The sequence below is a fragment of the Parus major genome, chromosome 2 (assembly GCF_001522545.3).
Source record: "Parus major isolate Abel chromosome 2, Parus_major1.1, whole genome shotgun sequence".
In the NCBI taxonomy this organism is placed as follows: domain Eukaryota; kingdom Metazoa; phylum Chordata; class Aves; order Passeriformes; family Paridae; genus Parus; species Parus major.
Window position 1 is genome coordinate 124,292,992 of NC_031769.1, and position 72,089 is coordinate 124,365,080.

A 72,089-nucleotide genomic window follows, 5' to 3' on the forward strand; every position below is an offset into this window, starting at 1 on the left:
CTGGGCAAACTGTTTTTCACCTTTATACAGCTGCTCTTCAATCATCTCCTTGGTTGAAAAGTGCATCACAGAGTAGAAGATGGGATGTTCTTGGTAAGATTTAATTCATGGCCATCACGTAGGCACCAAGCATGGAAACTCCTGCTTGGCTGTTCATGTTGCACAGGATGTCATGAGAGGAACTAAAACACAAGACCAAGGAGATGTTGTCTGGAATAATTAAACAGTTTTCATAAAACTTAATGAGTGCAAAGGAATAACATTAAAATTACTGTATTAAAGTCTTGTTTCAGTATTTCATATCACAGATTCATCTGGAGCCATGATGATTAAAATCTCATTGAATGGATACCCTAAAAGAATTATCTTTGAAAGAATGAACTGCTTTTTTTGTGGAAATCTCAGTAAAGTTTGTTTTTGAGTACTTAAAAAGCCTTTCTTTTCAACAGAGCTTCATTTAACTAATTAGTGTCAAAAGTATCTATCAGTTGTTTAATTCTTCTATTTAATTTAAACTTTTGAAACTATTGTTCAAACAGACTTGTGTTATTTCTAACTGAATAAAATAAAATAATTTAAAAAATAAAATAAAAAAATAAAAAATAATTTAAAAATAATAAATAAAATAAAATAAAAAATAAAATAAAAATAAAATAAAAAATAAAATAAATAAAATAAAAAATAAAATAAAAATAAAATAAAAAATAAAATAAATAAAATAAAAAATAAAATAAAAAGAAATAAAATAAAAAGAAATAAAAAAAGGAAAATAAAATAAAATAGAATAAAATAAAATAGAATAAAATAAAATAAAATAAAATAAAATAAAATNAAAATAAAATAAAATAAAATAAAATAAAATAAAATAAAATAAAATAAAATAAAATAAAATAAAATAAAATAAAATAAAATAAAATAAAATAAAATTATGGAATACAAGCTAGTGAGACAAACATTTTTCCCCAAGATGACCTATTTAAAAGAAACACTGATACTTTCTGTATTATTCTTTCACTCAGCAGTAGCTAAAGCTTTTTGGAGAAGTCTTATTTTGTTGAAAACTAGTAGCATAATGCCTCAGGCCTAGATTCTAGTCTGGTTTATTCACAAAAATAGTCTATGTTTACTTGAGAAACAGTAAAACTGACATGAGGCATATGTGGGGCAAAATCCTGGACACAGACAAGTCAGGGCTGCCTCATTAATTTACTGGAATTTACAAACCTACAAGGTTTTGTTAAAAGTGTGAAAATTTTATTAAATATTGAAAATCTATATTCTGATTTATAATAAAACAGACACTAGTATTATCACATAGTTTATGCTATGCCTAGCAAAGATCAGATTATCAATGTTTTTTAAAATTTAACAGCAAATTTCAGGAAAAATACGTGGGAAATTAAGAGAATGCAAGATGATTATTTTGCTTTAGAGTCATATTTTCTGTTTACAGTTAATATGGTTGAGAAGTTATTCAGTGGTTTGTAGGCTACTAAAGGAAACTGAGCGTTAATAAAATTTCTTCTACCACAGTAAATTATGTACTGGATATTTTCACCCTTCATGAAAAGATATTTGTGCAAATGAAGAATCCTTCTGCATCCAAGGCAAGAAAGTAGATGTACCTAAGTTAGAGCTGAATCCCAATGAATGCCTTATCAAAATTTGAAAGCCAAAAGAGCTCTTTTAATTAGGTAATTTTAAAAGTCTTGTCTCCTACTCTTATCATGTATCCTAAAACAGTGCAGCATATTCATTCTGATGCCCACACAGACTGATAAACCATACAGCACCAGCTAATGCACGTGTTCTCCATGTCCTTGGGGCTGATGCTTCTGTCTCTGGCATGGGACAGCACAAGAACAGGGCCTGATGCTCAGCCAGTCTCTGAGTCAGGATTGGGTCACTATGTTCCCTTGCAAAAGGGCCATCCAAACTACCTTACGGCTATATTGGAGGTTTGCCATTTACTATAGCCAGAAGAGCCAGGGAGACTTCAGGGTCTTGGTGTAATTGTGACAAAGCTCTGGACACGCAGATGAGCTGCACAGCAATAGGATTCATGGCTGGCACAATGTTTCCTGGCCCGTTGCTGCTGGGATCAACTATTTCTGACAGTTCTGACCGCAGATACAAGCATCTTATCTAAATCAATAAAAAGGAGTTCACTAGAGATAAAATATGGGAGAGGAAAATTTGCAATTTCTTCCAAACAGTCTGAAAAATCCCGTTATTTTTCTTATTAAGAGTTCTGTTTCCTTTATAAAGCCAAATGCTGACTTTTTTGAGCACTCTTGAAACAAAATAAGTCAATTCTTGGCAAAATCAGTCCTTAACCGGCAAAGATAAAATCAAGTTTCAGAAGAGGAAAAGACAAAAAGAAGTGCCCCAAAGTGGATATGAAGTTTGGGGTGTTTTTCACCAAGGAGTAAACAAAGTTAAAATTCTGAAGAGGTCAGCTAAGGCTGAGAGTATGCATGGCCAGAGGGCTGAACTTGGCCTGCAAGAATACAGCGCACAGAGCAGGATTAGATGCAAAAGCTGCATGAAGCTTTTGAAAACTGAAAAATATAACAGTACTAAGCACAGACCCTGTCAGTGATTGGGAGGTTTGCCATTTATTGCAAAAGCTGATTACGCTTCATTATCTTTTCTTTATCAATTGATTGGCATACTTCTCAGCCATGAATGCCTGGCAAGATAGGAGTGAAGCCTGGTAACACAAAAACACCATTCTCCCATGCACCAAATTGACAGGATGTAGAGGATATTTGAAAGCTGTGAAATAGCATTAGTCAGAGATAATAAATAGAAATTTTCCTCAGTGTTCATTAATAACATGGGAACGAGAACAGTGCTAGCTTTTTCAGAGATGGAAATATAAATGAGAGGAAGCAAACTACCTTAAAATGCAACATCTTTTGCCAGATTCCAGATCTATGGTATCAGAAGAAAACTCCTAGAAAAAATGTCATGGCATATTTTCATTGCATATTTGTTAGCTCAGTTCATGCCCTTCAGTGAATATTTCATGAATTAATGGAAAATATTCTACACAGCTATTTAGATAATGCAAACCAAGAAGTAATTATTTATTGGGTAAATTTTTTGGCAGACATTTTTTGTAGTTTATAGCAGCAAAAGAGAATAATGTATCTTCAATTTAAAAGAGCAAGAGGATGTCATAAAACACAGGATCCTTAATAAAGGTTTCAGGAGACTAGATATGAGTGAAGAACTCTAGTATAAAGAGCTAAAATGAAAAAAAAAATACTAATTTTTAAAAGTAACACTTTAAAAAACTCAGAACCCCAACTTATTAAGGCTGTTCCTGATATGATTTTCTGGCAACTGTTTCCTCTTTGTTCCTCCACTGAGAAACCTGGAAATAATAAAAACAAAGAAACTACTAACTCAGAAGCAAATACTAGAAAAGAACATTCATTTTATCCTACCAAAGTAAATTAAACTCTCAATGAAAATACCTTTCAGCAGAAAGATACAATTTTGTATTTTCGCAAGGAAGCCATTCTCCTTCTAAAAGATGAAGGCAAAACGGGTACCTGAAAGATGGCTCCTATGTCCAAAAGTTTAGTTGCCATTTTATCAGGTTGATGAAGGGGATTACTCCTCATTTCAGAGCCTTCTTCAGTTACATGCTCAGAATAACATGGTAATGAAACCTTGATCACTAAGAATATACCACACATCTTGCAGACCATTTTTTCAGTGTAAAATTATAATTCACAGCTGAAAAAACTATATTCCTGTTTACATGCCTAAATTTGCTTTTTAATGTAGAGCATAGATTAAATTAATTTTTCTATTTTTAAATTATTTCTACTAGAGAAAATCCAATTATTATTTAGTCTGCTTTGACTATAGCCACTATTGTGTTACTTCTCTGTTGATGCAAACGATTCCCAGGCCCTTTAAGACCTGGCCTCAGAGCTAAATTCCTGTGGCAGAGTGTGAGTAGTGAGATTGAGAGGAGACTTAAAGCTCATATGACACTGGTATGGGTACAACTTAAGTGAAAACTTCCTGTTTAAAATCTCAACACTGAGACCAAGCTTTGGCAAATTCTCAAGAGCCAATCCCTAAATGGTCATCACCACGCGCCTCCATCTCCACATCAAACACAAGCAGGCATCTTCAAGGCACATATTAAGCCAAATAGCTGTTCTGTCTTTGAGAGACATTGATTTATCCTGCAGGCCATTGTCTCTGGCTCCCTGGAGGTCCTTATCTCTTACCACCACTGCAAATCAGGCCTCCCCACACACATCTCACACTGGCCCAGGGGTATGTGCCATGTAAAAGTTATGGGTGAAAGAAACACCACCATAGACAGAGGTGTATGCTAGGCACTTGTGGCTGTGGTTTATCCGAGTCACCCACTGCTCAGAAAATTAAAAGACAAAATAATACCAAACAAGACAAACTAATAAACAAACAAAAATTCTCTCAGGAACCGTTAGCAAGAGAAGCTTGACATAAACATAGCAAAAAAAAATCTTACAAAGAAAAGTGATGGAAAATGCTAGGTGCTTATCTCAAATAAGTGACAAAATGTATTAAATTATTTTAATAATTTAGGCAAGATATTTCAGTCATCTCTACTACCATATGAATTCGATAAACAAGAATGGAAATAACCAGGGACTGCTGCATGGCTGTTACATTATCAACACAGCTGGATGCAACATCAAAGTCCTCATAAATGAGAGGAGTTGTTGTTGTTATGCTATAATATGAGACTTGAATAAGAGTTAAAAGGTAGCATCCATTTTCTTGATTAAAGATTAACAAGGTGAAGTGTTTAATTGGTATTTTAACTGGATAGCAAGCAAATAAATTATGCATTTTGAAGTTTAATGAATTCTGTGGATCATGAGAGCACAGCTCTTTATCTAATTTAAAATTAAATAGTTAACGTTTATTTTAGAAGATAATGGTTTTGACTTGGGAAAATGAGGAAACCTGATAAAATCAAATCAAAATTTTTATTTTTTAATTTGGTAAAATCAAAATTTATTTTGATTCCTAATTTTTATTTCTGCATCAACTATTTTTCTGCTTCTTAGACTGGTGTAAATCTGGTGTAACTAATCTTTGAAGTTTAACAACCTTATAAGTTTGGCTCAAAAAGTTAATGATATTGATATAACATTATTTCATCCAGGTACTGGTGGTCTTAAGAGCCCCAAATGATCTCTTTATCTGTCAACACAACATCTTCTGTCAATGCAGCAACATTTTTGTTCGCAGAATTTCAAGTATTTCCTTCTCTTACCCGTGACAGAAATTTATCTCTTTCCCAGTCTTCTCCTGTTCTACCCGTATACTTTTTTGAAACAAGTTTTTTTTTTTTCCTTCTTTATCTATAATTTCCTTTAAATTTAGGTGTTTCATTTGGCCTTGTATAACAAAACCAAAAAACAAACCCTTATAAAACCTTGCCTACATCTGAGCTGGATGCCCTACTCCTGGCTTCACTGCTCAGACTTTGTTAATTTTGTCCTGTTCCATATTTCAGCTCAGTTCAGAAAGTGTCTAACAGGCCTCTGCATTATCCTATGCTGTTTCTGTCAGCAAACTTTGCTCACTACATTAGGATGAGACATAAAAGAATTTCTGGCTACATGACTGAAAATAAAGTGCCAAACTGATTACTGAGGAGCAGTTTTTACAACAGCAACATAATAATTTCCCTAATTTCAGCAATAATTCATACTTTGGATGGATTTGTACTTTGAATTATTCCAGATAATTGTCCATATTGTAATTCATGTTATCCAAGTAAGATTAGATGAACACAGCTGTGTTTTTTCTGACTTAACAGTCTGTGAATATTTGAATCTGTGAAACGTGCTAATACTTTGTATTTGTCAAGAGGCTGTTTAAAGGAAGTTCTCTTGGTTTTTAATGTCACTGCTTAGAGAAGTTGGTTGACTTTCAAACTTTAGTGCATAGTAAGACTGATTTGAAAGATGAAGGTATGCAACACATCACAGTGTCTGGAATGGATAAAATCAAGTGCTGGATTAAAGACCAGTCAAACAAAACTCACAGGCAAAAATAACAACATTCTGCTTTCAGCATCTGCAGTAGCAGATACTGGTCAAACAACATCTTAATAACGTGATCATGAAATGTTGTTGGATATGGATCAGATTCTCTTTCCCAAATCTGTTTAAGATAGATTCAGCTTGGTGAGCTCAGAGCTCACTGTCAGTAATAAGTGGAGCAGAGGGCTACTTTCCTTGGAAGATGTGAATCCATGTTCTGTTCCCATACTACCAGCCCAACTCAGACCTTTTCCACGGAAGAAAGGAAAGGAGAACCAAGGTATTTTCCCTGTTGAATATACATATCTCCTTCTGAAAATTGTGTGGAAGTCCTCAGATTTGTAGAAGTAGTACCATCAGCTCCTGTTTGAAATAAAAAAAAAAAAAAAAACTGAGGGCAAATGGAGCAGAACTGTTGAACTTAGTTTTTAATACTGCAGTAGTACCCAAACGAGTAAACCTCAGAGAAATCACCTATAACAGAGTGATGCTGTACAGAGCAGTGGGAATTGTGCTGACATGCATCAGAGCTGAAACCTCTTTGGCCCATCTGGGTTTTGAAACCATGAACCAGAGGGTAGCAGATGTCCTCCTACAAAGGGAAATGTGTTACTCCACATGGTGCATATGAGGCATTTCTGTCACATGCAAAACTGTCGTACTAATGCAGATTGCTATGCACAGGGGCCAACAGGTATAGACAGACAATTTACCATAATTAAATCTTATTCAGCTTCAATAAAACTTGAAGGCAGCATCTACAACAACCAAGAGTAAAGAACTACTGTCTTCAAGTGAAACAATCCTTCAGCTACAAGAAACTGTAGGTACTACTACAGAAACTTCTTAGGCAATGACTGGGATTAACATTATGTTATGAAATAATTTTCTTAGGACTTAGTGAGAAACAGCACCTGATGCAAATAATAAACATACAAAAATAGTTTAAAATAAATACCCTTTTCAGAGATTCTAAAATCATCAAAATCTGAATTCAGTTTCAGTATGATATGTTAACTATGGAGATTCAGGAAAAAGCTCTCCAACTTGCTCTGACACTAGACAGTAATAAAAAAAATAACCCAAAAGATAACAAGAGCAATGACCTATACCTGTCTTGCCACACTTGCTTCTTATTGCTCTCTGGTAGCTCAGTCATTTTGCTTCATTAAAATTGTTTGTGGGATCTCCATGTAATGCAATAAAACTTTTCAGTCTGTTTTTCAAGTAGAAAAGGGCTGCTGCTGGAAAGAGGAAAAAAATAAAAATAAATATGGGAGGAAGACACCCTCCCAAAAATAGCCATCCCCTCTATAATTTTTATAAACTTCACCCAAAACCTCCTGACAGTATTTCAATTTTCTATTTTCAACATAAAAAGAAATACCTTGGTTTTTGCACAAACTTAGTTAACTGCTTACACTTGACATCTCAGCTAGACAGAGAAAATTATTTCTTCCTGGATGAGACTTATTTCACAGATATTAGACATGAATTCATATCTAGATACAAATGTTGATCCTTTTTGAATTGCAGACTTCAGCACAGTCATAATTGTGATAATGGTCACAATATTAATGGTCCTAATCTCTTCTGTCACTTTGACACATCCAAAATCATCAGTTCAGCTCCAAGTCAATTTTAGAATTTTTTTTTCTCCTTTATCCAACAGACAAAAAATTGACAAATATTTTTTTTATAATAATACACTTTTTAGTGGATATCTTTTTCTGCAAGTGCCAACTCTACAAACTGATTAATTCATTCCCCACAACCATTTCATGTAAAATAAACTTACAATAGGCCAGCTGCAAAAGCTAGTACAATAAACTGCTTCTCCCCCAGAAACAATAGAGAAAACAGGTATTTATTATTTGGATTTGATTGTTCACAGCTGGTGCTTTCATCAGCCAGCATAAATATTGGCTGTTCAACCCATACTACAAAATTAATTTTCAAATTTTAATGTCCCAAGACAAATTTTATAGGGTTCAGATGCAGAAGATTTTTTTTAAAAAAAAGAATAAAGGATGATTTGCAAATTTGGTTCTCGGGTGAAACTCCATGCTCACCCAGGCCTGTAAGTAATTAGTTGTATTGACTTAATTTGAGCACTTCTGTAGTCAGTACACTTACAGACTAATGATGCAAGAAAGGGGAAATTAATGGACTTAGAATCATAAAATCATAAAATTGTTTGTTGGAAGTATCTGGAAGCAATTCTTTCTTAAGCATAAATTTGGATAAATATCTCAGTAAAATATTTACAGTTAGCTGCTTTGTCTCTCAAAACTGCATCTCTAAGTTTAGCCTTAAGCCTGAAGTTTTGGAATTACAATGCCACACACAGAATCAGCCCCAGGTATTTTAAGAAGAAAAAAATATTTTACTTAGGAGCTTATAAAAATCTGGTACTGTTTTTAAGTCACATTTCATTGAGGTTAATTATCAGCACTTCCATTTTTTTGTGCATGTGAAAGGTCACAGTTGTAAAAAACAATATAGGTCAGAACTCTCTTAATCAGCATTTTGGCAAAGAAAAAGGCCATTCTAAATTGCAGTGTAGCACTGACTGTTTGCCTTATGTTATCAATCTCTTGCAAATATGGGAATTCAAGCTAAAGCAATAAAATATGAACTTTTCATCTTTTTCTCTTTTTTTTTCAAAGGAATACTGAAAAGGCCACATTAGTCTGAAGAACTGCTGAATAAACTGAATAGTAGGATGAACATCATCTTCTACACTTGTGTCCCGATAGGAATTTTAATTATCCTCCTTCTTTTTTTTATTTAAGGTGATGAAAAATTTAAAATTTCAGTATCTGGTCTCATATCAGTTTGAGTAGTCTCCAGAGATGTATTCTGTTCCATACGAGCTCTAGTAAACTTAGCTGTATCTTTCAGCTGGTGAAATCAGGAAGTAGTGTTTATCCAGGCCAGAAAATATATACTTGCAGCACAGCACTTTCATTGTGAATGATCCCAAACCACTTTTACAAACTCTTTGTTTACTCATTTTTACCCACATTATATTCTAGTGGAACACATCCACAGTGTGGTTGGAACATAGCATCAATCTCAGAGCACAGCGACAACAGCAGTAGAGAATGGGAACTGAAATATTCTGGATTTACATCAAATTATAGAAAGATTTAAGTACAAGATTTAAGATTAAGCTACATATCAAGAAAATGGGTACTAGCCAAAAGAACACTTTCAGTCTTGCCAAGCATGCAAACAAAATTGCTCATATTAAAGAAGCTGATGTGTTGAGAAGAATACATTCAATTTTCAATACCTGATAATGTTTCCAATTACAGATATTCCTGGCTGCTGCAGCAGCTCAGCATTGATCTGGATGATGTGAGCCTTTATGAAATGTCAAAAATATTATAGCAATGTCTATAAACATTGAAGGCAAGGAGCACCATTGCACAAACCAAGGACCAGTTCTTGTGTCTGATACAATCACTATTCTCTTGGAGAGCCAACTCAGATAAGAACAAGCCAAGAGTTTTCCAGGCATGACAGACTGGCATCTATAACACCCTGGCAAATATCTTCAGAAAAGATACAGCATATTTTTGCAATGGAACATAAGACTTGAAAGACCAAAAATGGGGATTTGTCTAAGATACCAACCAGGAGCTTCATCTGGAGGATCTGAGTGATGTTTCCCTATACTATGTTTCACAAGAATTTCATACTGAGAGTTGTTTAAAGAGAGTTGTTTAAAGAGAGGCTACCACAGTCAAAAGAAAAAATTAAGATAACGGCTCCTTTTTTCCCTTCTCATTGTTGCTTTGGTCAATCCCATGATTTTTCAGAGTGTAATATGTATAATAAATATATTCTTTCTACACTAACTGCTTTAAAATATTTGTTACCTTTAAACTGATATCAATATTTTCAATATTATGAAAGAGTTACCTAGAAAAAATAAGTTAGATACATGATGCAAAACTGAATTTGTTTGTTATGAATAATGCAATATAAACATAGGTTTTTTAATTATTGCCACTGCTTTATCATCTTTAGCTTTAACATGTGAGGGCTTACTTGAATAGGTTTAAAGACTATTAAGACTATTTTTGGGATTAGATTGGTGTATTATAAATACAATATCTTTGATTTCTTGCCATGTAAAACAGCTAATATAATTGCCTTTAATTTATTCTGAAGTTTGAGGCTGAATTTACCTAATATTTTATTCTTCCTATTATAATTCTAACAAACCAAATGTATCTATTTTTTCTAGATGCATTTTTTCTAGGTGTCATCCTATGGACCAAAACTTCCTTGACTTACAAACATGAAATATGTGGAATCCAAGAGGGAGTGTCATCAAAAGTGAAATAAGAATCTAACCAAACTCATGAAAATAAAATCAAATAATCCCTTGCTTATATCACATTCACATTTTCACAGGATTCCACCCCAAACCCTCAGTCTTTTTAACAGGTTGCTGAATCCAGTCTTTTGCTTTGCATAATGATACTGTAGATGAAACCAAGAAACGCATTGCAATTACAGTTATTCTTGTAAAAAAATATTAGAACCACTCAGGTATGAAATAGAGAATTTGAGAGTAGAAGATCTGTAATTGCAAAAGAAGTAGATGAGTCAGTGGCTTCTGAGGGCATTCAAAAACCTGAGGACAGAAGGGTCACTGCTGCTTGAACAGCCAAGGCTACTCCTCACCCTGGGGGCAGTGTGTGGTTTGGGAGAGGAAGGAGGGCAGCTTCCAGCGCTGTCCTCACCTCCAGCAGGGAGAATGACCTGCATGCTGGGCTGGAAGAACACACCTGCTCAGCAGAGAAGGTACCACATATGAGTGAGGGGAGATGCACCAGCCTGCCTCCAGCCCAGAGCTCTGTGACTCCAACTCATCTCTGTGCTCTGTAACATACTGTTAACCCCAAAACCTCCCCTTACCATCCCGTCTTCTTTCATGTGATCCCACCTGGGACCCACCCTCTGCTCCCTATCCTGAATGGTGCATTTTGTAGTGGTGAAGGACAAGGCCACCAACACCATCACATTGGAGCAGAACTTTCATTTTGTCTCTGTCACTACAGGACAATGGGCTGGCTCTGAGGAGAAAGCCTGCTTTGAAGTTGAAATCCTGCTGAGCACCCTGGTCCATGGTCTTTAATGGCCTGTGTTGGCCAGCTTTTCCTCTTCTTTAAATTTGAATGAATCCTGCTTAAATTGTACTGACACGAGTGATTAATCAAATTTAATGAATCCCTATTTGAAGATGTTTCTGAAGTGGTTTCACAGGGCATGATTAGCTCAATTACTGAAGAGCACAGTGCTAGAAACACCAAGGTGGTGGGGTTGATCCTGTATGGGCCATTCACTTAAGAGCTGAACTTGATCCTTCTGGGTCCCTTCCAACTCAGAATATTTTGTGATCATGTGGCAAATCTGTTTTACTCATGAGTCTTTGTGTTAGGTAAAGAATACCAAATGGTATCCAATGCAAGCCTCAGACTTGGGAGTTCACTACCAATAGAGAAAGCAAAGGAGGAAAAGCAATTTTAGCAGTAAAATGATGAAAAAAATTCAAGGCATGTGTCCATTATTTACCTTGAATTACTGAAGCTCTGAATTCTGAAGCTCTGAATTTTGAACATGGACCACAGCAATGTGGAATTAGACTACAAAATATACCAAAGCTCAAAGTTACCATTTGCATGGAAAAAAAAGAAAGGCATTACCAATTATACAAATATAGTTATTATTTCCTTCTTTGTCACCACTGGCACTGTGCCACACAGTTTATTAATGAACATTTCAGAGGAGCAGTGTGGAGCTGACATGCTAATAGTTTTTGTGCTTACTTTAAACTCAGGGCTCTGCACTGAATATGAATTTACCATTCCTCAGGTCCTTTAATGTATGGCCAGGTTTAGAAACTTTTTCCTCTTCCATTTCTAATTTGAAGGAGACATCCTAGACAGAAGTAAGGTAGGATTACCACAAATCTGCCATCTGTATGGTACAGAAATATTTTTTCTTCTTAGAAATCAGTAATTGGTAGAGAAATGCACAGGACTCCAAATATATTAATATATTAATTCCAAATATATTAATTTACCTCTGAAAACACTCAAAGCATTTCTCTCTTGTGCCTAGTAATAGAAATTCTTTGTCTCTCTGAGAATTCTGCTTTTCTTCAGATACTCCTATCAAGAGTCACCAGGTTCTCTAAAATGTTTATGTACGCACAGTTTTACAACAGGAGAAATTGCTTTTGTTTGTTCTGTCTCCTTATTAAGGTCAGAGATTATATAGGAGATTACATATTTGTCCCCGAAGAAAAAGTGATTTATAGCCTTTGCCAGAGAGGTGTAAAAAGCTGGAATTTATTTTCTTTCTTCCTTCCAATCCAAAGTATTAGAGGAAAGCTTTAAAAAGTGATATTGAATGTGCAGACATGAACAACATTTAAGCACTGACAGAAATATATACTATACTAATAATATATAGTACCATTACTACACTACAGACCTTGTATATGACAGGTTCAGCTTTGCTTTTCATTGGGTTTTTTTTCTTTTTAAGTGATAGTTATAAGAGCCTGGGATTGCACTTTTAAACACAAATGTCTATGTCTGAAGTAGTTATGAATAGGTTGTTACCTCTCACTTCCTTTAAATTCTATCCCCGTTCCAAAGCCTGTGTTATGGAGCAGCACTGGGCAGGCACAGGAGCTGGCAGGGTCAGTGGGGAGGGAATTACCTGGACTGCTTGTGGATGGGGAAGCAAAAGCCATACAAGGATAATTGAACCCACCTGCACAAACAGCCCTTGAAGACCTAAGAGATGGCTGCAAGTACAGCCCGTCAGGGTAGGGACAGAAGCAAAAGCAGGGCCACTCTCTCTGGTCAGACACCCCCATGCAGCAGCACCTCAGCTGTGATGTGATGCTCCGTGCCAGCACCAGAGCTGTGGCAGCCTGGATCTCACCCCATGACCTGGCAGCCCAGGATCTCAGCCACGCTGCCCAACACAGGCTGTCCCAGGCATTTCAGCTGCTGCATTTGGGTGGGTCTGGCCAGCCAGGGAAGTCAGTGGCTCTTGGTAGTTCCTGCCTGCACTGGAAGCCAAGTACATGAAATGAAGATGCTCACAATAGCAAAAAGGTTAAACCGTGTGCAAGACAACCATGCCCATGGAAGTACAAGAGCCCTGAACACACACTAACTGAAACTGCAAAATTGGCTAAAAGTCCATATCAGAGATTCTACAGAGATTAACCACATCCCATGATTAGTTTGGATACAAAGCCCTTTGATGTCAAATAGAAAGTTCCTCAAGAACTCCAGTGGTTTTTGATCCTGACTGCAGAGAGGAAAAAGCAGTAGGACTCTCTATATACTGATTCAGCTTTTGTTTAGTATGTTCTAAGAATATGGCTTCATATGCTGAAATTAATTTAAATCACAGTGTTTACAAAACATCTTCAAGTGGCTTTTTGAGATTGGCTCTGCTACTTTTATTTAGGTTTCACTAAAAAGCAAGGAAAAAAAGTCTGTTTTATTGATAGCACAAAAGAAATCACTTCCATACTTTTGAAGAGGACTGTGGCAGATGTGAAAAACTGAAGTATGTAGTAACCTTAGGGAGAACACTTTAATTTTCAGTATTAGAAACAGTGTCCCCAAAAAATCTTTTTCAGACCTAGAAAAAGCTGTCACCAGTTATTTTGAAGCCTTGCCTCTAACTTAATAAAGCTCATAAACTAGACATCTATACATGGAAGAGGAAAGTCTTGCTAATTGGGAACAAAACACATAAAGTAACAAAAAGGCTAGGGAGATTTTTTATTATTTTACTTCCCTGCAGGAGAGGTGTCAGGGGGATTAAGATATAACAAATTTTGACAGGGTAGTGAATTCACTTTCCAAATTGCCTGTTTCTCAGTTGCCATATTCCCACTGGACTTAATAATAAAGTCAGCTCACATCTTTCCATTCACACTACTGGACTTAGGAGGTGGACTGGCATTAACAGGACAGAAGTGCTCTTTCTGTGGAGGATTTAGAAATCTATGAATCATGGTCTTTTTTATTTAAATTCAGGAGAAAAACAAATAATATTATAAACTTTATTTTCAGAACAACAGAAAAACATATATATCAAGAAGCTGCATGGAATTACCAAGCAATATTCTAGTTCCCAGTGTCCTACCTCCAACACTGGCCAGTGGAAAATGCTTAATAAAAAGATAAATAGACTTTCTCAACCTCTACCAATCTGTAGTAGTAGCACTTACCAAGGTAGAGGTATGACTTCTAATAATCTTCAATTTTTTCTTTATTTGTCCAGGTTCTGGTTTTGATCCATGGTAGAATTCCAGCATTCAAAATATTCAGTGGTAAGAAAGAATCCCAGATTAACTACTTATTTTCTTAAAAATACTTGCAGTTTTGCTTTTGCTGCCAATTTTTAATGTGATATATACTAGTAGTTGTCTTGAAAATCCTCTTTCATTCATGCCATTCACAATTTTACAAACCTCTTTTTACCTTCACTCAGTTGATTGATCATCAGGCTGATGAATTCTGAATTACTCATTGTATCTATGACTAGTAAAGAATCAGTCTTTGTTTATGTTTGCAACCCTTTTATCTTTTCTGCTTTTACTAAGTCCTTCTGAAACAGGACTAAAACTGTACAAACTAGTTTTTACTTGCAAAAGGGCATGGTGCTGTGCTCTGTTGTTCTCTGCTCCTTTTTTGATCATTCCTCTGGCACAGTATTTGCTTCCCTACATTACTGATACTGGTATCAGAGGTGGTAATTTCAACAGGACTTGCTTTAGCCCCAAGGTCATTTTCTGAAGCCTGCTCGTATCCCATCATTTCCCAACATTTTAAAATAAGGATATTTTTTTTTTTCCATTTTATTATTCTTCTCATATGTAAAGCAAACTACATCCTGGACTACAGTCTATGGCCAGTGCACACAGACAAGTTGCTGTGCTCTAGTTTGGGTCTGCTTTGGGACTCCCCATTGTAAGAGTGCCAAGAAAGCAGTGAGGCAGGGGAGAGCTCCAAGGGGCCGAGAGCACCATGAGAAGGCTCTGCAGGAGCTGGGTCAAAAGGAGAGACTGCAAGAGTGACCAGCAGTTGCTTGAAGAGTGGCTGCAAAGGTGACAAAGCTCACAGGTCCTCAGCACTGGCAAATGATACAAGGGCCCAAACACTAGCAAATGGGACTGAGGTCAGACATTAGAAAAAATTTTCACTGGGGATATAGTGCACCTTTCAAAAAAAACCCTGTGAAATCTGCATACTTGGAAGCTTTTGAGATTTATGCCTAGACATCAACACAGCTGACTTGGTCTAGTGTTGGTGATGGTCCCACTCTGAACAGCAGATGGGACCTGATGATTGCCTGAAGCTCTTCTGGCCAAGAAGCCTGTGAGTCTGTGAATGAATGACTTAATTTTTAATCTGATGTACGATACTTGGTGATCTGTTTCTTGAGTCAACAGTGTAAAAAAGCTATCTGACTACCTTAATGAGTATTCAGCTTAATTAGATGTCTGTGATGTTTTGATACAGGGTTTAAAAAGATAAATCCCTGATCTATGGACATAGAACTTGCATAGGTGCAGTATTTTTTTTTTTTTAAATTTACACTGATTCATCCCTAAGATTTTACATATTTTAAAAATATTCATCTAACATAATTTTCTTTCTTTGCATCTTCAAAAAGGAAAGCCCTTAAAAGAAAGTGTGTCTCTAGCACTTAACCACTGGGATTGATGAGGATAGCTCATACAATGTGATTCCTGCAAGCAGCCAGACAGATAAAGGGATCCTGATCCCCTTCATTGGCTGATTCAGTGTGCTACAAGCACAGGAGATGCTGAAAACCTTCAGAGAGAGATGAAACAGGAGTAAGTAGGTCTCAAATACTCGAATATTTTCCCATCAACTCTTTCCCAAGAGTTTATATTGCATTTAATAAGGTCCATGAATTCATGATTTAAAAAGAACTCTTTCCTTTCAGAACTAAAGAAGAGAGAGTAATATATCAGATTTATTTCCAGTAATCAGACTTTGCAATTGGTTTTCTTTTGTCTTACTCACAGTATAAAATTTATTTTTCTGTCTTTTCCTTACTGCTTTTATTCTAACTCCCAATGCAGTAAAAAAATTACTAGAAAAGCATTTCTAGCATAAATTCAAGTACCAATGCAAACAATCTTAGTTCTGGTTTATATTGGAGAAAAACAACTGCTGTAAATATTGGTATGAAGAAATAAAATTTTACAGAAAATAGTGCAAAGTATATGATTGAAAATTATTGCATTTAAGTTTGTGAGACATTTAATATGCAATGAAAAATGTTTTCTAAGTATGAAACTCTTCATATTATGTTAGGGGAAAAAATATTATTGTACTAGTGCACAATACAACACAGTATATTATATTGCCCAGGACAGGTAAATATTTTCCAAGAAGAATAATCACAACATAGGTCATGTTCCTGTTTGCATTGAATAGCATTTCACTGCTAGGACCATAACTCATTGTCAATAATGCATTAAATAAGTTTTGCTCTCTTGCTGTCTGAATATTTTCTCCTCCTTTCTTGGTTTCTTTTTCCACACTAATTTCCAAAGTTTTAAAAAACCTTGAACTTTAACTTGCTCTTCAGAAAGAGAAAAAACCAAATCCTATTAAGGCTTTTGACTGACCACAGTATATTTCATTACCCAACTTGATTATGATAACCTTAAAATTAGGTTTATGGTGTCAACTGAAGTAGTAGAAAATTCAAAATTAATTTGATAAATGAATTTATTAGACAGTACAACCTTTGTTTAAAATTAGTTGTTTACCACACAGTTCACTTGCCAGATATACATAGAAAATGCAAAACCAGTGCAGATAGAAACAAAACAAAAAATTACTTACACAAAAATGAAAACAGATGATGCAACCTTGAATTCATGGACTTCTTTTAGATAAAAGTAAATACCTCAACAATACAAAGTAAATGGCACTGGCAAAAATAAAAACTTTACTGACCTGTTGCGCTTTTATATTTCTGAAAAATGGAGGAAAGCTATTGCAAACTGATACATCTCAATGACAAATTCTAGCATTTCTCAGGTAATAGGGGCTGAAAAGGCCCTATAGAAGACCAGGAGCAAGCACTTGACCTTGTTTTTTCTCAGACAGTCTCAGTGTTGCGACAGGAAGTGGTGATTAGAAGAGTTCTGCTAAGATGGAGCAGTGGTAACCTGAGTCAACCTCCTTTTCTGCCTAGACACCCATGCCCTGTGGGCCTGCAACACGCCCCCCCCCGTCATCTGCTGTAGGACTCAAAAGGACTGGCTGCATGGGGCAAATGGAATGGAAAATCTGTCTTACATAAGTGGTGTGCACCAGATGAATGGTAAAATGAAATGGATCGGTTCCCCTTGCTCCCTTTTTCTCTCTCTCCTTGTCAACCCCAAATCCAGAATACCCTCAGCAGCAGGTTCAGTGCAGGATCTAAGAGCTGGTTCTTTTTCTCTTACCTTTCTCTCTTCCTCCTTTATTTATCTTCTCTCTTATTTTATCCTGGAAAATGCAGCAATTGTATTCTACTACTTACTCCACACCCGAAGCTTGCTGTGGGAGTTAGGAGCTTATTAAAGTTAGTTGTAAAAGTTGTTATCTTGTTAGCCAACACTTCTGAGACTAAATAGTCGGCTAGCTGGCAGAGTTAAGATGATTAAAAAATAAAGTGTAAGAGCTCAGTGACACTAACGTGGACTGATGTCTGCTCTCCACAAAAAGGAAACCTCAAGATGTGGCATTAAACCCAGCCCTAAACAAATTCAAGTGACTGATGTTTTTGGAAATTCACGGTGAATTTGGGAATTCAAGGTGAAGTGCTGGCCTCCAGGACCTCCAAGGAGAAAGTTCCCCTGCAGAAATACTTATCAGGGGAAATACCTATGACTATTTTTGGATTGGATTTACTAAAGGGGAAGGCATGGACTAGGTTGAGGGGAAGGAAATGGGGGTTTGGACTTGCCACTGCTGCAGTCCAACTACTACAAGCAGCACCATTCTCACCACCCTCTAAGATAACAAATGTGAAACCTCATATCTTACCCTCAGAAGCAAAGGAGAGGATTAACCCTGTCATTAGTGACTTGGGGGACCAGGGGATAATTAGCCCTAGTCAGACTCCTCTTTTGCCAGTGTGTGTAAACCTAACAGGCAATGGCAGCTGGCCACTGTCTACCAGCAATGCAAACACAGGCCCTTTAGCTGCTGCAGTTCTTAATGTGGATGATTTTGACTATCCAGGAACAGGATCACCCTGTTTCTGGCAAGTATCACCATGAAATAGATATTTTTTTATAGTACTCCTACAAGAATCAGTCAGGGAACAGTTTGCATCAACATGCTAGGAAATAAGAAGGAATTTCAATATGCCATACAACTACTGTTTTGGAGAAAACACATTCCTGACTTTTCCATAATTCATGGAATTATTCCCTATATGATCTGACAAAGAAAAGGGCTGTTTGAGATTGGACACAAGTCTGTGAGGAGGCTTTGAAACTGCCTATATTTGAATCTTTACTGATAGCTCCTCCAAAAGAGAAGGCAAGAAGTGGAAATACCGAGCATGTTGACTCCAGGGATAGAATTACCACTGAGGGAAGGAACTACCCATGTAGGCATATCTATAGCAGTGTATTGTTCTATAAAGAATGAAACTGAAAACATTGACACCCCCCCACACACACACACCCCAGTATGTGTATATTGATTTATATGCAGCGTTTAAGGGATGCACAGAATGCCTCCCTTTCTGGGAGCAAAATTAATGGGAAGTGAATTGACTTCTAACATGGCAAAAATAAATGACAGGAAATCTTGCAGACTGCTTGAAAAGAGACCATATATGGGGTGGGATGCTGCATATCAAAATCTGGATGACCCAGTCTACTCCTCAATAATCAAATTGACTCTCTTACTTGTCTTGCAGTGGAAATTACCCCAGATAAGGACAGTAAGGATAGTCTCCCCCTGTCAACAGAGCCAGGAGATAAGTGGGAGACACTACTGGAGTGTTTCCATAGGAAGCAAGGCACTCTGGAACAAAAGATTTGTTCAGGGAAGCCCACAGCAGGGGTTGGTCAACAAGCCAAGAGCTCTGTAACTACAACCATTTCTGAGTGCAGTCAGTGCCACTTGCACCATCCCTTGCATGATCCACCCCTTAACCTGAAGAACAAGAGAGGGTTTGGGGAAATATGGTAAATTCATTATACTAGTCCTTTTAACAAATCTGGAGGCAAAAAATGTGTTTTAGTAGGAGTGGAGTTGTATCTGGACTAATCCAAGCAGAAGGTCTTAGTCGAGCCACAGGCAATCCAACACTTCTGAGACTAAACAGTGGGCTAGATGCCAGAATTAAGACAGTTATGAGTCATATGAGTGTCTTTGTTCAGCTGACAAGAATTTATCAGGAACATCACTGCTGCTTCTGGGTTGTGACATGCCTTCAACATAATTTTCAGTAGTTTAAGCTTTACACTATCTGCACTATCTCAGACAGCAGTGAGATGACATGAAAGCCCATGCCAGCATATGTTGTTGGCCAGTGATACAATTAAGGAGGGGGAATTGCTATTGCTAGACACATTGAAAGAGAAGAGTGACTCCCTTCTTTGTCTCTTGTCAAGCAGGAAGGCCAAAACTGTACAGATTTAACAGATCAGCCATCTCACCCAGTGTCTTGGAGAAGTCCTTTCTCCACTTACTCCAGTCCCTTAAAAAAATAATTCCTGTTGGAGTCATCATTACCAGCAATACAAAGTCAAGCCTGGACCTTGTACAGGATAGCATCACTTCTTCAAGGGTGACAGGGACGGAGATTAAAACAAAGGCTAGGAACCAGCCTTTGCAAATGTTTCTGGAGAAAAGCAGGTGGAGTCTAAAGGCTGAGCCACTGTAAAGGGAGATGCACACCCAGGGCAGATGCCTTAGAACTGAGCTACAATGTATAAGGTCACCACACCAAAGCTTCCTGTTCCACTCTCTTCCCCAAAATACCTTCTCTGCAGACACAGGGAGTGCGTGATGCAAAATAAGTGCATTCAGCTTCTTTACCAGAGGCAGTGCCCCGTATGGCAGAAGTGTCAGCTCCCTTAGCAGCAGACTTCCATCTGCTTTACAGCCATGAAGCAGGGTGATGCACCTGCAATGGACACCTAAGGGACTGAAAGGACATGAAATTCTGGGAGAAAGGAAAACTCAGATAAAGCTGTTCCTCCAATTCCAGCTCAGGCTGCTGACATAGTAAGAGAGGCCATGGGAGGAAAAAAAAGACTCATTCCCATTTCCTAGCTATATTGATTGGTGTCTTTTATCACAGACTTTCAGTTCCTCCTGAGACTCCTATGCTGTCACACAGTCACCTTGTTTTGGGAACACATGCAGGATGCTTGAAAACTCGCATTATTTATCCAGAAGAGCAGATTACTGCAGCTACAGATAGCATGAAGATGTGCAAGAACAGTGGCAGAGTACTAAATACTGCAGCAGTTACTGAGGGTTTTCAGTGCACAAAGAGACTGAAGAGATGTTGCATGCAAGTAGAGTAAGAGGAAAAAAGCTGAAAAGTCTCAAAAAAATACATTAAGGGAAATTTTCCAGGGATCAGTTTTGGTGTCAAAAAGACAACAGCAATAGATTAATTTTAAACAATGTCATTTGGATCAATACAGTGTAAAGGGACAAGTGCTTCTTTTTAACATGTGACAGTGTTCTAGGAGATGCATTTTAATAAATTTAATAAGAATGCTTAGGAAACTTAAGAAAAACACCCTTCAAGGATCTTCAAAGAGTTAAAATGTAGGCGGGTGTTCTAAAGAGCATTAACATTTATGTGAAATGAAAGTTCAAACAAGACCCTTCCATCTTATATACGATTCAAGCCAATAAAGAAATAAAGCTGCTATATTAATGGAGCCATTGGTTTCACTGGGATTGCAGCAAGCCTCATTATAGTCCTTTAATTTAAATTTGGATTTGAAAACTCAAACTAGTACTTTTTATTTGAGGAAGATTTTTTAAGCTCTATTGAAATTCAGCAGACAAAGATGAATGCTGCTTTCCTGCCCATCTCCCAGTTTCTCAATTTTCATGTGCTTCAGGTAATCTCACAGACAGCTATTCACTGATCAGCATCACTCTGCAGATACCTGCAGGTTTATTTCTGCCTGTTCCTCTGCCAGATCACTGACCTCTGTTTTGTGCTGCTAGTATACAATTCATAATACAGTATATAATTCACTATATACAGTATATAATTCACCTTACTCCAGCTTGGGTCTGGAGCATAAAAGCCTCTGGCTCTGAAGGAATTAACCTTTCATATGTCAGCCTGTTAGAGCACCTCAGCTGGAGTTATAGCACAAACAGGAAAATTACGTTTCTTCTAATAAATGCACAGGGTATGGGATCAGCCACAGTGATGGTAGTGATTTACCTGGGGCTGCTGGTTCCTGACCCTTTCTGGTGCCAGGAAAACCCCTCTCAGAGGGCTCCACTACCATCTTGATGCAGATGAATACTGCCTGGCCCTCAAAGTCACAGATAAGGAAGATGCAAGTACCAGTACCCACCCAGATTTCAGCTGAAGTGGCTGGAAAGGTAAGGGGAGGCCAGTGGAAGATGGCTAAATGGCCCCATTGACCATGCAGAAATCACAGTGGCAGGTAATTTAAAACTTTTTCAGACATCTTTACGTGATGCTGAGATGCCTTTCCAAAAACTCGCTCTCATGTCTGCATTACATCATCAATATTTTTAGAAGAAATACTTACTGTGACATGACCAATGGCTTGATACACTTCAGTGAGGTTCCAGTTAAAGTTGTGAACCTGATATCAGCTGCTACAAGACACATTGAATAATATGGACTCAAACAATGAAATATGAAATTTTGTATCACCCATCCAAAACAATAAATGAAAGTCATGTCTCCAGGACTTAGAAGTCTCCTGGGAATTACTGCTTTGGAGCAGATGCTAGAAGCCTCAGCAAAGAAGTGGCTAAATCCTTTGAGTGACACTGTGGCCTAACTTGGAATGTAACTTATGTGATCTGAATAAAAAATCCCCTTTTCATCATACAAGAAATCTGCATTACTTCTTTTGTGTCATTGCATTTCAGATACTAAGTCCAGTTTTAATGTTGTCAGAGAATGCTGACAGAGGTCACTTAAGAGCAAACGAAGAAAGAATCACATTTAACACACTTTAAAACCCCTTAATTTTAGTGAAGATTTTTCTTTGTGACTAGGGAAAGTTTTGAAATATTTTGGTCAGTCTAATAAAATATATATAGTGAATAGAAATTTAATAACAGAAAATAAAGAAAAAGGCAGAATCAATCCAGTGAAGGGAGACAAATTCAGAGAGGAAATACTTTTAGTAATGCATTTTTATACATCAGAACACATACTAAGGCTTGTCTATTAGTGGAACAACTAACTTCATCAAGGAGCAAGTATAAGATAAGCAAGATAATGAAAACACAGAGGAGATACCATTTCTGACAGAAAATTTGTGAAATTCTTTGCTGAGACAAAGCTGAAGACCATAATTCAATGTCCTGAATGTTTTCACATTTGGGTGACTTTTTGATATTATGCATATACTTCCTGCAGCAATTCTGCTGAACTAGCCCAACCACTGACTGCAACAAGGATAAACTGAAGATGAGAAAAAACTGAAATGATAAAACTCACATTTTGGCAGATATTGTGTTTTTCTCTCAGCAACTTCTGAAAGTCAATTAAAAACAATGCCATAATATTTATACTTTTTTTGCTTAGAATGAGCTCAAGAACTCAAATTGAAATTATTAGACAACTCAGGGGAAAAAAATTGGAGTTGTCAAAGGGTGCTGTAAAACAGAAAGGTCTAAGCATCAACAGAAATGGCTTCAACAGAAATTTCCGTTGGAAAGTATGCCAAAGTCTGCAACTTACTTGTTGCAAAAAGGCACTAAGGAGAAATGGAGAAATAAGTTATTTTCCTGTTTTCTGAATATATTTTTTTCAGTAGTTTTTGTGATTTGATTCCCAGGTGGGCATGGTGCACTGTGTCCTACTCCTGGCCTCTCAGCTTCTCTTCATAAGAAATAAACATAAAGAAAAAAAATATGAGCAGTTCCAGTGTCTCCCAGCGATAAAAAAAATGTTTGGAAGGTTTGAGACAACAGCAGGAATCAGAATCAATGCACTTTAGAATGATTCCATGCTGTTCTCTTGAAAAGAAAACTCTGTTATCCCAAAAGGTGTTCTTTCACCCAGCATGCCAAAGGCGATCCGATCAACACAAAGTAGAGGTATTTGATTTATTCGCAGTTCTGTGCAGAAAAGGGTGGTAGGCGGTAAATCCACAAAGCCAGCATACTGACTATCAAAACTTCACAGACACTAATGCTGATTGGCTCCCAACTACATAGTCTTCCTATTAATTAATATTAAATCTTCTTTTGGTTGAATAATTATCTTGCTTCATATGCTAATTAGCCCACATTCTCAATCTTCTTGCAAGCTGGTGCCCACTTTTCTTCAGCTGCTGCCTTTTCTTCTTCAGACAGATCCTTTCTTGATCCTTGGGCATGATCTACTACTGGAATTACCTAGTTTAATAAGTTTGCCTTGTTTTGTGCCTCTTTTATTGGTCATTTTGCCAAGTGTCACTGGTTCAGCACTCTGCTATGTCTGGTTGCAGTTACTTTCTTAACTTCTTTCTTCTAATCTATTCTTCAATAGCTTCTACAAATAGTGAGAAATGCTAAATATAACTTATCTATTGTGGAGCCATACACAAACATTAGAGTATGTCAAGTATACTGAAGTCAAGTATCACAGCCAACTGAGGGCTGCAATTTCTTTCTTCATTTCCTAATAAGAAAAAAACAAGAAAAGAAAATTAGGAGTCAGTGTGAATACAAGCCTGAGAACCTTGATAACTTCTTAATCAAAAGAATCAAGAATCGTCACATACATACAAGTGTTAGTAATATTTAGCCAATACATGTGCTGCCACCATCACGTCTTTCTAGCCCCACTAGCTTCAAACACGTCCTTAGGCACCCAAAACAGAGAGTAGGCCAGAGAAACTGCAGAGAGCTATCTCAAGGAGCAATGGATCTCTGTCAAAATGCTTTCAACAATAAAAAAGAAGACAGCTCCTGAAAAGCCACTACTGAAAGTTGGAACTAAAGCTAAAAGGAGACATAGAAAAAGAACAAAAATTCAAGTCCGGTCACAAGAGCCCACAAAGCCCTGATATAACACAAACAAATCCCTCCTCATGCTAAAACACATTATTTTGCTAGATGGGAGAAGGGTGCATTTTTCAGGAATGGTCTCCTTGGCTAAAGTGATGAGTCTTCCTCTTTTTTTTTTAAGGCAGACTTAGAAGCATTAAGAATTTTATGTAATTTCATGCATAAACATCTGAAAGACAAATGGATTCAAAGATCTTGAAGCTGAAGACTGCATATCCAATCTATCTAAAACAACTCAATACTGAGAATGCCTGCCTGGGACTATGGGTGCCTGTGGAAGATTTCTGCTGAGTTCTAGAAACTCACAAATCCTCTCTCAGAGGAAGAGATTAGAGTTTGACTCATTAGCATCAAGACTTCATAGACAGAAAGCTCCCCACATGTCATATTAAAAATGCTTGAGCCATGCCAAGTTATAAAGAAAGTCTAGTGAGCCTACAGAAAAGCTAGAAATTCTTGGAATGTTTCATATTTAATTTGTTTTCAGGAATGGAATGAGTGCTATCTGAGTGTTACCATGTGTGTCTGCCTGCAAGGGGAGAAAGAGGAAGTGGCAGACTGATAAAAGCACTCCCCTTTCACAGCCCTCCACGCTGGAAAAGTTCTGGAGAAGAACTAGTGACAGATAGATTAACTGGTTTGAGAGGCCTCTGTAGGTGCCATTTTCTGCTGAAATTGCCAACAATTATGCCAAATTCAACAATGGGTTTGCAATATGAGTAGATGTCTTCTAGCCTGAAATTAAAGTTTTGTAACGCAAGCAACTAAGCAGTAAAGAGTGATAAATAATTGTGAGTATATACATATGCATAATGTACACACACACACATAATACCACATGACAGAAAGTGCTATAAGACAAAAAAATTTACCTCCACTAATTCGGTTTTGTCCGGATTTTCCCGCTGTTGGTAAATGCACATGCTGAGAACGGAATATAGTTTGGCCATGCTCGATATACTGACGTTCTCAGTTGCTGTGACAACAGCATCCAACACTTTCTGAAGAAAAAATAGTGGAAACTATGATTCAGACTAGGACATGGTATGTCCCACTTTTGTATATTGTTAAATAAAAGGGACACTTCAGAGAGCTGATTAAATATCTCACAAGATTTAACTGGAGAAAGCAAGTTAATTTCTCACACTTCTGACAAAAGTGAGGTTTAAAGTTCTGACAATATTTTCTTACTCATCAATCTATGACATCAACAATCATAACTGCCAACCAGCTGCCTCCAGAACAGTGGGGAATGACACAATCCATTTCATTATAGAATAGCTGCCACCGAATAGCCACGGCTGTATTTCATTAAAAATGCAATACAGAGCCCTGGAAAATATGTCTTTCTAAGCCAGGCTACAAGTCTTCCAGATACAGCTGTGCCAGCTGGAAACACAAGCTCTTTAGGTGCTCACCTCTAGCCATTAGCTGGATGTGTACTGTGCCAAACACCAGTTAGCTCCTACCTTTCAGCTCAGGAGTGGATGAACAAGCAGAATGACTGCCTGTAGCAAATTACCAGTCTGTCACACAGTCCCTTCTGCTGTGGAGATGTGAATGTGATAATCTGTGGAAATGCAACACTAACGAGCTAGTCGAACCACTGCTGTTCAGTAACTCTGTGTTGTGTGAGGTTGTGAAGATACAGCTTAAGAAAACAGCTACACTGAATGAAAATATTACTGCCTCACAGCTGCTTGCCATTAATTCAGCCCTTCTCAGAGCAGTTAGCACAAGATTGGAGTATTGCCCTGAACTCCTTCTATCCAGGAGTAATATAAAAAGTATATATATATATATATATATAGTATAAAGTGCAGGTAAGAGGCACAAAGCCCACACAGCGTGCTTTCAGCTGCTGCAAACACAACACGTGGCACATGATAGAGGTTCATGGTGAACATCCCCAATGAAACTGCTTCAAATTGCTGCCTCATAGGTGACTGCATGTTTTTCTATTCTTTCATCAAGTTCTATGCCTATTACCAAGCAAATAAACAAACAGAAACTTCCACCAATCAAACCAACTTAACAAGCCCAAACAAATAATAAAAAAAGCCTATCCCATATGAAACCAAGCAGATATATTTTGGAGGTTCATCCAGCTAATTGACTTCAGGAAAGTTCCAAAGAAGTTCTCTGGTACAAGCATCAAGTTACAGTGACACTCACGTTAAGGAAACAAGTTTTCTAAAAAGACATGTTTCATGATTGTAGCTTTCTCCTCACAGCTGAAATATATATATAAGCTGAAATATCTATAAGGAGCCTACCATGCAATTTCTCCAGCTGGAAATAACTTTGGAGCACATGCTGTTAGCACTCTGACTAGAAAAACCTATGTGGTTTCTCTCCATATGCAGGCAGATGTGAACAACAAAACCCCCTAAAATTTGCTTCCTTAGGACACCAGCCTTAGAAAGCTAGTTTCACTTCTACAAGTTATGTCACAGCTTAAAATTATGATAGAAATGGTGTGGACAAGCCCTTTCATCAGAGGAGATTCCACTCTGGTCATATTCTCCCCATACAGAGGAAACATGCAAATAATACTCCCTTTCTCAGACAGATAAACAGCAGCCTCTTCTGCTTTGACCAAACTCCAGGACTTCAACTAGCAATTTCCTGAATTTTTGTCCAAGCAATATTCCTTGAAAGTCAGGTCCCTCTTTTATGCCCTCTCCTGTTCAAGCAAAGGAACCTCTTTTACCCCCTGCAGCTAGGGGTACCCAGTTTTGACCTTTTCCCCAGCTATAGCCTAGGATAACAACAACTCTCCAACAGGGGAGTAGGGGACCTCATACCACTGTAACTGTGGGAATGTAAAATTCTAACAGTGAATTTTGAAAGAATTTTGGAAAAGCAGGGATCACTATTTTATGTAGAATGTGCTTTAGGACAACCTGCTAATTTCAGGTTTAAAGCCAAAACTGCTAAAAAGCAAAGTCCTTTTCTGGTCCCTAATAAATTAAAACATTGAAACAGAAAAACAAAACAATCCTGCACCAATCCATCATAAAAAAATACATTAATAACTAACAGTGCTAGAAGACTGTCATTGTTCTATTTTAAAAATTAGCAAACCCCTTTACATTAAAAATTAGGAAGAGAACCCCATCTTCTAAAATACAGAAAGATCAGTAGTTTACACCAGCTACAGAAACAACTCTCATAGTCCCTTACAGGCTGAATTATTTCACAAGCTATGTATCCCTCTCATAAATTGTTTGAATTGGCATTGGTTAACAATTGACTTAATTTACAATCATAAAGAAAATGTTCTACTTTAGTATTAACAAAATTTAAGTTAGACTTACTCTGAGCTCAGAGTAATCCACAAATACTCCTCTTTTTTTAATTTTGATTGCTTTCTTGTCCCATACTTTTGGTTGCCCATCCACCTGGGAACATCTTCCAGGACGGTCTATCTGCGAATCTGGAATGACACAAATTTAGGTCATGATTTCTCTTCATGTGGAACAGAGTATCCATGAAGTATCCTATACCTGAAATAAGGTACCTCTCTGCAATAACAGAAAAATTTTATTCAATTCAAGATACTCAAATGCAACTTCATGAAAAATGATTGACCGAGAATTATCACTGAAGCAAATACTGTATTAGTTCTTAACTTACACTAACAAAGTTTTAGATGTAGAATATCCTTACTTGCATTGTTTTTTGATGCAGGAGGTTCAGCAGCTTGATTCATAATCAAGTTCTCATAAAACCCTTTTCTTTCAGCACAGGTGGGCCGAGGAATTTTGAAAACTTCTTCACGATTAGTATTAAACAATGTTTTTATCTAGACCATGAGAAGAAAAGAGACTTCAGGTATAAGGTCCCTTTTTTTTTTTTATTTTCTATTCCAAACAAGTGCATTTTCAAATTATGCTGAATATTCATCTAGATAAAACAAGCTATTAGAAGTTAACTTATTGGCCATAAAAGGCTGGATTTTCATAGCACTGCAGACTAAAATACCTTCTCCAATCTACCTTCTAGAGTTTAAGATCCATGAAAAAATATGATAGGAGAATCAGAAAGGGGCAACATTCACCATCCCAATACTGCTTATTGTACATTTACCCAGCTTAATGTCCTTTAGTTTGATTATTTATGACAACAATCGAGGGAAGAGGCAGGGCTCAGCAGAAAAATGCCAAATTTTTGGTAATGTGGGTTGGTTTTGGTTTTTTTTTATTTTAGAAATCACTTGCTAATTTTATAAAAACTTCTGTTACTTAGACAAAATAATCAGAGAAGCATATGAATATTTTAACACCTTCCTTTAATGAACGCTCTCACACTCTAGAAAGCACAGCATGTGGTCTTAATTAATTTTGTTAAGAAATACAACTAAAAATTGATTTCCAAGTTGCTTCAAAAGAAGTTAGTCCTTAGCTTTTTAATTTGTCAAGTTTCCACCTAGATTAAGATATTTTTTGTGAAATTATTTAAAATAAAAATTACATTCAATCACTAACAGTGTGACCACAGTACTTTTTCAGTAAAAATATTTTCAGAAAATCTTTTCCAAGCTATTTTTCAAGCACTGTGTATCCTTCACTAAGTATACACCAAGCCATGTTGAAGCTACTGAACTGGTTGTCTGAAGTGTATCTATATATCTGTCTAGTAAACCCAAGTGTGTGAGAAGGGAGAAAAAGTTGGGTCAAAGTCAATCTCTTTACTCAGAAAACACTTCAGACAAATGCTTTCAGCATCGTTTTGTCTAAGCAAATTTTAAGAGACAGGGTTCTGGTGCCTGAGTAATATTAGCCTAAATTGCTTAAGAGCAGTACAGAACTCTGATGTTTCAAGGAGTTGTAAATTAACAAGAAACTGAGTAACAAAGAAAGAAAAGTATTGACAGAAATACCTCTTCAGGGAGATCTTCATGTGGCACATCAGATGTTGCAAGGAGCAAAACTGGAGCAAAGTATGGAATGTTATTCAGCAGTCCTATAAAAGCAATTTTCAGTGTAGGTCCAAGAGCCTCCCACCACGATGGGATTTGTGGGATATAAATGATACTTGGTGCTGTTCTTTGAGCTTCTCGTATCAACTGGTAAAATGAAAGCTTGGGTAAGAAAACTACATCATGAAGAACAGGCCACTAAGTACATATCAGTCAGACTATCTTGTGAAATAAGAGCACAAAAAGCCAAGACATCAAGATAAGCCAGTAAATGAACCACACCTTAACAATAAGGTAACATTTTTGACACAGACGTAGACTTTGCTATGCAAACAGAAACAGAACCAAATCTGATTTCAAAACTACTTAGGGGTAACGTAACCCCCGAAGAGCCTCAAAACTCAGATGATGTGATGATGTGCCTGAAAAATCAGGACCAACCCCTCAACAAGATGTGTTAGCCTGGAGAGATCGCTACACAACTGTGACTGCACTATTTCCAGTTCAGTGTGGGCCCATACCCATGTTAGACTGGAGCACAATCTGATCAAATACCTATGTGGAAAGATGAGGACTAAACACAGTAAAAGAAGCCTTGGTCACAAATCATAATTTCAAACACATTTTACAAGAGCTGACCAGTCCTTAGCTTGCCTGAAGAGCTGAATTGCTCAGAGCCTCTCATTCCTCTCATTATCAAAGTGTCCATCAGAGCAGATGATGTGCTTTGGAAGACCACAAACCACTGCCTACAGATGGCATTTCAATAACAGAAGAGGACACGAATCTACTGCATGAGGGAAGTGGCAAGAGTCCATTCACATGGCAAATTTCTCTATGCACCATTTCAGAGTGCAATATTCAGGGAATTCCTGTCACAAGACAGGAAACCTGTGGTATATTCATGCAGTAGACAGGGTATTTATACAGCCACAGGTGCAACTATGACATAACAAAATGAGTATTGTTCCTCCTGCTTGGCAAATGAGTATCCAGTCACATGATGTGTCTTTTACAGCTCTAAAATGTTGATAATAAAAATCAAAATATTTTATTACAATGATACCAAGTAATGAAATTTATTTCCTACCTAAAGGTAGAAATTCAAAACAGCAGTAATCTGCTTATATTTGCTTTTCTAGTTAAGGAACACACATCAGTTTACACAATTAAGTATTCCTTGAATTGCAACACTTCCATTGCATTTCACTGCAGCAGAACAGACTGTGTATGTATATTCAAAAAACTTATTTTCACAAAAATTTTGTCTGTCCTACAAACACATTAAAAAAGAGAATTCAAAAAGTGCATGACACCATCAGGCTGATGCAAAGCCAGCTACTGGGAGCACAGAGATTTAAGAAGCAACAAAAACAACTTTCTGCGTCCCGTCAAGACCAGCAGGATTACTCGCCACAAAGAGGTGGCGCTTATTAGCAGCACTTCCCATCTTCCCAATCTCCTTCTTTCATTTCAAATAGAAAAGAAACACAGCTATGTACAAATGCCCTTATTCAGTATCATTCCATCTACAAGAAAAATTAATTTTCAGACAAAAACATAACAGCAAATTCAAACCAGGCCAACTCCATTAACAATGAGTTTTGCTTATTTCACTAGTTTACATACAGTTCAAGAAGCCTACAAGATCAACCAAAAAAAAAAAAAAGAAAAAATATACCTGTGAACATGTTTCTTCCTGTGATGTGGTGCTAACAAACAAGGTTGGTAGATCTAGTGTATAAGCTGGAAACTTTTCCAGGGCATGTAATACAGCAGGCGCCAAGTCAAAAGCCTGCCCACATCCTGACTCCTCAACTAATAAGAACCGTGGCCTGAAAGATGTTGGCTGGTAAGAAGGATTTCTACAACAATAAGAAGAATACCAGTTTAAAAAAGAGTGATGAAGAGACACACAGATGTTAAATATTTTTCTCATACTTTTTTTTTTTTTTGTAAATATGCTCCATGTTCTACCAAATAATAAGCTGGTTGATGGTTCTGTGATCAACAAGACCACTCTATTTATCAGTCTGTTTTCTCAGAAGCTGGTATCACTATTCTGCTAAAAAATCCTGCCAGTCCCCAGCATGTCTGCTATTCCTTTGGTTGGGTTAAGTAACAGCTCTCAGGTCCCACAGGGGGAATGTTGAGGCAAATACACACAAACCAGCTGGTCAGTAACCTGATACAGAGCAAAATAACAGCTCTCATAGCACAAATCAGTCTGGGTCTCTTCACTCTCCATACACAACCATTTTCAGCTTGTCTTGGCTTTAAGTGAGATCTCTACACCTGTCAAATTCAGCTAAAATTTGGCCACAGTTCCTGGAGATGGTGGGAAGGGGAAAAACTACATTTCTAGGGGAAAAAAAGCAGTGTGGGCACTGAAACACATTAGTAGTATCTGAAGAAGAACATGACTGGATTGCTTAAATTACAACACTACACTAAATATGCATAAGATTTGTATTTATTTTATTCAGTCATTCTGGGCGTTTCATCTTTGACTTGTGTATTAATTTCCTAGTCAGCTTGCTTGACACAAACGAAATACATTTGTGAAGAGGTTTGTGCATTTTCCCATCACATTACTATTGTACCTTCACTTGCTGAAGTCAAAGATCCTGAAGACCTAACCAAGCTCAGCAAGTCATATTTTCTAGACAGCACAGCCATAGAAAGCGAGAAGAATATTTGACAATAATCTATTTTTAAAACTATTGGACTACATGATTTCCACAATAAAAATGTCAAAAGATAACAAAAAAAATAGTAGGGTAAATCTAAAAAATGCAAACATCATTTAAATTTTCCTCAGAGGGATTTAACAAGCCAATTCTTGATTTTGTTTCTGATATATAATTTCCTACTTGTTCAGCTTTCTTGGAAGGTAGAAGGGTAAAAGACGGCTACATAAATCCATGTAGAAACTCCAGAGGGTTTTTAAGTTAAAAGGACAGAATGAGCATTTTTTTGGGTCTTGAGTCTTTGAAGGAATACAGTGGATTAACATATTTTGATAATCTCTGAACCAGTTTGACAAGCTAGAGCAGTGCAGTCAGAACAGTTAGATCTAGTACCCATTTGTATCTTCACAGTTGATTTTGCGCAGGTATTGATCACCCCCACAGGTACCCATCACATATTTACATAACATTTTACAGATGTAGCCATCTCAAAAACATCACCATAAGGAGGACAAACATGTACCTGCTAAAAGTGCGGAATCCTGCCCTTTTGCTGTGAGGCTTCTTTTCAGAGATTGATGGCAAGTCATCATCACTGTCTATCCCATCATCCCCTAAAATAGGATTTAAAGACAAGAGAAATTTGTTATCTTTACTGAATAGTCCATATCTCTCTTTTGCTTTAGTATACTTTGAAATCAGTGCTGGAAATCATTTCTCTTGCATTTTGTTATTTGAATGCTATTATCTGAAGAGTACACCCTACCGCAGATCTAAGGAGATTGCACAAGTCTACACAAAGCTGTTCTATGTCCTATGATTGGCATCAGGTATTAACTCTCTGTTGAAAAACACTTGGGAGGTTTTTTCCTTAGAATAAAAATGATCAGGAACAACTTTTGTAGTTCCTAGATACCAGAAAAACCCTTCTCCCCTCATTTAAGAATTTATTTACTATATTAGTAATAATTACAGACTACATCAGTGGATAAAGGAGGGGTTACAGACATCATTTATCTGGATTTGCGTAAAGTTTTTGACATGGTCCCCCACAGTATCCTTCTCTTTAATCTGGAGACAGATGGATCTGATGAATGGACTGTTAGATGGATAAGAAAGCAATTAACTGCTCAGAGTTCCAGTTGACATCAGTGACAGGTGATGTCACCCAGCGGTCCCTAATGGGACTAGTGTTATTTAGTATCTTCATTAATGACATAGATGAAGGAATTGAGTGTAACCTCGTAAAATTTGCTGATGACACCAAGCTGAGCGGTCCAGTTGACACACATGAAGGATGGGATGACGTCCAGAGGGTGAGCTGGACAAACTCAAGAACTGGGACAATGGAAATCTCATGAGGTTCAACAGGTCCAAGTGCAAGGTGCTGCATCTGGGTCAGGGCAACCCCCAGTATCAACTCAAGCTGGGGATGGACAGATGAAGAGCAGCCCTGCCAAGAATGACTTACGGTTGCCAATGGCTGAGAGGCTGGACATGAGCCAGCAATGTACACTCACAGCCCAGAAAGCCAAATGTGACCATGGCTCCACCCAAAGCAGCATGGGCATCAGGCCCAGGGAGGGGATCCTGCCTCTCTGCTCTGCCCTGCTCTGCTCTGCTCAGACCCCACCTGCAGCGCTGCATCAGCTCTGGGGCCCCAGCACAGAAAGGACATTGACCTGTTGGAGCAAGTCCATAGGAGGGTCACCAAGATGATGAGAGGGGTGGAACACCTCTCCTATAAGGAAAGGCTGGAAATATTTGGTTTGTTTAGCCTGGAAAAGATGAGGCTTCAGGGTGACCTACTTAAGGTTTTCCAGTACTTGAAGAAAACCTACAGGAAATATGGGGAGTGACACCTTACAAAAGCATGCAGTGGGAGGACAAGGGGAAATGGGAAGAAACTGAGAGAAACAAGGGGAAATGGGAAAAAACTGAGAGAAAGCTTAGACTGGATATTAGGAAAAAAGTCTTTACTGTGAGAGTGGTGAGGCATTGAAACAGGTTGCCCAGAGAAGTCGGAGATGTCCAGTTCTTGGAAGTGCTCAAAGCCAGGCTGGATGGAGCTCTGAGCAATCTGTCTAGTGGAAGATGTTCTTATCCAAGACAGTGGGTTTCGAACTAGACCACCTTTATGGTCCCTTCCAATGCAAATCATTCCATGAATCTAGAGTTTGGAAAGAAATACCTCATATGTGAAACCTTAGATCTGTCTCTGAAATGGTTAACGGAATGTGAGCTACTGTCAGTAACAGGGGGCTCCAGTAGAGAACCCATAGTTCTACACTGCATGTCGTGCCACTTTGCACATGAAAAGTATAAAATTTCACTGTCATTATGGCTGAGAAGTTTGTATATGTTGGTTGCACGAATCAGAAGCTTCTGCTTTGGCAGGATTTTAAACAATTAGATTCTATTGTAATACCTTGGTTTGTTTTCAGTGCAAGCTTTGCATGGGGAAATGCTCTCTGCAAGGCTAGTAAAATTCTTTCCAGGGTGTTTTCCAATAGTGGCTTTGAAATAGGTGGTAATGCTCTCCCAGGTGAAACCCCAGATCTCTGTGATGCTGGAACAATCTTCTGCATGGCCATGGCAAAATCCTTTGCTGTTACTTTAATTGATCTGGCATCTATCTTCAGTCTTTTATCACTCTTATGTATCTGTGGATAGCGGCGGCGCAAAGCACAGAGCCCAGCTTCAACACATAAGGCTTTAATGTCAGCTCCACAGAATCCTGACAAACAAAATAAGAACCAAATGTTACCTCAACATATATATGTGTTATATAGCTTAAAAGCTGTCTGGATGGCCAGGTCAAGAGTGTTAGTGAGTGATGCTGCATCCAGTTGGCAGAGGGCTCACTAGTGGGGTTTCCCAAAGCTCAGAACTGAGTCCAGTCCTTTTTAACATCTTTATCAATGACGTGGATGAGGAGATTGAGTACACCCTCAGTAAGATTGTGGACAACACAACATTGGGAGGGAGTGTTGATCTGCTGAGAGCAGGAAGGCTCTGCAGGGGGATCTGGACAGGCTGGATCAATGGGTATGAGGTTCAACAAAGCTCAACAAAAGCTCCGGCTCCTTCACTTCAGTCACAGCCCCATGTAGTGCTACAGGCTGGGGGCAGAGTGGTTGAACACTGACCAGGGGAAAAGGACTCAAACTGTTTTCAAACTCACCAACACATTTTTCAGCCAGGTCTTCAAGTAAGTTGTCTGATGGCTTCAGGGTCCAGTCTCGTGTGTGAATTTTTAAAATTTCTAATCTTGCCTAGAAACATGGTTGCATTTTAGTTGCCTGAAGTTTTTTCTCAAGAAAACAACCACAACATAGAACCCCCAAACCTTTCACACTAGTTCAGATATTTTTCTTGTCTGCTTAACTTCTAAGTAGTTTAGTAGTCAGTTATTAATACATTCACTGCTTCTTCAAGCAGGAAATTTAATCATTCTTAAATTCTTACATCAAACTATTGGGAGGGATGCAGTGAAATAAAAGGAAGGTGTTATCTTCCATAAAGAGTAAGTTTTAAGAGAGCATGACCTAAGGATTTTGAAGAACAAATTGTAGTAAAAGCCTCATCTGCAAATGAACATTTTGCATCAAAGAAAATTCTCTCAAATTTAGCAAAATTTACAGTGACGGTTTCAGTAGTTCATCAAATTTGCTTTTCTGCCAGTTCATTCAAAGAAAACAGTCCTAGTCCATCTAAAAATGCTACAGTTGCTACCAAGAATAAAAATTATGACTCAAACTACTGTCACCCAGAAAATGTCAAACATCACCCATTTTCACCTCTGATCCTAGCAAGAATTTCAGTGAAATATCTCCTGGTACATAGATTAATTATGGAACACTTCTAGAATTCTTCCATATCAGGAAATTGTATATTAGATCTGTTTCATGGCACCTTGTCTCTTGTTTCTGAGAGCAGATAAGTACTGGATACAAGTGTTTGTGATAAATGCACTGTTTCATGCACTTTTACTAGACTTCAATCCAATAAACCTTTTATCTTTGCTCCAAAAAGTGCCAAGAAATATCAGTGATAGCCAGAGAAAAAATACAAAAGCAGGGTTACAGTTTTGCACACTATCTCTCTCCCAACTGTCCCCATCCCAAAATTTTTTGGTTGCTATAAAACAAATTTCTTCAATTCTTAGCTGCCATTTCATCAGCTTGCCATTGAAGTGCTGCACCTGTGCAGTGTACTTCATATCTTTGCCCAAGAGAGAAGCAACTACTTGTTGACATCATCTTATTCCTAAATATATTCAGTATCAGGTTTGCTCTTCACAGTACAATGGAATGTCTCCAGATATCCCTCTTGTGCCCAAGCTGTACACTGCAGATGGAGACTTGCACTGCTCTGTGATGCTCCCTTGTTACAGGGGTTTGTTATAGAGATGGGCTTTGCCACATAAGGTTGATTTGAAGTTCTGACCTCTTTGTTTGGCAAGCTGAAGCGGAATTCTCTTTCAAAGCGTCCAGGTCTCCGTAAAGCAGGATCTATAGAATCCAATCTGTTGGTGGCTCCTATTACCACAACCTCTCCTCTGCTGGCTAAGCCATCCATCAGTGTCAGAAGTGTCCCCACAACAGAGCTAACAGAAAAATATAATTTTCATTCACTGGTTTAGCAAATTTTCTTCAGTCCCATATAACCTTCTCCACTGATCCTTCAGAAAGGACAAGTTTTTATTGACAAGATACTGATCAGCAAAATAATTGTTTTAAGAAACAGCAAAATGCAGATAAGGTAACACAGACCTTGAACTGATATCAAGCTTAGTGAATTGTTTCCAATTATTGTTTGAAAATAATCTGAAATTCACTAGCACTGAAATACCAGTTTTCAGGTTAAATGAAGGTGTCGCATCAAGATAAATAGGTTGTGGTCTTCTCTTCACAAAGATCAAACACCTGCTAAGTAGATATGAAACATGTCCTACCTATGAACCTGGTCTTGTTTGTTGGACCGTACAGGAGCAAGGGCATCGATCTCATCAAAGAAAATAATTGAAGGCCGCATTTGGTAGGCCTACAAAGAAAACACAGGAACACTGACAGCAGGAAAACAGTGCTACTTGAAAGAGAAAATGTATGAAAGACATTGTGGTTGGAAAGGCATTTGAACTAGAATTTTCAGACTAGCATCAGCGATCTCTGCTCATTAACCTAATGTGAAACAGCAGCCTGTCAACAGAAAAGAGCAGCCTGTCAACCCACTGACACTGGGAAACAAATCATACCAGTAGTTTTTACTGCTATTTGGCAACCATGAGAACTGACAGGACTCAAAGTTTCTGGAAGCGACCTTCCATTGCTAATTTGAATGAACATGTTTTTACCCTGCATCTGTTTCCCTCTCACCTAAAGCTACCATCTCCTGCTTCTTGAGACCTTTTTTGTGACTGTGTGTGGTAGAGGGTCTTTTGAGAGTGATGATTTTCTTGTTTGCTTCCCTGATCTTTTGAAGACATCTCAAGAGACTCCATTGAAAAATGGAACACTAATAATCCCATTTCAGTGGAACGAGGTTATAAAGCAAGAAAGAGAGTGAGTTCTTCTTGATCACAAAAAGTTAGTTTATTGGTCCAACAGAACACATGGCATGTTCCAACCTTACCTGCTCAAATACTAAACGAAGCTGTCGTTCAGATTCTCCTACCCATTTACTCATGCAGTCAGCTGCACTTCTCATAAAAAAGGTTACCTTCCTGTCACCAATGCTACATTCATTGGCAAGTGCACGAGCAACCAGGGTCTTTCCAGTCCCAGGTGGACCATAGAATAAACAGCCTCTACAATTTAAAAGAAAGAAATTTTAAAAGAATTCACATAAGAAAAAGCGTAATGGAAAAGTATCTGTTACAACCCCCATCCCTAAAACACGCAACTCTGGTCTCCTAAGCTGAACACTTCATGGATAACACAGTGACAACTGAAGTGTGAGAAAAGTCAAAAGTGTTCCATCACAGTTCTGCAAGGCAGCAAACAAAATGAATAAAGAGAATAATGCAGATGTACAAAATCTTGAGAAAAGATAGTAGCATCCCACACCTGACAAGCCAACAGAAACTGTTACAGTAGAGTAGAGTGGAGCAAAACAAGAGCAAACTTCCAATGCAGAATCTGAGACTGGGCTAACTTAGGAATCATCAGTTCATTTCTCAGGGATAAACTGCATATTCATTCCTGTTTTCACAAAAGTCAAGATTTGAGAGTAAAGCATTTAATTATCCCTTAAAAAGCTTTAAGTTACTGGATTTGGTCTCCCTTTGCTGATGATTAAGGAAGAGGAAGTAGTCTAAAAAGGGGATGGTATTCTGTATTTCTGTATTTCCATCAACTATAAGAGCCAATGCACTGCTGCTTCAAAAATAATTTCAACGAATAAAGTAGCAAAACACAGATTTTCTTTTCAATGTTTGTAATACTTTTAAATTCAGTGGGAGCAATTAATTTAAAGTCCTATTTCAATATACCATGACCAAGGATATATAAAGCTAATGAATTTCTAATAATCTCATCATAACACAGAACTTGCTTAGCTGTGTAAGGGACAGATTCTTATTTTAAACACAAAAAACCCTGAAAAGTTCTAGTTGCAAGTCCCATCAATTGTAAAACTAATACCTGAAAATACTTGGGGAAAAAAAAGGGTTGGTGTAAGACAGAACTGGACTTCCACAGAACAAACCACAGTTAACTTGCAGCAGATATTTCCTTCCTGCTCACAAACTAACCAAGTCCACTTGCACGCAGGACTACAAAGAAAAAAATCTACAATCCCACCTTTTAAAGGCAAGACCCTTTTAAAGAATAGTCTTGCCACACAGTAAATCTCTGAACATACATATATGCTGTATTCTATCATTTTTTTAATTGCTTTTCATTAGTGCTAAAAAGAGTCATGAACACTGCTGAAAATTTTGAAGCATCGAAACTCGTTGATACATCAGTTAAATATTCTCCTGAAAGTAACTGAGTTAAGAACTTATAGTTTTTAATGGTGTCTCTTACCTTGGAGGTTTAAATTTCAGTATCTCAAAGACATCAGGATAAAGCAACGGCAAAATGACCATCTCTTTTAAAGCTGAAATGTGGTCAGACAGACCACCCACACCATGAAATTGTGCCTAAAGATGAAGTCAATAAAACACATATTAAAGAAAGCTGCAACCTCTATAAGGTTCCATCACAAATTAGATGTCAGAACAAAGAAAATGTTAGTGGCAATTTCTAAACTGCTTGAGAGAAAACTGTAAGTCAAGGGAGCTGTAGATGGAAATTTTCATAAATACTGCAAATGTCTCACTGACATGGAGAAGCGAAATTACTTACTGAACCATCTATTTGCATTTGCTCCACACCAGCCAGACATGCTCCAGTTTTCATGGTCTCCTTATGAACTTCATTTAAGTTGCTTTTCCGAGTTGCTTCAGTTTTCGTGTGATCATTTGGAACTCCCTTTGTATTATCTTTCTGAGAGTTGGCCGCAGGAGACCTAATTTGAATTAAGGAGAAAGAAAAAAGTGCTTTCTAATTTATGATGCAGTTAGATGATTTTTGATTTTCTAATGATAGCAAGTGAATCCTAAAGACCTTACAAATGGGCATAAGTTTCCTAAATAGCTATTCATTCCAACTGTTTTACATTTAATGGCCATGAGTAAGTAAAGAACTTTAAACTGAGTTAATTATTTTAACAACTCTTAGCAATTACAAATATGACTATTGCAATTTATAATTTTGAATTTCATTAGGAGTTTTTCTTGTTTAAGGATAGTTTCATAAAGAAACATGAACTCTCTTGAGCGATTGAATAAAAAAATCCATTGAAACTTCTACACAGGCTCTCCCTGTAAGTTGACTTCAGTTTTAATAAATTGTACCCTTCAAGATTAAATCTTAATTTGTACACCCTTCAAGTCTAAGATTTTCAGAGGGACATTATGGCTTCCATTCCAGAAAAATTAATTTCAGTTACACAATCTCAGCCACAACCCTCATCATCACCTTATCAGTGACCAAAAATACAGCACTTTTAAATAAAATCTAATGGCTAGTAAAAAGGATGGCCTCCCCTGCAGTGTTTGTTTTCCTTATACACTCAGACTACCACAGTAGTAATTTGCAATTATATTAATCTCTAATTACCACCAGTCAAAAAACCTTAAAAGCATTATTCAGTCATAAGAACAACAGCACTCTTATAAAGGAGAATTATCATAAACCATACACCAACCTTTTAGGTTTTTTGCCTGATTTTCTCTTTTTGACAGGTGAAGTACATTTGGATGTTAGCTTACGTTTCCTTAGATCTGTTGAAAGCAAAGAATTTAGAATTTGGTACAAACAAGTTTGAGAGAAACCAGTCAAGGGCAGAAAACAGGACAGGTATTATCCATCTCTAAGTTCAGGGAAAGTTTCAAGGAGGGGATGTTGGGTGGTTTAATCAGTGCATAATAGAAGTAAAAAGACACACACGTGATTTTTAAGAAAAAATGAAAACCACAAGAGTAAGATTATTAATTCTCTTTAATTGTTATTTTTTTAAGGGTATGTAGATGATTTTTAAATGAAAAGCAACAATAAGGATGCCAAATGGAAAGAAAAAAAAAATAGAATGTGCACAGGATACATGCATTCAACAAAATTTAATGGCCAAATGAAGTAAAAAATATAAAGAGAAGTTGTTTACATGTATTTTCATTTAAAAAAACCCCTATACCAACAACCCCCCCACTTCCATGAATGAAATTAGCTCTCAAGAGAAACTATATACTATTTAGTATTGTATAACATACTGTATTTGTTCTGGCTGGGATAGAGTTAATTTTCCCCACAGCAGCCCTCAAGGATGTGCTTTTCATTGCTGGCTGGAAAGGTGTTGATAACACACCAGTGCTTTGGCTATTGCTGAGCAGTGCTGGCACAGCATCAGCGCTGTCTCCACAACATTCCACTCCCCATCAGTAGGCTGGGAAGATCCTGGGAGGGGACACAGCTGACCCAAATTAACCAAAGGGGTTTTCCATACCGTATGACATCAGCTTAGAAAAGTTAAGAAAAGTAGGAGGAAGGTGGAGCATTTGTTATTTAAAATGCTTGCATTCTGGAGCAATCACTACACATGCTGAAGCCCTGCTTCCTGTGAAGTGGTCAGACATCACTTGCTGATGGGAAGTAGAAAACAAAACCTTTTTTTTTAATTTTTTTTGTGCATAACCTTTTTCTTTTGCTTTAGTAAACTGCCTTAACCTACAAGTTATCTTCCATCTTATTTTCTCTCCCCAGTTCAGCTGAGAAGCAGGAGTGACAGAGCACTTGGTGAGCACAGGTGTCCAGCCCAGCACACCTACTTTCCAGGGGAGATTCATAGCGCTCAATAGCTTTCCTCTGCCGGAGGGAGCGACGTGGACCATTGACTTCTTTTCTTTCATTTCCTTCTGCTGTAGACGCTGCACATCGACACAATGTTAAGTTGTGCAAGTACTGTTGCAAATGTGATGTATTCAAACACCCTAGATGTCATATTCCCGCCTGTCCACAACTTTCTGTCTTGTAAGCATTTTGGAAAAACATGGATTTTTTTTTTTTTTTTCCCTCTGAATACCTGTTCTGAGCTCACTGCATTACAGCCCTAGAGCTTACAGCTTGTAATGGCAATAGCAACACAAATTCTTTAATAGATAAAAAACAAGTCATTCAGCCCATCTCAATTGTTAAAGACAAGGCTTTTGGCTAGAGTGTAGTCAAGAAAATTTAAAGCAGAAATAGCCTACAATGCTACCTGGATCATCAGGATTTTTGTTGTTATTTCTTCCCATATTGAGGCTTTCCTAATTAAGAGAAACAAGAAAGATGAGTCAGAAACGTGCAAAAACCTGTGGGCATATTTGGTACTTATATAGTAACATCATCAAGGCACTCCATATACATAAAAGATTAAATTAGGCACAGCAGAAGAGAATGGAAGCATCTCTCGAGTACCCAGGATTGATAACAAACATCTCTAAGATAGGGTTTAGTATATGTAGTAGTTAAGCACTTCACCAGATGCAAAAAAGAGTGCATCAATTAATCCCAGGTAAATAATCTAAGTATAGCAGAACCCAGGACAAAGCAACTCTTAGCAGACAAAAAAAATCATCCTGGCATTTGGGAGATGATAAACAAAGTACTATGGAAAATTCTGGTTTCGTTAAAAAACAAACAGACCAAAGAAAAGGAATTCAAATCTAAAAAAAAAAAGAAAAAAACAAACCAAAAAAATATCAAAGCAGGCTATGAAGATGTTCAAAAATCAAAGCACCTGTCATTTCAAATGGACAGCAGACTAACTTAATAAAGGAAAACTAAGAGGGAATATGGCTTCTGAATATCATTTCAACATGAGTTCCTCAAAACAGAGGACTACTTGAGCTCACAGGTGAGGCTGGCAAAAAAAAAGAAGAACACAGATAAAGCAAGCATCAGTTTTTAGTAAGATTTGAAGTGAAAACTCAAGCTCTGAAATAAGCAGAGTCCATTCAAAAGTCATAAGGAAATTCAGAAAGCATAGTTTACAGCATGTATTGCAGAATTTCACTGCTATTTTTGTTTCTTCTGAAGCAGATATTTCCTCCACCCTTAAAGTGTAGGTATGACTGTGAGCTATTATAATTGGAGAGGAAAAATAAACAGTTCTCTAGACTGAACTGTGCTTTGGAAGAAGTTTGTTGAGCTAAATTAAAAATACAACTAAATAATTCCTCTATGTGAAATACCCTACTAATCTTCTCCCCATCATCCACTATTTTCCAGGACTACTTCTGAAGTGCTAAGATACAAAGCTGATACGTACGAGCAAAGATAGGTACAAAAAACAACTCAGTGAAACCAGCACACATAACCAGTATGCCATTTCAATACAGTGTGCACAAAGAATGTCACTGACCTCTAGAAAAGTTTTCCAACACTACTTAAAAAATGTACAAAAGTTTACTTTCTTACAGAGAGATTTAGGAACAATTTAAGCATTTGCAAACTTACACTGTTTTCAGGTTTATTTTCCCCTCTTGCAAAACACAATAAAAAAATCTAATTTAGCAATAAAAAAAAAAAAAGAATTGTGAAGATCATATTAAGATAACAGAAAGAAATTATGGAAGTTTGTCATCATACTTAGGTTGCTCTGCATGATAGCATTAAGCCATTTTTAGTTCACAGCCTTCCTCAGACAACAGACCCAGAGTGTGTTGGACAAGGACCATCAGCTTCAACTCTTAAGATTTCTTCTTGTAACTGGAATTAAGGTTTTACACTGATTTTCTATGACTATATATGGTAGAAAAAGTATCTCATTGTTACACTTTGCAAACCTTTCAGAAAACATGTCAGTGTGGGCTTCACAAAGAGAATTAAGTTACACACACACCCACACCACTTTGTATCCAACTTTCCACCGTGTCTTAATTTGACCTGGCATTAGAAAATTAATTTTAAGCATGAAAGAAAATTTAATTAAACATGAAGGTGCTTTTGATGTCAAGAAAATGGACTTAGAGGCAACTTTTAATCTACCGAAAGTCACAACATAAAGTGGTTGTTTTGGAGCACAAGAACCTGCCCACACATAACAGAGGCTCAGGTGTAATGATCTCTCTGCAACAGGAAATCCAAAAATGAGGACACCAGTAGGCAATTTAAACATTAGTTGTGCCCAAATTCTTTCCACATGAAACATCTGCCAAATACACCCTTCTGGACATACTCTGACCTGGAAGTCTTAAACAACCACAAGAACTTGCTGCCAAAAAAACCCTCACATTCAAGAGCTTGGCTGCAAAGTACAAAGGCCCACATTTTATCTAAGTCAGGACTTTAACATTAATGACAGGACATACCCATGCAGGCAGAGTTAAAGAGAGGGACCCTATGTGCCAACTGTAATGGAATGTTTACAGAAAGGCTGTGAGGTTGCTCAGCAACAGCCCCTCTTCAAAGTTCCAAACTTGGCCACGCCTAGCTCTGGTGGGACTCTGCTATAGAAAGTCCCACTTGCAGCCTAGAACTTCACAATTACAGAATCATGGAATGGTTTGGTCGGTGGGAACCTTTAAAGATCGCTTCATTTCAGACCCTCTGCCATGAGCAGGGACACTTTTCACTAGATCAAGTGGCCCACCCAAGCTGGCCTACAATGGAGCATCCACAATTTCTCTGGGCAGCCTGTTCCAGTGCTTCACCACCCTCACACCAAAGACCCATTGCATATGTAGCGGCACACAGGGAATTCTCAGCCTAAACACATTTATCTCTTACTGCCAAGAAAAATATCTTTTTCTGTTGTCAAAAGAAGGACAAAATCCCTAGCCAATTATTATGCACAGAGCTTGCTAATAGGGCTCATTTAAGTAGCTTTGCAACATGATGAAAAACCCTAGTCACTTTTAAATTTGCCAAACAAAAGAGATTGATTTGTAGTGGTGTAACTACTTTGTCAAGTCTGCAGCTTTGGTGAACCTCAAAATCACCTTTCCTTCAGCTTTTATCCCAACCTACATTACAGAATGTATAAAGTGAAACTGGTTTGGTAGGATTATTTTCCATAAATACAAATTAACTCACATTAATTCTGATACTCACTTTTAATTCGTTATTAATTCAGTTTCGTGTTATCTGTTCCATTACTTTTTCCAAGGAATTATATGACACTGACAAGTCTATAATTTCCTGGCTCATTTCTTTTATTCTGTTTAAATATTGGCGTGTGAACTTTCCTTTGCACTCCTGAAATTTCCCCCGTATAGCAGGAATTACTGAAAATCAACATTAACAGTCCAACCCCACAACAGTGTCTTTAAACTAGTAGGATACATTTTATCCAAAGCTGCTAATTTAAAAATGTTTCATTTCCTATTCCAAAGCAAAAATAGAAACAGCCTCAAAGTTCCTGAAGGAGATAACAGCTCTTATCCCTCCAAATCAAGCCAGTAAGAACTGGGAATGCCGAGGTTCCTCCATCACTTGGAGTAAGTCACAGAGGACAATGACAAGAATAACTTTTAACTGTGATACAGAAGGGAAGGTCACAAGTGAATACTCTTTAACAACCTGTTAGTTGTTAAAGTACAGTTGTTTCTGGTTTGGCATATGTGGAAACTGAGATGTAGAGAGCCTTAGCAATAGCCACAGTGCATTGTATCAAACATAAGAGCAGAGAAGGCAGGAGGTTTGAACTGCTCATGGCCTAACAGCTACAGGCAGCTCCTCACACATAACCAGAAGTTCCAGGTAATTTTCCATGTAACCCAGGAGTTCCAACCTAATATCACCACATCAGAGAACAAAAAAAACATGTTCAGCTGCTCATTATTAGCTGATTATCTTTTTATTGGAATCGCAGTTAACCCTAACTATGAAAAAGGAAGTAAAACAAATAATTCCTAGGGTTTTTCTTTCTTTGGTACAATTCCTGGGGTTTGCTCTTCTGTACAAATTCTGGGAATTGCCTCAAAGCAAATTTTTTTTGTAAAGCAGTCAACACACATGGAACTAGCATGATGTATAATTGCAAGTAATTTTTAAAGTAAGACTGATAAAAATTTTGTGGTTTACATTGTCTTTTTAAGGAGATAAAGAACAAAAATAAAAGGTAATGCAGACATACATACAAACATTATGTTAGAAACCTAGAAAAACAGATGGGGAGATTACATGTCAAAATGGACTAGTCAGTACTAGTATTGATAAAAGATTATCCACATTCTATCTTTACTTGTTGTAAGTTTGAAATTCTGAAACATGCAAGTATGTTGCATAAAAGAATTATGAAGCCAAAGATAAAAAAAATAAAAAATTTAATAAATGTCTGATATAGTCCAGTAATAAAACAGTCACACTCCTGTATAGCATTTTCTGAGATATATTCAAGTAGGAAAGCAGCTGAGACCAACTGAAACAAGCCATAATGTTAAAATATTGAATTGCTCTTGGCCAGAGTAGCTAACATGAGTTATGAATTTGAATTCTATTCCTTTACGCTCACTGCTTGGAGATGTGGAATGAGCCAGAAACAATAAAAAATCTATAAATTTAATAGTGTATTTGCTTCTTTGTGATATAGGATTCTAAAACACTCAGGCAAAAGAAAGTCTGCATTAAGAGAACATCAGTGACTCATATACAGGGGATGGGCAATACCATATCTGGGATTGCTTCTATAATGCTAATTTAGCTCCTCTGTGTGAGTCCCTTTTCAATGGGGGTCATTTAATGAGAGCATTCTTTTTCATTAAATCCTGTCTCTCTCAGATCTGGGAATAAGTCAACATTTGTCTTGAAGATGCTAAATATGAGGCAGCCAATCCCTCATTTGCTGTAGAAGAGGAATTTGATATAGTGAATGATGTAGCACTTGCAGAGCAGTTGCTGGATTTAGGAAATTGAGTATTGCCCAGAAGAATACATATTGCTCTTTTTCTATAAAATTCCATGGCCATACTAGAATAATTTAAATAATAATTTTTCAAACTTGCAATTAATTCTGTTTTCCTCGTTTTCTATAACAAAATTTAAATCCTCCCATTTGATTTGTGGAATTTTAAAATCTCACAGTTGTAATTTAACATTTAGTAGACTGCAGGTGTTAAAGGAATTGCAGCTACTCACCGTTAGTCAGAAGTTGAGCAAAAGGATACCAGCTATTCATCCAAACCAAAGTGACTGGGATAATTTGTCCTATTTTCCTTTTTGTAGTATTCTTGGAACTTACTTCCAGGGGATTATAGGCAGTCTGAACTTACTAATTACTATGAAAAATCAGCTCCATGGTACCCCATCTTAGGTATCCAAAGTTAGTGAGCATTTTGGCCATACATCCGTTGTTTCCATCTAAAAGCTGAGATGAATGGAAATGGAAATCTGTATACAGTGTCTGAATTGCCATACAAGATATATGTTCACCAATTCCCTGGCTCTTTGCCCTGCTCCTATCCTTTCAGATAAAGAAACATACATACTTGGACTTGAATCTCTATCAATGGTTCTCCATACAGGTATTTGATGCAAATTGAATATCACAAAACAGATTTCTTGTGCAACCTGCACATCAGCTTAATTTAGTTTCAGCTAGCAAAGATGATACCACAGGCACAGCTCAAGAGAGTCAAGAGAAATTAGTGGTTGTTTGTGAAGTGCTTAAGTGCTGTCACGAGGAACACCATAGAAAAGTCTGTAAGCTATCAACAGTGTCTATCCAGCATTTGAGCAGAGAGAGATAAACAAAATACAAGCTCGCTCACATGTTGAAATGGGGAGAAAATAATAGTGAATTATTTGGCACCATCTATTCATTCCAATAAATGAGGTAAGGGTATACAGAAAGAATGGTTTATGATCTGATAATGCAAGGCTATTGAAAGGTGCCTTTGTAGAGGGGCTTAAGCTTGCTTGGACATTTTTAATTCTGACCTACTCTAAATCTTATACTCTTGTATGTTTATGTGCCATTTCCTAGATTTTTGTTAAAACATAAACTATCTAGTTCACATTCCAGAAAGATACATAAAAGCAATTTATTCCATATTACATTTCATTGGGACTTTTGAGTTCCCTGACTGGTTGGAACTGCTAAGCCTCTGTATTTGGAGTTTCTATCACTAACAAATACATGCTCCAATTAACCATACATACACTGACATATGGTATCAGTAGGTACCCAACTCATTATGAATTAAATAGATAGTTGACACACTGAGAGGAGATTACATGGAAATAACACACAAAATTGAGCAATTTCCCTGATGCTTGCTTTTCTTAATCATCTGATCTAAAACATGGTATTATTTTTACATAAACTTTTTTTCCTTATAATTTCCACTTTTTTATATGTTAAAATATAGATTCAAATAAATTTCTTGGAAGTTCAGTTGAAAATCTGTGGCACTGCCACACCTGCATTTACAAATCACCAATGGATGCTTTGGTCACAGTAAAATAATTTCTTACTTTTACAATTCAGTTCTTAAAATATAACTCCTCTGCAATGTTGATGAGACTCATGATTTTTTTAATTGAAATAGCAAGAGAAATGTTTTTCCAATAGCACTATTAAGTGAAATTAAACACTGATTCCTTTCTTGTGTTCAGCAGGATGCAGCCTCCAGCTCAGCTGTATACACTTCAGTCCTCACTTGTATGAACTTTTCTTCATACAGCATTTTAAAAGGTATAATTTTTTCTTCAGATTTTCTTTCTGTGTGCATTATCACCTTGAGAAAAGCCACTTGCTTCATGTATTTGTTTTCATTTGGGGGCTCATTTCAGTGCAAAGTCAAATCCTCTTAAACCTTCGGTTGATTCCTGGTTTTATTGATGGCCATCCTAGATTTTGGGCAGCTATGAAGAATTCTCTATCATCCCAATCTCTAAAATGTTTATACATCAGTGAATCGAGTATTCTAGCAAGATTTTTTTCATTCTCTGTGTTATAATAGAATGCCCTGTAAGACAGTTTCTCCAGTACAACATCCATCAAACCAGAGATCACGGTGTAAGAGTGATGTTCAGCTGGGGACATCTACTGGTTGTGTTGATCTTTCACTGCCAGATTTGGAAAATCACTTTATATTTGTAATTCTATTGTAATTATAAAAATAGCAGCATATATTTTTAATCACGTTGATACATGATGTTTTTATGTACTTTATATTTGCTTTTAAGATTAAATATTCTGTGAACTTTATATGGCCCAATTATCAGAAGAAAAAAGAATTAATTTATCTTGCTTTCATAAAAATAATAATGGATGGGAGAAGGCCTAAAAAAGTTCTTACTTCTCAATAACACTAAAAAGAAAGCAAGGAATAAAGTAATATTAATGCCAAGATGTAAATGATTCAGTAAAGGGATCTGCATGTCTTTAGCTTTTATTTTTGTTATGAAAAGGATAAATAATTCTTATTGTCTTACTTGATGCATTGTAAGATTTCACCTTGAATTTGTATGTGTTGTTCTAAAATAGCTAAGATATGCCATGTCCAGTTTTCTTGGGATTTAAAAAGATCTCAGTCAACTTTATGATATTCTTCAAAGGCTTTTATTAAAAATAAATTAATGCCAAAAAAGGTAGCATATGAAAAGAAATATAAAGTCTTTAAAACCAGAAGTTCTAATCAATGAGCTAAACTGCAAACTAAGAATAATCCAGACAATTTAGTTCAAAGCATGAAAATGTATTTTTATAATGATGCCATTAGGTATTTATTCGATTATTGTATAATATTTATAATTACTTTTGCTGTGATTGAGGCTTATTTCTATTATTACAAGACTTTACACAACTTTTAACTGTGTTTTCAGGATCAAGAGAGAGCATTTTACAGATTTTGCAAGTTTATGAGAGATCCTTCGCACCTATTAAATTATTATAAGTATACAATTATATATTTATACAAACAAAAACAAACATATATACATATTAAATTACTAAGCCTATGCCATAGTTTAGTTGATGAGGAGGTGTTAGGTCATAGGTTGGACTTGATGGTCTCAAAGGTCTTTTCCAACCTAGTTCATTCTGTGATTCTGTGATTCTGTGCCTATATATACATATATGTGCATGTTTGCAATATATGTGTATACATCTGTATCTGTATATGCATACATGCACACCTATATATCACATCAACATCTAAATTGTACTGTTACAGTGTCAGTTAAACAAAATCCTCTGCTGGCTCTTATTTGTGCTGAGATTAAATATCTGCCATTATTCACATTTGCCCTCAGCAGATCCATCAGCAGGACAGACCTCTAACAGGAGCTGTAAGTGGCAAGTAATTTTATCAAGAAATGCAAAACGCAATTTAAAATGTATAAAAGGCAGATAAACAATAAGACTTCCAAGCATAAACAGGAAGCCATAAACATATTGCAGGTTTGGAGACCAGACTATGGGAGCTAGAACTAGGAAGAAAGACATCGCCACCATCATAAATGGAATTGGTAAAAACACCTGTAAGAGAAAGAAAAAAAGTGGTTTAGGAGATAAATGAATCAACTGTGATTTTATGCCTCATTCATAAGAGTAACAATGTGTTCTTTGCCACAGAAGAGTACCATTTCTCATGCTGCTATAAATTCACCCAGGACAAGAGTCATCTGACTCAAATTGCCTATAAGAGAGGCAATTAATATTATTTTCAAAAATACTTGTTTAGGCTCCTTCTATTGTCAAGGGGCAGAGAAACAGGCAGTACTGGAAATGCATTTGTTCACATATGATATTGTGGGTTCCTATGAGTCACTCAGGGCTGAGTGCCTAGAAGCCTTCACAATAAGCATACATTTCTAATCCAGCTTTATGACTGCTGGAGTAAGAGGAAATGTAGAATATCCTTAAGGCTTGTGATTGTGTCAGGGAAGATGAGAGCAGATCAAAGCTGAATTAACTGTGAATGGCAGTGGGTCCTATCTATAGTGTTCTTGTTACTGCTTCACACTGGTATGGCTCCACATTGTTTGCACATATCCCCCATTCTGCAAAGAACCATCTCCTGTTTTCAAGTGTAAGTTCTCTGGGGCAGAGACCAGTTTCTGTTCTTTTTACAGTGAAGCAAAATTTTCAAGACTCTAAGTATTGTGATTATTATTTGTATTTTTGTGACTATCCACTTTTGATTTGCACTTGTTCTATAACTTTTCCAAGCTACCAGTGACTCAAAAAAAAATCTATAAAAATATTTTGTAACTTAGACCCATTTACTTTGTATGGTCGATGTAGATGAGGTTCCCGGTATCGAAGTACAATCAGGCTTGCACAAGTCAATCCAGTCATAAGCCAGGAAGAAAATCCAAAGTAATTTGTTAACATAATAAGGTCAGAGGGGATGATAAAAATGGATGCAATGATGGTTGAAAAAATCATGGCTGGTGCTGGAGTACAGGAGTGGACATTAAGCATGGATATTAAAAGAGGTAAATGTCCTGACTGACTTCCAGCATAGCTTAATCGACCGAGTGTGAACATGCTGCTGTTGAGGGCACCAAATATTGAGACAGCAACAGAGAGAGGAATGATCCAGGCAACAGAGGGGATCACTCGATCGGCCCAAGTGACTGCCACAGCAACTGCAAGAAAGCAAAGAATTAGTGTAGTTCAAGTACCATGTTCTGAATAGCTGACAGACTCAACAGGAGTAAGACTTAAAATACAAGAAGCACCTATTATTTACCAGCAATGCCTACTTTTTCATTGCAGTAGTCAAACACTAATCCAGTCCTAAGGGTTTTTCATTCAGGAGCTAAACACTTCCGAGGAGGATGACAGCAAGAAGGAGTGCTGCCTGCCAGATCAAGCCAGGGAAACCTGCTGGGGCCAATACTACAGTCATGGACTGCCCAGCAGGAGTGAGCAGCATCTCACGTCCTGCATCACAAACACACACACCTGGGAAATAAAAGAAAATTAACTCCTCGGTCCCTGGCATCACCACAGTGATGACACAATCTGCTGCTACAGGAAACTGACAATGGGAGCACATTTACTTTCAGAGATGGGACAACAAATGTGCTATTAATGATATTCTGCTTTGGGTGGAAATGGGAAATGTGAAAGTTTGTTTCTAAACAATAGATATTCAATATTGCTTGGAAATTAGCTATAGCTGTTATTATAGTGAGGACAATGTTTAGTGGGTCTATAACCAAATGCCATGAGGAACATAGGTCTTACAGTGTCCTGTGCAGCATAGGAAGTTATTAGAGATGGGGAAAACAGCGCCTCCCACCTTAAAAAACAAAACAAAAAAACACCTCAAAAAAAAAATCAACAAACCACACGTAGTGAAGGAACAAGAACAAGCAATGTTTGAAAAAGTGCTATAATTTTAAGGTTATGTTCTCAGCTGGCATAGATAAACACAGTTGCCCTAGTATGCATGAAGCTAGTCATGCCAGCTGGCAGCTGCTATTCATGGATAGTCTGGTATTTACTGCCTTCTTCATTGTAGCATGCAAATGATCCATCTCTCCCAGCAGACAGCATGACACCGGCTGAGTGATAATATGAGGTTACTGAGTGACAGGTGCACTGTTCTCATTTATATTAGTGAGCTTTTTTCATAGGAAAAAAATGATTGATTCATCCAAATGAGGTATGCCTTTTGTCAGGCCTGTAGGCAAGGTCTCATTAAAGTGGGATTTAAAATGTGCTGCTTGGACAATTGAGAAGAAATACAGTTCCCTTTGGAGCTTTTCATGGCCCGCTTATTGGTACAGGTTCTGAGACAGGCATTACATACACTGGAATTCTGTATAGGCTCTTCTAAGAAATCACAATATTTATCATGAATAATACACACCCAAAATGACTACATTTTTGTGTCCATAGTCTTTTCTATTCTCCTGAACATGATAGATTTGTCCATCTCCTAAAGAATAAGAGCTTTAGTCTGAAAGTCATTTAGGGAAAGAAGGAGGAGATAGGATTAAAACTACTGGAAAACAAAGATAATCTCTATACTTGGGGCCTGACTTTCACCTTATTTTCCAGGTTTTAATACACTTCTGATTTCTTTTTTGACAGTGTAGGGAAAAGCCAACAATTTCAACAATCTGCCTGCATTCATCCAACAAGTAAAATTCAAGAATTTTCTGTTAAAAGAAAATTAACCCAAATTTCTGGACTGTGAAGTTAGGTGAGCAGTAGGCATTGATGTCAGATGGATATGTCAATGGGTCAGTCTTTTTCATTAAAAAATATTAAATACATACCTGAGGAGACAATTTCCTTAGGTGTGAGGACAGTCAGATATGAGATGTTCACTAGTAAATAAAAAACAATTACTGCAGGAACAGCTGTCATCACAGTTAATGGAATATTTCTGCTGGGGTTTTTCATCTCCTCTGAAAAATACAATTTAAAACAACAAATGAAGCAAGCAGTGTAGCTTCTGCAAGTGTTTTTCAGTGGTGAAGGTGTTCAGAATTTGACAAGACTGATGCCAAAGTCCTGCCCCAATCCCTAATCATGGCTGCTAAATTCTCTGCTTATGAAGGCCTACAGTGGTTCTCAAACAGGTAAATATCAAAGATTCCTAAACAATTTCTTTTTATTTAGCTATTTTTAAACTATTTTGGAAGGAGGGCTGGATGAAGGGCTGATTGATTAAAAAAATTTCAAAAGGAGTGATAATTTCCCTTTGAACTGATTAATTACATACTTGACTTTCATTAGAAAAGTGATTTGGTAGGAAATTTTCAAGTAGCCTTACTTGACAATCACAAGCTTAAACATGAAACTCTGAAGTCACATTATTTATTCTTATATCACCTCACAAATCCTGATCTGAAACTTACTGAGCCTATTTTCCTGTTACTACTCAAAACCTTTCTCTTTGCTCTTATATCAAGAAATATAGAAGTAACAGAAAAGACTGAAAGTATAGACATAAGAGAAATAATGCAGTAGCTTTAAAAGGGGGCCATTCCCAGATGGATTCTGATGATTATTATCCTTTCCAGGACAAAGATGGTGGAGAAAAACAGTTTAGTGCTAAGCCTGATAGCTTAGAACTACTCTTACCAAACAAAATACAAAAAAAACCCCAAAATTTTGCAGGTTAATAACTCGGGCACTAGCACACATTCCTGGGCATGTCATAGTGCCAGCAAAAGATGGAGCTGGTTTCCAGAAGCTTAAACCAAATCACTCTCATCTCAGCCAAAAAGGCTCTTTTCCATCTTTTTCACTCCTTCCTCTTGTTCCCTCTCAACTTCCCACTTCCCTCAGCATTTACAATTTCCTGAATTTTACCAGAAAATAACTGATAATGGAGAAGAAGTGAAATGTCAAATTTGGAGCTTATTTAAATTCTTTTTAGGAGACAGAAATCTGTTTCCTCCTTCACATTTTACTTCTATCTTCTGCTCAGGACACCAGCCTTGAGCCATGATCTCTGTGCTGGCTGTAGTGCACAGAGACAAGACTGAAGGACCACAAGAGTAGAATTCAGATACTATCAGAGAATTCGGGATTTATTTCAGCTGTAAGAAATACACTTAGTAATTCTGAGCTCAGAAAAGTATAATCACCAAAATTGCCAATTTAAATTTCTCTTTCCATTTGTTTTGTTGCCTGTTGCAGTCTTGCCAGCCAGCTGGCACCTGGTCCATCAGCTGAAGCTCACAGAAATGAAGTTATTGTTGAAGAATAGGAAACTCAGTTCGGTTCAGAATCATTGCATAGGTTACATCTGTCTAAACAGCAGTGCTGCCCAAAAGTGTATGGCCTTTATCGGTACTGACCAGAATAAATCAGTATTTTACCATAAATCTTGTATTTTCTCAGGCTTACAAAACCAAGTGCTTGCCCTTAAGGAATCCCTAAGGTTTCAAAACCATACTTTCCTGATTTATATGATTTTTTTTTGTTGTTTAAATTGCAGCCTATTTTTAAAGCTGGAGGACCTGGATTATAAAGACAACAGACAGGTTTTTAAACATTAACCAAATTTTCACATTATCCTCACCACTGAACTTTGTGGTATGTATTTAACACATTCAGTTTATTTAATATTTTACATGATAGAGGTTAATGGATACAAACTGTTAAAGATATGACAGCAATATCCACTTGCTTACAATGTAATTCCATGAATCTGATGATACTATAAACCTATATTGATTTAACTTGTGATGTGAATAACTATCATTATGAACATCATCTCTGCAACTTTCAAGAAAAAATGCTCATTTATTACTGCCACACGTCAGCAGATACAGAATAGGGAAGTAAATAGATATTAAAAAACCTTTTGAATGATAAAATTGAGTACAAGTTCTATGAAAAAATGTATACCACCTTCCACAGACCTCTCTTTACCTTCAATTAGTCTTTAAAAGTCTATTTTCACAGGAAAATATATCCCATAAAATTCCTACATTCTAACAAAACTCAAAATTAATTTGTCCATGTTCAGACTAGCTGCATAACCTCAGAAAAGGCATAGATATTTAAATAGAAATTATCTATCGACACATAGATTGGCATGGATATCTTAATATTTTCCTAAAAAGACACTGACACAGACATTGAGAAAGACAAAATGCAAATTTTTAAGGTATGAAAAATTCTGTTTATGCATGAGATTTAAAATTAACTATTACAATTTCTATTGTACTTCCCTGGAAATGTCAGCTTCATTCTGCACAAAAATTTAAAAATTTTAAAAATAGGAATTTTACCTAGAGAGGAACAACTCCCCTTCTACCAACCCCAACAAACACTCATGTAAAATGTGAAGGACCCTGTGGTCTTGAAGCAAAGACAAGTTCTCCCAAAACAAGCTGAGGAACGCAAGAAGGAGAACTTCAGAAATCTGAAGAGGAGCACAATACCTGCCATGTAGTTGAGGGACCACCAGCCGCCGTACGCGTACAGCCCTTGGAAGAAGGCTTCGGCAACCTGTGAGGCGTTGGGGATCTCTGAGCTGAACATGTCCTCAAACCTGGCTAGAGTCTCCTTTTGCCTGGCAACAAGCAGAACTATGCCACCAACAGCAATCACAGACAAGGCCATCATCTTCAGCAGAGTGAAAACTGCCTGCACCCACGCAGCCATTTTGACGCTGAGACCATTCAAAATCCCCAGGGACCAAAGAACGGCCAAGGCCAAGCACTTCTTCAGCAAGTCTGGTGTAGGACAAACGCCATAGAAAGGCTGTGTGGCATATTCAGCAAACAGCAAGGCTCGAGCAGCATTTGATGCTGGCTTGGTAAATGTTGATGTCCAGATAAACACAAAGGCGGGTACAGATCCAAGGCCTCTTTTAATATGGCTGTATTCTCCTCCAGAGAAGGGCAGAGCAGTTCCCAGCTCCGCATAGCAGAGAGCACCCATCAGAGAAACAAGCCCAGACGCAGTCCAGATCATCAGTGCAACGCCAACATTGAGTAAGGAATGTTTTAACACCCCTGTGGGAGACACAAAGATCCCTGCTCCAACAATTGATCCTATAATAAAACTTACCCCATCAAAATAACCTATACTTCTTTTGAGTTGTATCTTGGCTTTTTCTTTTCTTTGCACATCTTTGGGGTCATTGTTTTCTCCTTTTCTCATTTTTTCCTGGTTTTTTTCACAGCAGATTTCACTTTGTTGCTAGCAGTCTGTCATAGTCCTACTTGCTAGTGAAATGTTATGGGAAGCTTGGCTTAATCATTCAGAAAAGAGAGCATACTTTGGGTTTTGATGCCTCCTATGTGAAGATAATTAACCAAATACTTCAAGAAACACTGGCAAATCATGTACATGTTGGTTTAATATGTACTTCAGAAATTATTAAGGTCTTCAGGTATTTTAAAAGAAAACAACATAAAAAAATGCACAAGTCCTCATTTCTCAGATGATTTTCATCAACAGATTTCACTTTGTTTTATGGAGATTTTCAGAGACAGCCACAGATGTGAGTAAATGTGACTTCTACATCAACCCCAGGGAAAGAGGAAGAATATGGCAGCAAGAGGAAAGAAATCAATCTTCTGTATGTTATTGACAGTGACAACTGACATTAGATGAACAGCCTGGCACTATTTTTCCACCATCCATATAGAAAATGGACAGTGATAACCTGTGATCACCAGTATGTTTTGCCAAAATCTCATCAGTCACTGGTATATTGGAGCTTGTTTATACTTCATTCATTAAACACTACTCTAAAAAGAAAATTACCACCTTTATTCACAGTTTTTTCCTGAGCACTCATTGTTAGACCAGTACTCACACACGCCCTAAAATGGCATTAATCTTCAGACACTGCTGTGAGGGAAAGAAGCTGTATCATAATTTTCAGTTCTGCATGTGGGTTATGGAACAGAAAGAGGAAAGATGAAAGTTCCCACTGCTGATTTTTCTACATATTTATCAATCTGTGGTGTATTTTGTGTTAGGAGCTTCACTTCAATCAGATGTGGGTCTATCATAAACCAATGAATTTTGTACAAAAAAAAATGCAATTATTCTTTTTAAAAGATGTAGGGAAAATTGGGCAGAAAGAAGAAAACGAACTGAAAAGGAGCACAGCATGGACCCTAAGGGTTATGTTAGTGCCCAACTCCTAACTGTGACATTCTTACTTTTTGTCAGTCAAGTTGCAGAACCAGTTTTGTCCTGCAGGTCAAAGCTCAGCAGTGCAGTGAACAAAACTAATGTCTTTATAGGGGCCAACTTGAAAGAAACAGGCCTGAACAGCAGGATTTTCACACAAATACAAAATAAATGCATCTGAAAAGTTAGTTTATATAATATGTCATCATGTAAAAAAAAACTTTGGCTAAAACAAGCATGTGTACAGACTGTTTTATTAATTATTTCAATGACTTAAAGTGAGTTTTCCTTCACCACACAGAAGCTTTGCAGCATGGTCGGTGACAGAATCTACAGCTCCAGAGTAGCTTATAATCATAAGAAAATTCTTCCATTTTCTCCAGATCCCTGCAGTACTCACTAAATACTTTCACCTTGCAGACTACAAAACTTTTGGTTGTACAAGAAACACACCTCTACTAACTAAAACTTGCATACATTTTAAATTGCATTGAATAATTTCATGAACTGTAGTATGTATTTACCATGCATTCTTTATAATTAATAATAATTAAAATATTAATTCTCTGGTATTCATGATCAGGAAATTCATAATTACATGTTTCAAATGGTTAAAAAACGTAATTTCTTGATTTATTTCAGTGGTTTTTTTCTGAATCTCCTTCGCTGTGAATGCACACATATTTTTTGATATGCAGCAATCTTCCAATTCTCTTTGCATTCTGTCATGTACAGCTGAATTTGGATCACTACCTTAAAAAAAAAAAAAAAAAATGTTACACTCAATATCATCTTGAAGTACAGATGCAACTTTTTTTACTGATCATCCTAGCGTACGATTTCTAGTACAACAAAGGCGTTTACAAAATCTCCCAAACAGCAGATTAATAAGATTTTTTTTTTTTTTTACTTTTGACAAAGCTGCCTGATCTCAGAAAGCCTCACTGAGATTACGCCTTGGTGGTTGGGCACGGGAACAGGCTCCCCAGGGAAGCGGTCACAGCTCTCTCAGACACATGGTGTGACTCTTGGGGATGGCCATCGATGATCCCTGGGTGTTCTTCCATCTCAAGGATATTCTGTGATTCTGTGAAAGTCTCTAACACGAGGTGAGCACTAACAAACACCAAAGCACTCCCCCAACACCCCGCCCCACGTTCCCCCGGGAGGAATTCAAAGCAGTCCGGTCTATAAACCCGTGAAAGCGGCAGGAAGCGAAAGGACAGCGGCAGGAAGCGAAAGGAAAGTGGCAGGAAGCGAAAGGAAAGCGGCCGGCAGGAAGCGAAAGGAAAGCGGCAGGAGGCGGCAGGAAGCGAAAGGAAAGCGGCAGGGAGCCCAGTGGAGGCACGGGGCCCGTCCCCCGCTGCCGCCTCCCCACGGCCGCGCCTGCCCGCGGCGGGAGCGGGGAGCGGCGGGGCCGTGAGGCGGGGCCGTGAGGCCGTTGTGTCCCGGCCTAAGGCGGAGAGCGGTGCCGTGGGGACGAGGGAGGTTTGAACCGAGGTGCGGTCAGACCGGAGCCCGGCGGGATGGCGGGGATCCCCGGCGAGCTCAGCCTCATAGATAAGGGCGTTAGGAGGTGAGTGCGGGCCGGGGTGAGGGGAGGCCGCGGCGCGGGGCCGAGCTGCCCGGCTGACGGTGGGCGCCTCTCTCCGCAGCCTGCGGGATGTGTCCCTGAGCTCGGACCTGCACACGCTCAACGCCCACTGTAACCTCATCGCCAGGATCCAGGGGCTCGACCACCTTCGGAATCTGCAGCACTTGGATCTGTCATCGAACCAGATCCGTCGCATCGAGGGGCTCAGTTCCCTGGCTAAGCTGCGCACCCTGAGCTTGTCCTGTAACCTGCTGACCAAAGTGGAGGGTCTGCAATGTTTATTTCTGTCCATTTAGCAAGTTACAAAAGTTTCCTAAGTTTAAAGTCTTAAAGTTTACTTCTGGAATTTTTGCATATAAGTAAGGTTGTACCAAGTTAGTATGGGTTAGTATGCTAACTGTTGCATAAAGTAAAATTTAAGATGAGTATATATAGTCTTTGTAGGCCTTAGCATAGCAAAATACCTTAATTTAGAAGGAAAACCAGATTTTTATATTATTATTATTATAGTTTAATGTCATAATTCATAGTTATGGTCTTTAAAGGTTCACTTTGCAAGCTTTGAATTTGATGAAAGCAGAGAATTCTTTTGAAAATTCTACTGTTTCTGTTTTTTCCCCACATTTTGTTTAGGACTGGAAAAACTCTTTAATTTAACTATGCTGAACTTGTCATATAATCACATACATGATCTCTCTGGTAAGTGATATTGCCATGTGCTGTGCAATACAAAACATTTCTCTCTAATTTTGAAAAACTTGAAATACAGTCAAATGTATTTTCAGAAGTTTCTAGCGCTTCAAGTACCAATTCACTGAATAATTCTAATAAAGGTGGAAATTGCTGCTCTTCTCAGCTTTTAAAACTAAAGATTGTTCTGAACTGGAATTTACTCTTCTGTGTTTGGTGAGGTCAAACTTGTTCAGAAAGTAGTATAATAAACATTTCAGACTTACAAAATATTCGTATCTTTCATTTTTATAGAACAAAAATGCAACTTTATATATGATAGGGAATTTCTTTTCTGTATCTCTTTGTTGAAATAGTCAGTTGCAATTTCATGCTGCAAAGCCAAGAGAACTTGTAATGGAAAAGGAAAAGAGCTTTGGTAACAATTTTGTTAATGACCTTGTGTTATAAAATGAAACTTTAAGGAAAATGTTTATTTTTACATGCTTTTTAACAGAGATTAATCTCTTTCTTTAAAGTTAGGTCACATAACTAGTACGCTTAAGTGTTGTACTTGTGGAAGAGTAGCATAGGTAATTGACATGTAGACAAGGATATGAAACAAGTGTTCTCTCATTTCTAGTTATGATCTCTTATTTACTGAATATTTTTTAACAATATGTTCTAAACCCTATAGTTTAGGACTGTAGCAGACAACAGTGTTTATTTGGTTTTTTCCCTGAAATTTCCAGGATTTCAGTCCCTTCATGGAACCAGACATAAGATTAGCCACATTGACCTTCACAGCAACTGTGTAAACAATATTAATCACTTACTTCAGTGCACAAAGGGGCTGCACAGTTTGACATACCTCACACTGGAAAAAAACGGAAAAGCCAATCCAGTTTGTCACACAGCAGGTATGGATCTAATCTTGCGTAGATAATTTGTGCTCATTAGATCAGTGATTTCCTTTAAGCTGTAAGCTGTTTTCTGAAGCTTGCAAATTCATTCATAAACTGACCAGCCTGTAGAAATCTAAATTCTGTCAAAATTAATTAATTTCCCATTAAAAAAATTCCTTTTTTTCCCCCCACAACATATTCTCAAAATTGTAACTTGTATGCTCTGATAAGGCTCAACACTTTCACTAGTGAGTGCAGAAGAGGGCCACCAACATGATTAGAGGGATGGAGCATCTCTTCTGTGAGGAAGGGCTGAGAGAATTGGGATTGTTCAGTCTGTGTCTTTGCTACCCCTGAGAGGAGTCTACAAAAGGAGAAGAGATACTCTTTCCAAGGGCATGTAGTGACAGGACTGCAGGTCACTACTCCATGACAAGGACGAATGTCTTCAAGCTGGAGTAGGTTTAGATTACATACTAGGAAAAAATCTTCACTGTGAAGGGTGGTGAGGCACTGGAACAGGTTGCTCAGAGTGGTTGTGTATGCCCCATCCTGGAAGTGTTCAAGGACAGGTTGGATGGAGCTCTGACCCACGTGGTGTAGTGGAAGGACAGGAGTCTTATATTATAAGCTGGATAGGTGGAGAACTCCAGTAATGTACTTAAAGATACTGAACTGTGCAGAGAGAGAGCAGGCACAGGACATGGACAGTCTGCTACTGATAAGGACCACAAGAGAAATGTCAGTAGCAGTTAGCTTTTCCTTCTTTTCCCTCTGCTTTGGTCAGCAGTGACAAACTTTAGGATCATCTGCAGTAATTAACATTTTCATCCAAATAGGTGACAGGTGTTTCACTAGGCAGCTGGAGACAAGTTGGAAAGTGCATGTGGATACATCACTTTTAGTTGTGTTAGAGCTTCTGGTTTGAGGGTCCATTATTCAGGCCATTAAAATGTTACACTCTTAAGTTCAAACAAGTTAAATTTTAACATTCTATATTGGTGTAGGTTTTTTTTTATAAGAAGGTAAAATCTCTTACAGGAAGGTAGAAGCGGAGGACTGATGCTTTTGCAAGAGTTCAAAGATAATTTCATTACAAAGAGTAGGACAGTGGGAATTAAAACAATACAAAATAGTAACCATATCATAAGCATACAGTTGATACGGTGTAATGTACGTACAGTTCAAAAGAAACATCAGAAGTTATTGAGGAAAGCCAAATAAGGTTTTAAGTAATGTTTTTCAAGGTACTCATCATGTTTTACAAATACATTCAGGCACTACAGAAACAGGACTATTAACATTATCTGATTAAATTAGAAAATGCCACTAGTTTTCTTCTGCAAGTGTTTGTGTACTTCTTCATATCTATGTCTTTGGTGGCACCTTCAAAACTGCTGTGTTCAGCAGCCCAAATTCTAATAAATTAAAAATGCTAAATTAATTGGTTTACAGTTTCATAACACCTTATTTCATTCACTGACAAAGGATGAAGTTGTCTAAGCCCTTTCAGAACTTGCTTTTCCATTACATTTGTCTTCCCTTCCACTCGGTACAACGGTTTGTATGCAGTAGGCTTCTATTGAGTGGTTGTCTGTGCAATTGCAGTGTGCTGATGGTGGCTGGGAAATCTCTGTGTAGATCAGGACTAAGCAGGAAGCTTCCCAGTTGATTTAGTTTGTAATGTTATCTTTTGAAAGCCTTGAGTGGGGAAAGGTGAGACAATTGTAGAATACTCACTACTTTTTTTCTTACATTAAAAATGCAGTGAATCATTTAAGATTATGAGGTACCTAAAATACACCCCCTTGGAAGGTTGATTTCAATTTAAATGTGGTCTTTTTCTCGAGGTTATAGAGAAACTGTTCTTCAGTCATTGCCCCAGCTAACAGCTCTAGATGGAAGAAATATTTCTGGTGAATCAGTGGACCTGGCAGAAGAAAACTGTTCAGATTTGCAGTGTTCAGAAGACATTTTGCACTCTTTGATTTCACCTGGGTGCCCTTCTTCCCAAGATCAGGTTTGTGTGTACTGGTTTTAAAATTGACATATTCTATTTTTATATTGCATGTAACACATTAATGCTACAGGGGTTGTCTTTTGTTCTGATAGAACAATGTTCCCTTACCGCTGGCAACACCACACATCGACCAGGCACTGGCTCAGTTTCGGCAGCGTACAAGGATACCAGTGCAAGGTGCTACCAGCTCCTCCACAGAGCTTGTCTCATCTTCTGAACCCGAGAACACCGAGCTTGATAAAATATATAGTGAGATGAGGATTAAAAAAATAGAAGATCAGATTTTACAGATACTGCAAAAGGTGATTTTTTTTTTGTGATGGCGCAGCAAGTTTTGTTTGTAAGATAAGGTGCACCTTTCTGATAATGAAAAGTTTGCTGAAACAAACTACAGCATTTCTACTGGTATGTATGGGCTGACTGTGCTAATGTGTTCTTAATCATTTTGAGAAGCTGGTAATAGAACAAAAACAAGTCTTTAAAACTGAAGGTTGCACTTTGTATCGTGAATCATTCCATACAGTATAAAAACCATAGTGAATAAAAATCACAGTGCTGAAACCATCAATATGCTAATGAACCAAAGTAAAACATGAAATGCACCAAAGTGCCTGGATTATACAGTTGGTAAAAATTAATTTCACCAATAGGTCAATATGTTTGTCAGGTAATACAGTTTGTGTTGTTAACATAAGTAACATAAGTTTGCCAGGTTTGTTTGGTAGGTGATGTTTGCAAGGCTTTTTTAGTTAAGTGCTGTGTTTGTTTTACTTATCTCACCAACTGCCTAAGGATTTTACAAAGCTTCAGGTATTTCAAAAGGAAACAACTATATGTTCTCAAGCATTCTGGGTTTATTGTAGCTTTAAAACAATAAGATATTTCAGCAAGTAGGGAATGGAAAGTAAATGGAAAAGTAAATAACTGGAAGCAATTGTTTAGTTTTTGTCAAAATGATTTTGTGTGAACTTTTTTAAAAATAGCACCTGAATAAGTGTTGGAAATTAGCCAATCAGAAATTGTAAAATTTGTATCTAAAACTTTGATTTCTTCTTAGGTATCTGATAATTCAAGACAGGAAGCTGCTCCAAGTGTTCTAAAAGCTAAGAGAGACACAGATCCTACTTCTGAGAGTGAAAATGAGAGTGGAAAAGAGAACAGCAGAATGGTCATGAAAGGAAGCAAGATCCCCACTTACCGTAAAACTGCCTTATCTGCAAAAGGTCATGCAAGTCATCTAAAGAAGAAAATAACTGACAGGTATCCCAGTGTTTACTATATGAAGCCAAAATTAATTAAACTGAATATTGCCAGCCTGAAGATAGTTTTAATTTGAAACATGTCACTGAAAGTGGTAGGTTGAGTAAATCAGGTCAGTTAATAGAGCTCTGAAAATGAGTAGCTGCTGAGGCTTCATTCAGTTGTTTCCCCGTATTTGCTGTTTCTTTCTTCAGATGAGAAGGAAATTGAAGATTCCAAAACAAACACTTCCAAAATCCTAACAGCTTATATTTCTATTTTTATTTTAAATTGTGGTGACAAAAGAATTCTCCACAGATGGAACTGAAAAAATAAAAGATTCATGGTGTCAGAACAATGGTCAAGAATATATATCCTTGATGAAGCTGAGGATGCCATAGTGATTTGTTTGATTTATATAGTAAATGTCAGAAGTGATGAGTAGAAGACAATACAAATTGGAATATATTTGTTCAGTCAGCTGCTGCAGCTCTACAACTACTCTACTCTCATAAAATTATTTCATGTGTATGTGGTCTTGAGATGGTTTTAGGTAGCATCTACTAGTTGTAAGTACCTTTTTAGAGCTGAATATTTGAATTTAGCTGTTACTATGGTCTGATTGCAAATTATTTTCAAATTGGTTTTGAACTCTCTAGTATTCAGCTGCTGCACAGAAATGTAATTTTTTTTCATTTAAAAGTTACTGTTTAAACTCTGCTTATAGAGGAGAGAAGAAGAGTTCCTCAAAGTGTCCATGCTCCAGTCAGAAAGACTCTCATTTTAAAGTAGTGGGAAGAAAGACTGAAATACTAACTGGAAGACAGAGCAATATGGAAAAAGCAGAAGAATGTGAATCAAATCCCATAGAGGAATCAACATACCAAGTAGGTTTTGCATCATTTCAAGTTAAATATATCTTCATCTGAAGCCAAACATATTTCTCCTAGTCAAACTAATACTGCAGGTGACAGAAATAATTCCATGTAGATATTATCAAAAGTAGTGGAGTTCTTATAGTTCTTATAGTGTCAACTGGGAGAGGATGTATTTTTTTTCAGTTTAATGGGAGTTTTTGGCCTGGTTGCTTGTACTTTGTTGCATCATCCATGAGTTCCAGGAAGACAAAAAAGTATTGTTATTTTCAATTTCTTTCCTTGTTCAATTATAAATATTGTTTCTCATTTTTGGCTATGCTTGAATGTTTCTTAGTAAGTTGATGCTTATCACATTCTTGCTAAGGTACTGATTCAGGAACTGGATCAGGAGAAAGAAAGGAGGTGGAAAGCAGAGCAAGCAGAGAAGAAATTATTAGAGTATATCAGTGAGCTGCAGAAGCATACAAAAGAAGAAAAGAATATTCAGAGTATGGCTGTTCACACTAGAGACAGGTGGGGAAACAGTGCTGTAGTCTAAGAGTTTGTTTTGGTGGTTTTTTTTAGTGTCCAGTAATTCCTTTTGTAGGCTTAAGAAACAAGGACAGCTTTAAACAATATACTTCGAAAATAAGGCATCAAGAAATTGCTAGAATTTGTCTCAGTATTACCTAGTGAAATTCCCTTCTGCAGCTTTCTTCCTGTTCTTGTAGAGCAATATCAGTATGCCACTTTCCTCCATTTCTAGCCATTACTTTCCAAGCAATCTCTATCATAACTGTACCTTCAGTTCAAGCTCTAGTAGCTGTCCCATATCATACTTCTGCCTTCTGTGTCCCAGTCTTCCTTTCCACATATACCTAGAGTGTTCTTTGCTTTTACCTGCACAGCACATTAGAACAAAAATGTTTCTGGCAGGCCAGAGTTGGCCCATAGGGCAGGACAGGCCTAGCACATCTTCAGAGAGATGGTTGTCACCATCCTTGTGTGTTCTGAGCAGCAGCCTTTTTTAAAAAAATCTTATTTTTGGAGATGTCTGCTCCATTTGTCTTTTTCCTAACTGCATTGTATTTATCAAAGCCACATCTTCTTTCTTTTAGGAAAAACCAAGCTACATGCTTCCTGAGTTACCATCAATGACTGACTGAATATTTCCCCTTTTTCCCTATTTGTTTTAGGTTCACTTCCTACGTTTATTTTATACCCATCTACATTTATACCATCTTCTGTAGGAGGCTTATTATGTTCCTGTAAAGTGAAGTAATATTGGAATCATTTCCTAAAGGTTGTGTCTATGAGGTTGTCTCCATGTCAGGTTTTATAAATGAATTTTCATATCGGAAGGGTACATATGACTTAAGTAATAGTTTACGTGCCTTTAGACAGTTTTATATGGCAATGCTGTAAATAGTAAAACTCAGTGGTAAACAAGATATGTCACTAAAACAGCTATTAATGCCTTTTTCTCAATGTATTTGGCATCAAACTTCTAAGTAAAATGTTTGTAATGCAACTTTATTGTGTTTATTCTCAGGTTAAAGGAATTGATATTGAAAGAGAGAGATGCCAAAGCAAGACTGCAAGCAGATGTCCAGCAGTTGAAAGGTGAAACTGAAAGGCTTACTAATGAGCTAAATCAGGCAAGAAATAAAGAGGCAGCATACCAGAAGTCCATGCAAGCTTTAGAAGAAACACTGTCCAAGATGGAAACACAGAGATTACAGCAGAGAGCAGTAGAGGTAAGCATTTGTCATGAGTAAATAATGCAATGGCAACAGGGTGTCTATCATAGTCCTGAATACAAAGAAATACTAGATTTTACCAGCACTGAGTCTGAGTTGTCCACAATAAAACCTGGGGCTTTTTTTCTGCATAGTAATATTTAACAACAGGTACCCATTTTAATTGTCAATTAATGTATTTTATAAATGGTGGTCTTAAGATAAAGGAGAAAAGTCCTATGTACTTAACACTGAGAGTTGATATTTTCTGAAAATACAGAGTGACAAAGACAAGTTTTTAAAGTTGCTAAAATCAATAGACATCTTACTACTGGAGTGGAAATCTAGTGGTTCTGTTTTGCTGATCTAAAGAATTAGATGTTTTTAATTACAACCAGAACAAAACAGTAATTGCTGAGAACGTTATAGTTTGTGTGATGTTTTGTATGTGTTTGTTTGTTTGGGATTTTTTGGTTTTGTTTTTACAGCCGAAGAAGATAATGATAATTTAGTAGTCAGAGGATCTTTGTTGTGTATACAAATATATAAGATCAAGATGTTGGACCAGATACTGCCACTGTTTCTTTCTGAAAAATTAATTGCTGAATTTTCAGTGTCCTCCAATATTTATTTATTTTGTTTGTTTATATTCCCATGTTAGTCCATTCCTGTGTCACTGAACTTAGAGAAAATTAATCGTAACACATCCATCCTGAAAAGTCTTTGAACTGATAGTGTGGTGCTCTAGGAAGTGTTGTTGTTCAGGTTCCCTGAAAGGAATAAGAATCATAGAGTGTGCTGATAGACAAACTGCAAAGTACCATCCAAAACACCCTCTACTTTAGGCTTCTGTTTGGGCACTTGAGTGGCTCTCCTGTTTCTTCCTTACCCTGGAGCTGTCATGGAATCTAGAAGTGACCTTCAGTTTAGATCAGTTATCTACCTGTCAGTTTGAAAAGTACTAGATTTAGTGATTTGAAGAACAGGAGAGTGGGATTTGCAAATATGTGTGTGTTTTTTTCTATCCTATAAGAATGGAAACACCTTATTGATGTATGAGGTTTTTATTTTTCCTTCAATGACTTTGTAGAAATAAGTCACCTCTTATGGTGGTAGTGGCATTATTAAGGGACAGTCTTTGTTCTTGTCTTTAAGATCCTGTAGCAAATGCTCCTTAATAATTTCAAAGAATAATCATGATGGTCTCAAAACTAAATCCTCTTTTTGAATGTTCAGATTTAATATACCTCTGGCATGTTTTATCAATTCCAAGATTAAGAAATTCTAGAATATTTTATGGAGCTTTCTCACTGTACATCCTGGCAATTACTTTCAGTGGTAAATTATGGTTACTCCACATAGCCACCACTTTCTAAGGCCTTCAGGCAGCATTACTAGATGACTTTTTGAAGGGATTCAAGATGAGTAAGATTACTATGCATCTACATATGTACCCTATTCCCTTGTTCTTCCTTGACATTTTTGTCAAAAAGTGTTCTTGCTTGACATTTTTAAGTGCTTCAATTTAGGAGAGAATTGCTTCTCTTCTTCCACAAAACTAAGGAATACAGTGTGATGTATCTAAAAGTTACTCATTAAACTATTCATGAAAAAGCTTTAACACATAGAACATAAGAACTCAACCTTCTGAAGTGTCCTGATTTTGAATTACCATTTAATGAGTAATCAAAACCTTTTTTAAAACTTTTTCCTATCTTTTTTCTTCATGTTGAATCAGAAAAGAGTTTTGTATTTAAAAGGATTAAGTCTATAAAATGGAATTATTCATAAAAGCTTGCATTGAAAAATGCAAGTGGAAAAGGTGGAGTATGCCATCTGGTGTTTATACTGATTCTACATTTTTTGTAAAATCATTAAAAAGCAGCTCTGTTCAGCAACTCTAAACTATACAAATCAGAAAAATGGAGCTTTTTTTCAAAAGTGGAGTATTAAAAAAATGAAGTTAATGTTGAATACATCTAAAAATGTTGTTTGAAACTAATAAAGTATTACAATAAATGAGTTTCTAATTGAGGAAATTGTTCTGCCAGTGCACTTCTTCAACTTCTGCAGGACACCTTGAAGTTCTTTACAAATTAAGTAAATGCCCTTGGTTTTTTATTAGGGTTGCTTTTTGAGTTGTAGAAAGTTAAGACTTTATTTTAAACATCTTGTCTTAAATTTATTCAAGTGTTACAATATTAAGAAACAAAACCAAAGAAAAAATCCCAAATAAAAAACTCTTAGAAAGCACCTGTTCCTTTGTGTTCTAGTATAAAACATGAAGATTAGATTACAGTTTTAAGAAAATCTTGCTCTTGTCTGAATGACACAGATGAAACAGGTTCAAGAAGCAGAGCTTAAAGCATCAGCAAATGAAAGAGAAGTACAGTTACTTCGAATATCTGTCCGACAGCAGAAGGAGAAGGTAAAACAGCTACATGAGCTTCTTGTATTAAGAGAGCAAGAGCAAAGGTATGGGGTCATTATTTTCTTTTCACAAGTTAATAGAGATGCTTGTGTTGCTAGCATGTTTTGTTTAAATGTGTTCGTAAAGTATGGATGTGTTTTTGTATGGGTTTGGTTTGTTTTGGAAGAGTGGAAGAGATGGTCTTTGTTAAAATGTAGATGTCTTCCCATGCATTTTCCTGCTCATTTAAGAATATCTTGTAGATTCCTGACTCATAAGTTCATGTAGGCAACTTCCAGCCTTTCATGTGAAAAGTTCTTGTCTTATAATATGGCTGAATTCTTTATTTTAAATACTTGATCTGTAATCCAGGAATAATCAGATAAAAATAAAATTGTATTTGAATTGCTGTCTGAAGAGCTGCATATGCTACAATAACACAAAGTGTTCCAAAAAATCAGTCAGCCTCTGCAGTATCTTGCTTGTTGGGTGGAGGGTGAGTTATGTGCCTGGGTGTTTTCCTCTTTGAAAATTTCGGAATACTTGAGGCTAAGCACAATTGAATAATTTCTACAAATGTTTGAATTAAAAATTAAGAATATTCCTTTGGGTATTTTTAACAGCAGTCAACAGAATTTTCCTCATGCCAGGACCATTGTCAGAGAAGACTGAAGGCTGTCTGTGAGATGAAGGAATTTATCCCATTTATTATATAATTCATTATCCTTGATCAGTAAGACCACAGAAATGAATTAAAACAGCATTGTGAGATCCTGTGAGTTCATGTCTCAAGTGTATGCTTGGTAATTTCAGGAAGGAACTTGGAACCCGAGTTGCTTTATATGGACCTGAATTCCAAGATGCTTTGTCAAAAGAAGTGGCTAAACAGCAGCAGGGGCATGAACAGCATGTTAGAGAATTGCAGGAGAAAATGAACATGTCAAACCAGAAGTATAGAGAGTTAGAAGATGAATTTCGTTTAGCTTTAACCATTGAATCAAAAAGGTTTAAAGAGGTAAGAGAACATTTCATCTCACACTAGGTGGGGTTGCAGTTCTCTTAAATGTGTTGGGCTTGGATGGATATTCTGGGTGTGGTTTTTTGGTGTTTTGTTGGGTTGTTTTTTTATCTCTTTGCTCTGAGGATTTATACAGAAATACTGGTAGAAGGGTTTGAATGTCAGTGATTAGAACAATGACAGCAAATGCCAAGTTAGCACTCAAAAACACCAGCATTTTTGTTCATATGTAGAACTTAATCAAAAGAAATTTTAAAACCCCCCCTCTGTCTGATGTTGTTAATTTCTTTTAAAATACGTTGACCTTCAATTAGAAAATATTCAATTACAGTAAATTTTTGGTTGATGTATTGATAAGGTTATCATTAAATATATATACACAAGTGCATTTAATACCATTCCTTATTGTGTAAATTTTCAAAATTGAATTTTGGATATACGTTTTGAAACTCAAATTCAAAATTTGCTTGCTAAATTCCTTAGAAAATTTATTTCTGTGGCAAGTATTTGCATTCTTTATATGCTAAATAAAATATTAAATACTTGTCCTTAAATTTGGTTTTCTTTGCTTTGAGTAAGTTTTAAATAGATGGAAGAAGAGGAGAAAGAAAAGACAGGGGTTTTACCCTTTAGATCTTTCTGTTGCAAGAAAAAAAGACTTGAATTAACTTTGTCTTTAATTTGAGATTTTAGTGTCAATTTTAACAATGAGATTAAATCAAGGCATTGCTTTAAGTTCCCAAGTATGTTTTTTCTGCTCTGCTTCCCATCCACCCGTGATGGTTTTTTGCTCTGTGTGTGAGGTTTGTTGTTTTGGTTTTGGTTTTTTGTTTGTTTTATTGGGTTTTTTTGTAATTTTTTATGTTTTATTGAGTTTGGGGGTTTATTTACAAATATGTAGCTGGGTAGAACCAGTTTTTCAAGTTGAAGTTTCACAAACAAACCAGGAGAAAACTGGTTTCAGATATTCACTAATTCCATATACAGTTGATGAATTTCTGCGTTTTCACGTGAAATTCAGATGTCACCTGTGTTTATATATACACTGTTTTTTCCAAAAGTTAGCATTTTTCAAGTCTTGTCTTATAAAATTTTAGGTAAAACAGGATTTTGAAAAAGCTTCTGCTGATCTAGTTGAACACAAACAAGCCCTCTTTGAGTTGGAACGAAGGGAGAAAGACATGGCAGGTCTGATCCAAGACCTGACAAATTTAGTGGAAGAACAGAAAGCAAAAATTGCAGAATTAACAAAATCAAACGAGGAAGTTACAGCAAACCTAAAGGTACTTGTTTCTAAACATTTCAGCTACATAGATTATTTTTTGTAATGTTTCATTTATAAAAGTTAATGATTCTACACAAGCTTGGTTAACTAAAAGACACAGGTTTCCTTTTGCACTAAAACCTGCTAGTGCACATCAGCCTTTATTCTTGCATCTTGCACTTCTATTTCTCATAAATACTGCTCCCTGTATAGAAAAACGTGAACTCATTCATGTTCTGCAAAGTGCATTCCTTGCGCTGTGAGCAGTAATAGTTGGTCAATCAAAACTACATTAATAGCACTGACCCCTTGTAAATTCAAAGAAATGGAACATGCTTCTGCACTGGTCACTGTATATGAAGTAAAAATGTAATTGAACTAATAATGCAGTGTAGTTATTAGCAGCTCAGTATCTCCTAATTGTATAGCATTAAAAGTATGATTCATTATCTACTAATAGTCAAATTTTAATCTTAAATACTGTGGGCACAGTTGCTTTGTGGCAACATATTCTAGTACTGTTCTATTATCCATAAATAATTTTTATAAATCTTAAAGATATAACTTTTGAATGGTTGTGTGATCCAGTTCAGCTTTGTGCTAATACTTGGGTGAAGCACAACCCCTGCAAAGCTGTTTCTAATCTCCCTTCTACATTTTGTACTTTTTGTTAGGGTGCCCAAACATTTTTTTGTTGTACAGAATAAGATTCTGCCAGTCAGTGGTGCTTTTAAGAACAAAATTGAAAAATACCTATATTAAATAGCTGTAATCTGTAAAACAAAAAGTAGCTTGGATAATAGAAGATAAACATGTATCATTGGAAGTGAAAGTACATCCCAGCTTCTGTCTTCTTCTGATTCAGTTTGTAGTATCTTTACTTTCTCTTTTGCTTTTCTTGACTTTTGCATTTATAATTCTGAGCAGGTTTTTATGATGACATTGATATTTTAGAGTGGGTATTTAGAAGTCAGCTTTATAGTTTCCTGGGATTGAAATATGTCAATTTGAAGCAAACATTTGTGTTTCAGAACTGGAATGAGATGCAGATAGAACCCTAAATGCAAGTAGCATATTTTTCAGTTACCTTAATTTGGTGTATATAAGGATTACTTTCCTAAGCCCTTAATATTGATTTGAAATTTTGAATGTTGTTTTAAATGATCTTTTCTGTCTTTTCCCAATGTTTGTTCACACAGTGTCGAACTGGAGAGCTTGAAACTGTGATTGAGGAGGACAAA

General features: G+C 37.0%; 3 protein-coding genes across 5 annotated transcripts in view; 1 reads left to right on the plus strand and 2 right to left on the minus strand.

The window, feature by feature from the left end:
• Nucleotides 1-23,109: 23,109 nt before the first annotated feature.
• On the minus strand, nucleotides 23,110-46,865 carry LOC107200585 (ATPase family AAA domain-containing protein 2-like). The gene is given in 19 exon segments (XM_033519453.1): nucleotides 23,110-24,026; nucleotides 25,288-25,416; nucleotides 27,736-27,854; nucleotides 28,088-28,223; nucleotides 29,301-29,486; nucleotides 31,021-31,204; nucleotides 32,553-32,643; nucleotides 34,458-34,766; nucleotides 35,214-35,304; nucleotides 36,479-36,638; nucleotides 36,987-37,075; nucleotides 37,664-37,838; nucleotides 39,061-39,176; nucleotides 39,382-39,544; nucleotides 40,286-40,361; nucleotides 41,403-41,564; nucleotides 44,473-44,526; nucleotides 44,529-44,563; nucleotides 46,861-46,865. Coding segments are annotated over 19 exon segments (2,319 nt in total). The 3' UTR covers nucleotides 23,110-23,987.
• Nucleotides 46,866-49,104: 2,239 nt separating this feature from the next.
• On the minus strand, nucleotides 49,105-56,149 carry SLC7A13 (solute carrier family 7 member 13). The gene is made up of 4 exons (XM_015619305.1): nucleotides 55,426-56,149; nucleotides 52,801-52,932; nucleotides 50,792-51,156; nucleotides 49,105-50,041 (listed from the first exon to the last, which is right to left on the minus strand). Exons 1-4 carry the CDS (start codon nucleotides 56,147-56,149, stop codon nucleotides 49,796-49,798), a joined length of 1,467 nt encoding a protein of 488 aa, XP_015474791.1. The 3' UTR covers nucleotides 49,105-49,795.
• Nucleotides 56,150-58,044: 1,895 nt separating this feature from the next.
• Nucleotides 58,045-72,089, plus strand: part of LRRCC1 (leucine rich repeat and coiled-coil centrosomal protein 1) — an 18,764-nt gene continuing 4,719 nt past the window's right edge. Inside the window, exons 1-14 of one of the 3 annotated variants that reach the window (XM_015619300.2) lie at nucleotides 58,045-58,709; nucleotides 58,789-58,994; nucleotides 59,361-59,426; nucleotides 60,149-60,316; nucleotides 62,152-62,321; nucleotides 62,414-62,623; nucleotides 63,379-63,581; nucleotides 64,288-64,447; nucleotides 64,803-64,951; nucleotides 65,970-66,174; nucleotides 68,492-68,631; nucleotides 69,380-69,581; nucleotides 70,682-70,867; nucleotides 72,048-72,089. The exon at nucleotides 72,048-72,089 is cut by the window's right edge and continues 133 nt beyond it. In XM_015619300.2, coding sequence (XP_015474786.1) covers nucleotides 58,660-58,709; nucleotides 58,789-58,994; nucleotides 59,361-59,426; nucleotides 60,149-60,316; nucleotides 62,152-62,321; nucleotides 62,414-62,623; nucleotides 63,379-63,581; nucleotides 64,288-64,447; nucleotides 64,803-64,951; nucleotides 65,970-66,174; nucleotides 68,492-68,631; nucleotides 69,380-69,581; nucleotides 70,682-70,867; nucleotides 72,048-72,089 — 2,157 coding nt within the window. In that variant the 5' untranslated portion in view covers nucleotides 58,045-58,659. The other 2 variants (XM_015619301.2, XM_033512316.1) reach the window with 2 other exon arrangements.

Excerpts from the sequence above, each read along its gene's own strand:
- SLC7A13 (XM_015619305.1), bottom strand. The coding sequence starts at position 56,149 with ATGAGAAAAGGAGAAAACAATGACCCCAAAGATGTGCAAAGAAAAGAA. Across the intron at positions 52,933-55,425 it reads GTCCCTCAACTACATGGCAG|AGGAGATGAAAAACCCCAGC; the intron begins GTATTGTGCTCC and ends TGTATTTTTCAG. Across the intron at positions 50,042-50,791 it reads ATCTACATCGACCATACAAA|GTGTTTTTACCAATTCCATT; the intron begins GTAAATGGGTCT and ends TTTCTCTTACAG.